Genomic DNA, 72089 nt, shown 5'->3' on the forward strand with positions numbered 1-72089 from the left:
CTAAGTAATCCTTTAAAGGAGGTACCTTTCCTACCCCTTTAAGGGTTAAGACGGGAAGACTAATAGAGAAAGCTACTTTTAGATCTTCTTCTTATATAGGAGGAGGCGTAGGGAGGTAAGCGTATTCTAGCTCTACCGCTTTCCTATAGTCTCCTTCTTTATTTAGATTATTTAATTTAGTAGCTTCCTCTTTTTCTTCTTCTTTAAAGTCGGCGTTATCCTTAACTACTTCGACGTTAGTTACTTCTTCTATTTCCTTATCTAAGACCTCTTCTTAAGACTATTAGGAAGGGGGGGTTTAAATCTTTTGAATTAGCTAACGTTATAATAGTAAGAGGGGCTATTAATCCCTCTTTCTATTTAAGAAGTTAGATTCGTTAAAAATTATATCCCTAGTTAAAATAACCTTTTATAAAAGAGGAATCTAGATCTAGAAGATATTTATAGAATTATAACTAATAAGGTAACTAATAAAGGTTCTAAGATTAAGCTTTCTTTTCTTATTCCTTTTTAGCTATATATTAGTAGTTATTACGTATACCTTATAGCCGTAGGTATAAAGGTAGGCTAGTAAGGCCCTTATTTTTATAAAGAACTTTAGGGGAGATTTCTAGTTTATTCCTTAGGTCTTAAAAAGGGTCTCTAGGTCCCTATAGTCCCTTAGGCCCCTAGGGTCCCTAAGGTCTAGTTCTAAAGGTAATAGGCGGTCTTAATAACTTCCCTTTAAAGGTTATAGGGAAGTATTATAGTAAGTCTTATCGTATAAGCCCTTTTTATTATAGCACCCCTTAATCTTTCTACCCCTCCGTTCTAGGCCTAGGTATTTAGTACTAAAGAGAGGGGTAAAATACTCTTTTTTTAAAGCTAATTTAAGATATCCTTTATAAATAGCTCTCTATTAAACTATATCTTCTTTACCTTATAGCTAAAGTAGGATTTTATTTAGTTAACGAAGTCCTAAAGAGTAAACTAGTTATATATACTTAAGTAGGTCTATAAGAAATAAGGGAAAACTATCCTTAAAAATGCGTTTATAAAAAACATTACCTTAACGAAGCTTTCTTAGTTCTTAGAGACGTTGGTTTAGTCGACCTAAATTTCCTTATAAGGCTAGTCCGGCTATAAAGGGGTTTATCTAGAAATTCGTCTCTTAGTCTTTCCTTAGCTATAGTATTTATATTTAACGGTCTTTAGTCCCTTTATTTATACGCCCTATTATTAGCCTAGCTTATATAAAGCTAGGGGGCCTAGGTAACTAAGTCGTACGTATTAAAGATAACTATTACCTTAGGCTGCTAGAAGAAGGTACTTAGAACCTACCCTCTTAGTAGGAAAAGCTAACTTCTTAAGAGATTCCTTTTTAAGGATAGGTCGGAATTCGAGAATAAATTAACTGAATTTTTCCTTAATAAGTCTAATAGTCTAATTCTTTTAGACTAGCCTTATAGGCTTAGACGTTATATCCTAGAAGATTCCTTCCTCTTAAAAAAGGTAGAAGGAAATTAAGCTCGTTAAAAATCGAGGGTAAAAAGCTACCCTTTTTCGTCGAAGAATTTATATAGACCTATTAAGTAATTCTATCGTAAAATTCACCCTTCTATATCCCTTTATCTATATAGTTAATTCCCTAGTAATAAGATATTCCCTTTATACTTTTTTAAAGGACCGGAATTATAAGAGTATATTATAGATATCGAGGGAAGTACTAGAGTTAAAGATAGCTGATTTTTATAGGGGATAGTTAAAGGGTCCTAACGGTTAGTCTTAGCCTTATTAATCTATAGGGAAGACGAAAGCGGGATTTACTATACTAACGATTTTTCCTTAAATTTACGGCTTAAATAAGGGCAGCGGCGTTATTAGTTACTATTTCTTAGTAACCTAAATCTCGTTTATCTTCTTCTATAATAAGGGGTCCTCCTTAAGAGACTATTATACTATTCCTTATAGCTTCTTTAAAGGGTTAACTCCTTTAGGTCGGTTTTCTTTAAAGACCTACTAATAGTCTTTTAGCCGATAGGGCTTTTTATATACTTAGTAAGTAGGTCGATTCCTCCTTATTTATTTCTTTAAGGAATCCTTATCCCTATCTAAAAGGTCTACTTAAAAACCCCCCCTTTTACCCCTTATTAGTGATTTTAACGAAGAGGTTCGATTTTAACTAGTTCCTTAATTTTTAAACTAACGGACTAAAGGGTCTATTAAGGAACTAGTCGGGCCGGTCTAACTAATAGGACCTAGGCTAGGCCTAGAGTAAGAGGTAGAGTCGGGGCTAGAGCTATAGCTATAGTTAAAGATAACATTAAGGCTCTTAAGGGAGGAGGAGCTAAAGGAGTAATAGCTATAGTAGCGGGGGCCGTAGTAATAAAGGCTATAGTAGCTATAAGTCGAACTATCTAGGTCGAGTACTAGATATAAAGGAATAAGACTACTTACTTTAATAGGGACGAGGGCATATACCTAAAGCACGCGAAGCACGTAGTAAAGGATTAGTAGAGCAATTAACTACGCAATTATCTAATTACTTAGTCTATATATAGCTCTATAGGCTTTAGGTTATAAATGCGAGTCTTAGAGATTTCTTTACTCTATGCCTCTTCGTTTCTACTAGAGTCGCGTAACTAGCGGCATCTACTTTAAAGGGGAAAAACAAAAATTTAAATTAACTATAATTAAGGATAATGCCTAATTAAATAATCGAGGTCTTTATAACGCCTTTAAGTATACTTAGAAGAAAGTTAGAGGGGGGGGGGGGTGCTAGGGGTCTTATCCCTCTAACGGGCTAATATCTATAGGGGTATAATCTTACCCGTTAAACTCCTCCCTAGCGACTTTCCGACCTAAGATACTAACGGAAAGGGCGCGATAATAATAAGCAAGGCTCTCTTCCTAAGCACGTAAGTAAGTAAATAAACCGTCGACGGAACTTTTCTCCTTTACTATAATCCTTTCCCTTCGCGTCTTTTATTCCTCCCTTTGCCTACGAGCTACTCGTTTAGCTCTTTCCTATCTTTACTCGCGCACTTCCTTCTTTAGATAATTATCTACTACCCCCCGTATACGCTCCTAAGTATTCGCGCTTATTATTCCTAGGGGCGTTAAAGAAACGAAGTAGTTAGCGTCTTTACTAGTCTATAGCTTTAGGTACGGCTAGATTAGATAAGCTATAGAGTCTCGTAGGCTAATCGTTATTGCGTTACTAGTAGTCCTACGTAAATATATAGAATTGCAATCGTTAATATCCTAGCGGTAGTTCTAATATATTCCTAGGTTTTTAACTCCTTTAACCTAGGAGGGTTTAAAGCCCGGTATAAACCTTATAGGGACTATAGCCGGAGAAGCTATTACTATACTTTATTTCTAGGGAGTAACGGGGCGTACCGTAGGCGTTACTAGAGTCTTCGGCCTTAGGGTAATTAACCGAGCGCCTAGTAATTTCGGGGTCCTAGGGCGAGTAGGCAGCCGGGCTATCTGCCTTTCTTCCCTACTAGCTCCTTATTAGGTTATCGGCGGGGGAGCGGTTATAAGTCTTTTGCTCCTTCGTACGTTTAAAGGAGCCGTTAGTAGCGGGCGAGGAGTAGGCCTAATTAGCTATATATTAGAGGGGGAGAATAAAGGCGTTGTTTCTACGTAGATAAAGGGACTAGTAAGGGCGCTTAGCTCTCTCCTTTATAGGCTCTAGGGCGGGGATCCTATCTCGAGGTCACTTAGGGAAAGGCTACTTAGTTTAGATAAGGAGCTCGATTTAGTTAACGCTCGAGGTAATAAAGGACTAGGTCTATTCTCGATTCCCGTCGGCGTAATTAGATAGTTAGGGGTCTTTTTAAGGAGAAGTTTTATAAAGAAACCGCGTATAGCTTAAGTAATTAGGTTAGGTTGCTCCGTAAGGGCAGCTAGCGTAGATAGCTCCTTTCTCGCTTTCCTCGCCGTATAAGCTAGTTCTACGTCTCTTTAGAGCGGTGGTTTCTATCTAGTAGGCCTATCTAGGAGGTTAACTACCTCCGGGACTTCCTAGAGGTCTTATTCTTCCTAGTCTCCTAAGATAATACGGTTATATCGGTAAATCCGCTCGCTTTTAGGAATCCTCGTAGGAAAGACTCCGCCGAAAGTCGTTAGACCTTAATTAGATAGTATCCTTTATAGTCGTCTAACCCCGCTATTAAACTGCTAGGAAACTCTACCGCCCTATAATATCGCTTGCGTATAATTAAGCTCGTTCGCCGCGATAGCTTAGATTCCGTATATTAGCCTATTAACGTAGCCTTTTATACTTATCCTCTCGTCCGGCTTATTCTAACCGTCTTCTTCTATAGATCTATAGTTGCTTCGAGACCTAGGTCTATAGTAGAAATAATATCGGTTACTAAGGGTTTCTAATTTACGTAGAAATCGCCTTTCGGTTATAGGTTCCGTTAGAAGCTCCCGATATCGTTAGGGTTAAAGCGCGCGGTCGCTCCCCTCTCTCTTACTTTCTCGAGAGCACGCTAGGTCGGCATAATTAAATCGTCTTCTATACCCTTTATTATAGACGTCGGCTAGTAACCTATATCCCTATAGAAATCGCTTATCCGCGTAGATACTTCTTTTCTTAGCTTAGTTTAGGGCGGTAAGAATACTCTTAAGTAGTCTTAATTGCTTTATATAGAACTCGCAATCCTTGCCTTTATTAAGGGTATATTCGAACTTATTAGATAACTATAACTTCCGCTTACGAGCACGTTATATTTCCTTTTTACGAGTATATCTCTCTTCTAGGCACTGCTAGCGGTTCTTACGCTAACTACGTCTAGGATTTAACTAAGGCGCCCGTTTACGAATAGCGGCACTTCCCTAGATACTATAGGGCTACTTACGACCTTAATAGATTCGCTAACCGTATATATAGTTATAATTTCCGTACTAACCTTAAGACTAATAAATTTTACGACGAGTGTATTAGTAACGAGACCGCCCCTTATCTTCTTCGCAATATCCTTAATCCCTTTAGTCCTACTAAGGATTTAGAGGAAGGGGAGGAAATTAACCTTACGCCCGTCTTACCTAGAAAGAGATTATATAGGTTTAACGAGCTCTCTCTTAAGTAATAATTAGATAGTCTTTAAGTTCGCTTTATAGTAGTCTATAGTAGGTTTACTAGGAGTAGGTAGCCTCGTTTAGTCGCTATCTTTAGCGGCAAAAGTTTTTCTCTTAAGGTAATACGCGTTTAATTTAGTAAGTCGAAAATATATTAAAATTTATCTCGTAGGCGCATCTATTTTCGCTACGGCGGGTCTCCCCTTCTATAATAAAGAATAGACGTCCCCGTCTACGAAGTAAAAACTCCTATTCTTAAGGGAGGTAGGTAGTAAGAATATTCGTTTTCTTATTCTATTATTTAATTATATCTCTATTTGCCTTCTTTAAGGTAGTAGAGGGTAGGCTATTATTAAGGAAGGGTAGGAAGTATTATCTTTATCTACCTAGGGAGCCTTAGGTAGAAAATTTAAAACGATAAGGTAGTAGGTAGGGCACTTATAAATATCTCGGCTACTATAGTCGTCCTTCGATTAAATAGTTAGACGGTGTCCTAGTTACTAGTTAGGTTCTAGCGTACTTCTTACGATAGTCGTAGATTTTTATCTTTGCCGCCTTTTCCTCCCTAGCTCCTTTTTACCTCCTCCTTTTCTTATTAGATTAGCGTCTTTAGGGCTCTAGCGTAGAGATCCTTTTTTGCTTTACTAAGTTACGGTAGCTAAACCTCGATCGTATGCCTTAGGCCTTTCTTAGGTATTTATAGTCGCTCTTCTTTCTCTTCCTAGCTTTAATCTTTCTAAGGTTCGTTAGGGAGTCGTTACGACCGTAGTACTATCTAATCTAAGGCTTCTCTACTTAGTAGGAGTAGTAAATTATCTACTTCGTCCGTTATTTCTTCCTTCCTCTTTTTATCGAGAGTAATCTTATCCTAGAGCAACTAGTCGTCCTTAGTAGAGCACTACTAACCTTCCTTATCCTTTTTAAACTTCTTTAGATACTCTCCTAGGATTATCTTATTAAGCACGATTCTATCTAGAGTCTTAATCCTATACGCCCTAAACTACTCCGAGCGCGATACTACTTAAAAGGGACCGTTCTACCTTATCTAATACTTAGCTTGCCTCCTTAAATTATTTAATCGTCTTACGTCGAATAGTAAGACGAGGTCTCTAGGTTATAGGCTTTCTTTCCTTATTATATACTTATTAGCTTTATCTATCCTCTCTACTAATCGATTCCGATATCTTATTACTCTTTTCTTAGCTTCTTCTACGTCTTTCTCTTTCCTTTCTAAAACTCGTACTTATACTTTAAATAATTCTTCTTTTATCTTTACTTCGTCCTAGTCGATTAGGCGCTAAGTTAAGTGTTCTACCTTAAGAGGTAGTACCAGTTCCTATCTATATAGTAGGTAGAAAGCTAATATTCCGTAAGACTCTCTAACTACTATTCGGTCTATAAGGATTACCTAGTTAAGGTATTTAATCTACTTACCCTTTTTCTCCGCTATTTTTATAAGCGCTATTATTAACCTCTAGTGCTTTTATTCTACTACCGCGTTTACCTTTAGATTATATACCGAAGTTTAGATAACTTTAACGCTTATATCCTCTAGGATATACTTAAAGTCTTTCTTTATTTCGGGCCCTCTATCGATTATAGCGTATAGTATTACGCCGTACCTATAAATAATAGAGAGTATAAATTTAGTTATAGCTCCCGCGGTAATTTCTTTAACTAAGGTTACTTCTACCTATCTAGTAAGGTCGTCTCGTGCTTCTATAAGGTATAAATACCTATAATTAGATAGTATATACTAGCTATCGAAGTAAATCTTACTTATAGGGTAGCTAGGCGCGGTCGCGGTTATAACTTCCTAGGGTCTCTTAGTCGCAAAGTATTAGTATTCTTTATAGGAAGAGATTACGCTATAAATATCGTTTTAAAGGCTAGCTTACTAATACCTATCTTTTACGAATATATATATAACTTATCGTCCTTTATGCCCTATTTACGCGTAGTACTTTACGATAATCCTTTTCCGTTCTTTTAGGTCGTCTATGACTAGTATAGGTCCCCTTTCTTCTTTCCTATGGAGTCGCTAAAGCTTCTAATCTTTAACGTAGAAACTTAGACTCTTTAGACGTAGCTTCCTATAGTCTTATTTAGAAAGGCCCTCCGGCCGTTTTAACGTTTAAAGGAAGTTCGCAATTATCCTTAATTCCTTTAAGTAGTCCCCTTATAGCTTAGTCCCTTATACTACGTTTAAGTAGAAGTCTATAAATTCTTTAATATCGCCTTCTATTTCCCTATCTAATATATTAGAAGGTCCTTTAGGCTTTCTTAAGAGTCCGTCGGCCACGCTATTTTTCTTACTTTCGACGTATCGTATAGTAAAGTCGAAGAGGAAAATATAGCTTATTTAGCGAGTTACTATAGCTCTAGGGACGTCTTTAAGGGCACCTTTTAGTTAATTAACTAGGACCTATGCGTTAGTTTCTAGGATAAAATATACGCTATATAGGTATATTCTTAGTCTCTTAAGCGCACTTAATATAGCCCTATACTCCCTCTTTATCGTATTATATTTAGTTTTTACTAGTAACTACGTTCTACTTTCGAACCTTATAAGGCGCCTCTTTCCGTCGACGATTTATATTAAGACTGCCCCCTAGCTAAGCAGACTAGCATTATATATTAGAATAATATCTTCTCTTCCTAGGCCGACGTCGAGGGATACTAGAAAGACTAGATTAGTAATAGCTTCCTTAAGGGCAGCTATCGCTTTTACTTATTCGTCTCCCTATTCCTAATAGACTTCTTTCTTTAGTAGGTCTATAAGGGGTTTTACTAAGATAGCGAACTATCTAATCTAGATTCGATAGTATCCTACGATGCTAAGGAAAGCTCTAATATACGTTATATTAAGGTATCTTATTTATTCCTTGATTTTAATAACTTTAGCTTCTATAGGGCACCTTTTATTTATTCTATAGATATAACCGATAACTTCGGTCGCTTACTAGTAGAATTTCGATTTAGCCCCCGTAATCGTATAACTAAAGAGTTCGACGTTAACTAGGACTTTATCGAGGTTAATAAGGTATTCGAAGATAAATCTCCTTACTCCTAGCGCTACCTCTTTATTATTATACGTCGTATCGGGCCCCTTAATACCTATATTATCGAGGAAATTCCTATAGATATTCGGTATAAGGTCTTATAGGATTCTTTATATTATCCTTATAAATTAGCCGACTAAGTTCGTAGCCCCTTAAGGGAGTATATATATACGTAAGAGGCTAATAGGTATCGCGAATATCGTTAAGTTACGGCTTCTAATATTAAGAGGGATCTAATTATAGCCTAAAAAAAGGTCTAGGAGGGAAAGGATCTTATATATCGAGAAGTAGTCGCTAAACTCGTCTATATTCGGCGGTAGGTTCGTATCTCTTATTATAACGGCATTTATACGCATAGCGGAATTAATTAGGCGTAGTCCTCTATCTTTCTTTACTACTAGGAAAAAGGGGTTCCTATAGGGCCCGTGCCCTTCTTTAAGGACTCCTATTTTTAGTTTAATTTTAAGGATGTCGATAACTTTCTACTCTATCGCTTTTAGGATCGGGATTAAGGCTACTTACTATGCCTTATATTCTATTATCTTAATAACCTATAGTAGGGCTATAGCTAGGTTAACTCTGCCTCTTTCTATAAAGTCCTAGGATAACGCTGCTTCCCTATTAAATAGAATACTATCGAAGATCCGGATTTCTACCTCTATAAGAAAGCCCTTAAATTATTCGTAGATTGCTTTAAGTCTTTCTTACGTTAGCCGCTTTCCTTTCTATATACTTAAGAATTTTCCTATTAAGTGTTCTAGGTAGGGTCTAGGCTATATCTTATCTTTAATAGTATTCTATTTAGTCTTCTTTTAGTTAGGGTCCCCTTCCGGCGTTAAGCCGTCTAATAGAGCATCGTTAATAGGGTTAATCTTATCTACTTTTCTTTTAAAGAGAGTATTAACTCTTAGATTATATAATCTAATAGGTCGTTTCCTCCTTATCTTAACTTTAACTTTCTAGATCTTTTAGAACTTCTTTCTAGCTTTAATAATGTTTTTCTTAAATTCTCCTATAGCCTCTATAACTATAACTTTAATAATCTCTTCTACTATCTTAGATCCGATAGCTAGAATCGCCTTATCTCCTTCGTCTATAATTAATTACTATTATACTAGTGCTATTAAGGGCTCGTTTACGCTAGCGTAGGCTAGGTTAGGGACTTAGTTAGCACCCCCTCTATAACTAAAGATCTTACCTCCCGGTAAGAGAATCTCGGCCGTCTAGGTATTCGTAAGGGTTTCTCTCCGTAATTATTAGGTAGCTCCTAGGTTATCTTCTCTAACTTCTATTACCGAAGCCTAAAAAAAATTTCTTAGGAGCTAGGTAGCTATTTCCTATATAGCCTCCTTAAGCTTTAGTCTTTCGCATACGTTTTTATTAACTATTAAGGTCGTAGCCTAAAAGGATTTTACTATATTAACCTCGTCCGGAAGCTCCTATCTAATAGCTCCTACCGCTAGCGTAACTACCCGGATAGTGCCGATCTAATATTTAACCTATATATCCCCGTTCCTTAGGGAATAATTAAATAATATATACGCGGCTCTAATAAATAGTATACCTAGGATAAAGGGGACTAAGACTCCGTCTAGCGTAATATAAAGATAGATTAGTATCTAGGCCGTTCCTAGATAGAGATTAGTCTCTACCTCCCTAACTATATCTATAGGGGACCCGGTATACGCCGTTGTTAATGCTCTTATTAGTAGGATTTTAAGCCTATATACGTTTACGTATCTTTTAGTAATAAGGTTTCTTTCGGACCCGGTATCGATTAGGGCGCTTAGAACTTTAGCTTTCTAGCTACTAAGCCGTACTTAAATATAGGGTAGGTCTTATATATACTTAAGCGAGCGGAAAGGCATAAGGACTATGTTTATACGTATTATAGGAATCGCTATAAGGTCCTCTAGAGTTATCTCTTAGTATCTTATCGAGAGTGCTACTTCCTATATAATAAATTCGCCTTTCTCCGGTCTTATTGCCTCTAGAGTTTATTAATTAGATAGTCCTTAGGCTAGTTACGTTGCGCTAATTATATTAGTTATAAACCTAACTTTCTTTAGTGCTTATTAAACTTCGAGGCACTTATAATCCGATTCTTTATAAGTAAGGTAAGTAAGCTTAATTAGTTCGACCTAGCATTCTTCGTCCTATTCTTCGACTTATACTAAAGCTACCGCGAGTTTTCCTTATAGATATTCGAGGAGGAGTAAACTACTCTCTATATTATTTTCGGCTGCTTTTATAACTATTATCGTAGCTCTATAGGGTCTTATATTACTCTCTGCTTTCTCTAGGGTCTAGAATTTAGTGTTTTCTATACCTTAGGCTATATCTATATATCTCGTGCTAAGTCTCTCGCTTAGTTAGGGAATAAAGTCGATTAGGTAATTTAGAGGGATCGGGATTCTTTTATATATAATTTCTCTAACGATTTTATCCGTAAGTCTATCGAACTTCTTATCTAGATCTACTCTATATCTATAGTATATAGGGATAATCTTTAGGCTAGTTTTTACTATTCTCGTTATCTCGATTTCCTTTACGTCCTCTTTAACTCTTTATCTTTTCCCTTTATAGGTATTAATCCCTATCGTAGTCGCATAGATTATTTAATTATATATATCGCTTTATTATATATTATCCGTAATTATAATAACCGATATCCTTCTTACTTCTTTTCTTATATCGCTTGCTTTTAGATTCCTTAGCTTTTACTTATACGGGCTTTTATATTTCTAGAACTAGTCTAGGAAACCGGATTCTCTTTTACTAGTAGCTTAATTTAGGTAAGATAGTATAACTATAGCTTTAACCTATTTTATAAGTAGTAATATAAAGGAGTCTAGCTATATATCTACCTAGTATATAATAAGCCTTCGAATATATATACCTATTTAAGAAAACCTATTAGTAAGCACCGGGGGAATTACGCTTCCGTTATCTTTTCTTCTAAGGTAAAGAGTCCCGTTTACTGCTTTATATATTATAAATCCGATCTCGTAGTCCTAAGAGTATACCTCGTACTTATCGGGGTAGTGTCCTTCTTTACCGTAATAGAAGTATCTCCTAGGCCGGTTAAAAGCATTAACCTAAAGCTACGTATATTAATTAGATAGGTAGTAAAATCCGATAGTATTTACGCTACCTCCTTATCTACGACTTAAAGAGTAGCCTCTGCTACTAATGCGTCTCTATTCCCTATTAAGCTAGTTAAATATCTGCTCTTACTAGCGAGTAAGGTTAATCTTTATATCTTTAAAGGCTTTTATTAGGTCTAAGATCTCCTTTATAGGCTGTCTAGGTTTCTTATCTATTTTCTTTAGCTCTTTAGGAAGTTTTTCTTTATCCTCGTTAGATTCGGCTTCCTCTATTACTTCGTTAATTTCCCCGAAGAGCTAGTCTTTCTTTAGGTTCTTAAGCTTCGAATTATAGACTTTAGATACTATATCTCGTCGCTTAACGTCCTAGCGAGGTGCTAAATAATTATTGATTATATAGATAAGGCTTTTATATAGGAGTTTCGAGATAACTTTAGATATCTTCCCGTTTCTCTCTATAACGTTAATAATAAGCTCCTTTAGTATTATATAGTAGATAAAGTATAACTAGACTATAGATTCTTCTTAGCCGTCGGGTTATGCCTTACGCTATAAGTATAAGTAGAGACTAAGCTATTCCGTAACTTCCGTAATAGTCTTAGGCTTTTTAGTATTATAATAGTCTAAGAGGTCGTTAGTAGTTTCTAGTTATTTAATATTATATACGTAGTAGTATTAGAAGAGTCTCTTCTTCGCTTCTTCCTAGGTAAGTCCGTCCGTAAGAATTTTAATAGTAGGGGCTTATATAGAGGAGATATAGACTTCGAGCTAGTCTATTTTATCCTCGTTATAGATACGGTTAACGCGTATCTCCCGTTCGAACTTCTTAAGGAATTTAGTTATGTTTTTACTATTAAATTTTCCGATAGGTAGGAGTTATAGTTAGCGGAGTCTTCCTATGAGGTTATCTTAGCTTCTAGCAAGTATATCCTTAAGTTTATTAGTAATCTTATTAATATCTACCTTAATTTTCTTTATATCGCTAGTAGTAGGATTAGATAATCCTTCTTAACGGCTAGTGTTTCTAGATATAGTATGCCTATAGATTACGAGGTTGCGAAATTTAGAGTTAGAGTTTTCGGAGTTAGAGGATATCTTATTATAACTATCTTATTACTTGCTTTCTTATCTATTAGCGGGAGGTAGACGTTCTCTATAAGCTACCGCGTAGAGGAGAGCTAAGGTTAAGGTTATTAGGGTGTCCCTCGTTAGTACCTATATTAGTATTGTTAGTGCGTATATAAGTAAGAGGTCTCGGTAGGGTTCTAGAACGGTCTAGATTATACTATCGTTATTATTTATGTCTTTTAAAGCATTATATAAGGATCGTGGTTTCTTAACCGAGTCGCTAGTATTAGGGGTCATAGGGCTAATAATAGGAGCTCGGGGTTTTTTAGTATTAGCTTATTGCTTTTCTTTTGCTACTAGCGAAGGCATTATCTAATTATTTATTTCCCGGTAAGTCTATCGCCTTATTAGGTCCCTAACTCTGGCTATTAAGGTAGTTACTACTTTAATTATTAAATCCCTAGATTTTATTTTTTCTAAATAGTACCGTCGTCCTCTAGGTATTCTCGGCTTCGTAAAGCTACTCGTCGCCGTGTAAATAGAATAGAATAACGAGTTCACGCCCTAGAGACTAGTTTTAACGGGGACGAGGGCATATACCTAAAGCACGCGCAGCACGTAGTAAAGGATTAGCAGAGCAATTAACTACGTAATTATCTAATTACTTAGTCTATATATAGCTCTATAGGCTTTAGGTTATAAATACGAGTCTTAGAGATTTCTTTACTCTATGCCTCTTTATTTCTACTAGAGTCGCGCAACTAGCGGCATCTACTTTAAAGGGGAAAAATAAAAATTTAAATTAACTATAATTAAGGATAATACCTAATTAGATAATCGAGGTCTTTATAACGCCTTTAAGTATACTTAGAAGAAAGTTAGAGGGGGGGGGGGTGCTAGGGGTCTTATCCCTCTAACGGGCTGATATCTATAGGGGTATAATCTTGCCCGTTAAATTACTATTATACTTTAGTAGCCTCTTTATTTAGTTCCTAGCTAGCTTCTTAAAAGATAGTTAAGTAACCGTTACTAATAGGCTTTATTAGTAGAGATATATCTTATAGCTACTAGCTAGAAAGAGCTTTTATTAAGAAGTATTAGTTAGCTTCCTTAAGGATTTCTTCCTACTTAGCTAGCTACGAAGAAGCTAGTAAGTTCCTAGTAAAATAGGCTCCTAGGTATACTATATAGATCTTCTTAATACGGTTAGTTATTATTAAGGTATATAAGTAAAAGCGGAATTTTAGGAAATTAAGGGATCACGTAAGACTACGTAATAGAGGGGAAGAAGGAGTATAAGGTAGGATTTTCAATGGAATTTATTGGTAGTGTATTAGTGTGTAGAAGAGGTGTTAAAGTTAATGATTCTTAATCTATCTACCAGCGGACATGCTGTCTTATATAGATAATTGTAGCTGAACGGAAGAACCTTTCGGGACCAGATTTAGGCTGCCGTATAGCCCTGAGACTAGAGAATTCCGTGATACCTCGAGTGAGTCTAGAAGTGTCTTAGTTCCACTAATATTCGTGTTTAAAGGAGGTTGGTCGTGCCGGTGTTCTTAAGAGGTCTTAGCTAGCATTCTAAGCTAGCTCTATTCCTTCGATTCCCGATTGTACGATAACCGGCAACCCGTTTAATGCATAATAACATATAAAATAACGAGCGATTCTTGCTCTATAGGATGAGATTTTGTCTATAATTAATATACTACTTATTAGCTTATATAATCGGGAGAGTATATTATAGCTGCTTTATTTATAATAGGAACACCGTTCCTTATAGTTATATAGCCCCTTAAGGGAGCTATCGAGGTCTTAAGCTTTAAAAGCTACTACCTAGGGGTCTCTTCCTCTTAAAAAGAGATTAGCTTTATAGTACTAACGGATTCCGTTATTGCTATATATATAGTAGTTAGTAGCTTCGTCTTATAAAGGTATTCCTTATAGTAACTCTTATAGTTACCTAAGGTAGTAGAAAACGCTCTCTACTATATATAGAAAACGCTCTCTACTATAGCTTAGAGAAGAGGGAAGCTCCCTCTATAAATTCCTTTGCCCTAGGATAAAAAAGGGGCTTAAGAGGGTCCTACTTATTAGAGAAAACTAAATTATAAATAGTTCTATCTATATAAGCCTATAGCTCCTTTACCTACTTATCCTAATCTTAGGGCTCTATAAGAATCGTCCTATAAACTATAGGGATAGTAGAGGAGTCGTTTTTCGATATCGTTATAGAGGAAGGGGTAGAAAAGTCAGTTAAAAATCAGCTTTTCTAGTAAGAGGGGTAAAAGGATATAAGAAAGGTGCCTTTTATAGTAGCCGGAAGGTATAAGAATACTATTCCTCTTAGACTTATAACTCTTATAAAGAGAGATATAAGAAGTATATATAAAATATATAAAGGTAAAAGTAAAAGTAAGGGGATAGATAGGTAAGGCAGAGATATTTAAATCTTATAAGGGTAGTAATTATAGTAAGGGAGTAATTATTATATTGCCTTAATTCTTTTTCTTTCCTTTATCTAACGCCCCTCTTTATACCTATCTAGTATCTTAATTAATAAAGAAAATCCTACTTAAAGAAGCTATTAATATCCTTTTAACTACTAAGCTTTTTACTAGTTTTTCCCCTCCTTTTTAGCCGTTGCCGGCATATCTATCTTAACTCTCGCTACCTTTATAAGAAGCTATCGCTACCTATACTTCCCCTTATACCCTTACCCTCTTTTCTATACCTCTTCCTTCTTTTATACTAAGTATTTTTAGCTTCCTTAGTCCCTTTTACTAAGGGATATCTCTAAGAACTATAAAATTAAGTTATACTTTATAATATTTATATATCTTTAAAAGATATCTTATTAATAAACTATAATTAGCGCGGTATTTAAGTAGTATACTATAATTAGGTTCTAATAATATAACTTAGTTATTTAAGTAGTATTAATTAATTTTCTAGTAGTTTAGTTTTATACTTAAGTAGGGTTTTAAAAGTACTTATCCTTTAAACTTAACTAAGAAGGTATTATATTATACCTTTATCTAAAGGTATATTATATAATCTAGGGAAATATATAATATTTAGAAAATATACTTATAGTACTTATAAGTAAGTAGTATTTATAGATTATCTTTAAATTCTCCTTATAGTTACTATTCTTATTATAAAGCTATAAAGGTATTAACTATAATAATACCTATAGTATAGTCTCCTTTATATAGTACTAGTTAATATTAAATTAATATAGTTTATTAGTTTTCTATAAGAATTTAAGGTATTTATTAAGTTTTTATTTTAAGTATTTCTTTAAATTCTTTAAAGTATAAAGCGTATTCTTTAATTATAGTATTTTCCCTTAATAGTAAGAGTAGTAGTATAAGTTTATTCTTACTTTCTCTTTCTTTAAGTATTTCTTATTTCTTAGAGCTTATATCGTCGATACTTTATTATTCCTCTTTAAGTTATTATCTAAGTTTTATAAGTCTAAGGGCTATATTTATATCTTCTTTATTATATTATCTATAAACTCCTTATTATTATTATTTATTTTTATTGTATATATCTTTTTAGAATCGTTTACTATTTTTCTTAATTTAGTCTTAAGAGACTCCTTTAAGATAAGGGTATTTTAGTTCTATAAACTTAACTTATTTCTATATTTTAATATCTATTTATTATATTATTATAAGGGTTTTCTTTAATAGCTTTAAGAACTATTTAGTACTATTCTTCTTACTTAAGTATACTATATATTTATTATTATAGTATATAGTTTAAGTAAGAAGTTTATACTTTAGTTCCTATCTATTAATAGCGTTTAAGTATTTCTTACCTTTTAAGGCTAGTACTTAGTATATTTTCTTCTTTTTATAAGGTTATCTATACTTTTTAAAATAATATCTAGGTTTCTTATAATTAAAATACTTTTTTTTACTTTTCTATATTATATTTAGGTCTATCCTACTTAGGTTAATTATATAGGTATAAGTAATAAGAGTTTCGCGCTTCTTTTTATAATTAGCGCGTTAGTTAAAGTTATTTTTATAAAAAGGGTTTTAGTTTCTTCTTCCTTATTTCTTTTCTTAGTATTATATATACTATTTATTATTAATTTATACTATTATAGTAATATAGTCTAAGAGGTTATTAAGTTAATTTTCCTTATAAAGCTCGTCCTTAACTTCTTTTTTAAGCTTATTATAAAATCGTAATATAAAAGGTTTATTATCTTAATTAAGTTTTAAAGTAACTTAATAGAACTTTATAGTATAATTTAATACTAAGATCTTTTATTAGAGTTCTTAAAGTTTTTATTTAGCTTCTTATTCCTTATTAATTATTCTAAATACCTTTATAATAGCTTCTTTAAATCCTTAAAAACTAATAAAGACTTTATCTATCTTATTATCTTATCGCGCTAGTTAGTTATTAAGAAAGTCCCTTATAATAAGTCTAAACTAAGTAAGTACTATTTTAGATAAATAATTTCTCATATAAAGTACCTTTTTAACTAAGTCTAAGAGTTTAATAAAGTAAAACTAATAGTAAGCTTTAAGTTAAATAAGAGAGTTTTAAAGTATACTATAAGTACTATTAAATAGTCTTAGCTATTTTAGTTTAATTACTTTTCTAAGGTCCTTAACTTATCTATTATCTCCTTTATTTTTAAGTAACTAAACCTTATATTAAAAGGTAATAATCTCGCGTATTATATCCTAAGGCGGTATAGTAGCTCTAGAGTTAGTTAATCTAGCTTACTATATAAGTATATTAATAGTTATAATATTACTTAAAGTAACGCGGTATTATATTATATAAGAGCTTTTAATATATAGTAATTAGTATTATTCTTAAGGGATAAACCTATCGAGGGGTTTATATTAATAGATATAATAAAGCATAGTTTAAGTAATAATAAGTATATTATATTAGTAATAAGTCGGAGGTTATAGACTATAGACTATAACTAGGTAATTAAAATTAAAGATAGAATTATAATAAAGATCTATATATTAAAAGCTAGAGAGCTATTTATTTAAAGGAGTAAAAGTAGGTAGCTATATATACCTATTAAAACTATCCTTAGATTATAGGCCTAGCTATAATCCCTAATATTAGATTATATAGAGCGTAGTAATCTTATTAATCTTAGATTACTTAGATCTTTATAATCCCTTTAATCCTATATCTATTAGATAGTCGTGCTAACTATTTATCTATTAGACTATATTACGTGCTTAACGCGGTCGACCGTTAGCGGCTTAGTAGCCGCGGTCGTAATACTAAGCTTAAAGAGGCTAGTCTTTAATATAGGCTAAGTATTATCTTTTATCTTAATATCCTTTAAGTCCTAGTCTTAGGTCTTAGGCCTTTCTTCTAAGGTTATTAAAAGGCGTTAGCCTTTTAAGGCTTCTTTTAAATAAGCCCTAGCCTCTAAGGTACTTATTTCGGCCCTTAGGTTAAGGGGTTAAAAGGGCCCTCTTTAAGCCTAGGCTAGGGTCCTAAGTTAGGTCCGGGCTAGGTCTTATTAGCGGGGGGCATATACCCTTAGTTAGCGAGGGCGGGGAAGAGTTTTCTACTTATATAAGGGAAAACCTCGCCTAATTCGTAAACTTCGGTAGTATATTACGCACCCGCTAGTAGCTACGCGAGGCTATACTTAGGGGGGCGTAATACGCTATTTACTAGGGTTTTAGGCGTATACTTCTTTCGTGTTTTAAGCTTAGTTTTGAAAAGTTAGCTAAGAAGATATAATAATATTATATATTTTTTACTATTAAATAGTTAATTTAACGCGTTTAGCCTAGCTATAACTACTAGATAATAATATACATAGCTTATTTATAGTAAGGGATATATAGCTATAGACGAAGGAGCTCGAATACTTTAGTTACGCCGAAAAAACGCTACTAATCGGGGTGTAGATACTCCTTTATCCGAAATGCATGTCTGCCTTAATTCTTTTAGGGCGTTGTGAATCAGGGCTTAAGTTTAACCCCCTTTTTCCCCGCACGAAGGAGAAGTCTATCGATCTTCTCGACGGTCGTGTCTTATATTTAAGGCAGATACTCGTGATAATACGTTATTGCAGTCCGATATGAGCCAGGGACCGAAGGAATTCGAAGTGGCTATTATCTGCGCCCTCCCCTTTGAGGCCGACGCGAACCTGCGTCTCTTCGACGAGTGCTGGGACGATAAGGAACAGAGTCCGGGGATTATATGCGACAGCAATTGTTACTCGTACGGCCGTGTCGGGAGGCATAATGCCGTTCTCGTTCTCCTTCCGGGCGTAGGAAAGGTTCACGCCGCTGCGGCGCTGGCCTCTCCCCATAGTAGCTACGCCGCCTTGTAACTGGCACTTCTCGTTGGCATCTGCGGCGGCGTTCCTTTGCAGGGTGACGAAATCCTTCAAGGCGACGTTGTCATCGCGAACTCAGTCGTGCAGTATGACTTTGGCCGGCAATGGCCCGACAAATTTCTGCCGAAGACTTCGGTCCAGGATAGCCTCGGGCGGCTAAGCAAAGGGCTTCGGTCTCTTCCTAGGGGCTTTGAGACGGACCACGGTCGCGAGCGCCTAGAGCGGCGCACCGCATTCTTCCTAGAGAGGTTGCAGGAGAAGAAGTTGCCACGACGAAGCAAGCACAACTATAGACACCCTGGCACGCTGCACGATAGGCTATTTGAGGCTTCCTACCGTCATCGACATCGCGGCTCCTTGTCCTGCTGCAGCGAGACCAACACTTGCAACGCCGCCCTCCCGGCCTCGTGCGAAGAGATTGGGTGTGACGACTCGTACCTAGTTCCGAGGGCAGAGCTCAACTTGAAGTGCAATCTAGAGAGCGAGGATGCCGCCGAGGCCCAGAAGCCGTCTATTCACATCGGCCCTGTGGCCTCGGGCGACGCCGTCATGAAGTCGGGCCAAGACCGCGACCGTATCGCACGCGTCACGGGAGCTCTGGCTTTCGAGATGGAGGGTGCCGGCGTCTGGGATGAGCTGCCCTGCATCATCGTCAAGGGCGTATGTGACTACGCCGATAGCCACAAAGACAAGAAATGGCAGGGCTTCGCCTCGGCTACTGCCGCCGCCGCCATGAAGGCCCTGCTTGAAGCATTGCCCGGAAAAGATCAATATGCAAAGCCTTGGGGGCTTGTATTGCACAACCCGGGCCAAGCATCTACACCTCTCTCTGCTCTCCAAGGGGCGGTCCTCCCGAGCCACTTTGGTCTCACGTCCGAGCAAGCACGGGCGCTGCTCGGAAGCTGGATACCGGCTCAAGTTACCTTGGCCCCGGTCTTAGTTATTGATGCCAGGGGCGCACGTCTCCCCTTTCACCTAGAAACCATTAACTCCAAAGAGGTTAGCAGCGGTAGCTTACCTTATCTTTCCGCTATAGCTTAGATCTCAGCTGACATTTAAGCATCGCAGCTGTTTATCGCGATACTTAAGGCACGATTCCAGGATCTCGGAACAAGCAAGATAGAGAGCGGCGAGTGGGTTCTCGACGACCTCGCGACGGGGCAGACCCTGGACTTATTAAGGGACTGGCAATCCATTATTAAGGTCTGACACTATGCCTTTGACCGAGAGATCATTCTCGCTAAAGGCTCCAAGCCCAACCAAGTGCTCAGGATGAGCATGGTATTTCGAAAGAGGTCCCGGTCTGCTGAGCAGTGCCCGTCATGCGGGTTCGTCCAGGTTGGGGATATAGAGAAAGGGATAGAGTGGTACGTCGTCCAGCTCGTTCCTTGGCCAGTAGTGCAAGCTGAAAGTCAAAAAGTCCCGTTTGCCGCCTGAACTATAGACGCTTCAATGAGACCGAAGTCCGAGCCGTGCCGGCAAACCGAGCTCGACCGCCCGAAGAAGTTGTTCTGACGGGAGAAGCACCCACCATCGTTCGCTCGATATCTAGGATCATGCCAAAGCAGCCGGGCCCCGAGGACGACATTAGTCGATATAAGTGTGTTGACATCGTCGATGTTAACCTGATTGTTCGAATATTCCATGGAGACAAGAGTTTGCACCCCACCGACGTAAGCCAATTAAACCTAAGTATCGATCGTGACCCGAAACAAATTCCCATGGATATTGCCCGGCACGATGGATTGTTTACGGACGAAGCTCTTGTTATAAAGGCGGCACAGGCAATTACGTGCGTCTGTGGCATTGCGCCGGCGGATAAACCTACGACTGCTCGGTTTACTACGACTACAAGGGAGGGATATACATGTGACTAAGTGCGTCAGACGCGCGATAGTCTACAAGCTACTGCTATAGCGCCTATTGCTTTAGAGCTTCCGACCGGATCTCAGGCATTACCGACTATCGATGCCAATAGGTACATGTCTCCCGTCCGCCAAGATAAGAGCGCGGCTCGCGTCCTACGGCGTCTTGAATGCTGGACATGCGTAAGTGTTCAATATCTATTAGAGTAAGCTATTTACTAATACATAGTTTAACTTAGCATAACTGCGGCGGGGGTACGTTTCTTTGTCATTCTACACGCTTTTGCTTATATTGTGGTCATGAAAAGTGCAAGCACTGTCCGGTTATATTACACCTTGACTATGAGTAAAACTAGGCACATCGACCTATCCTATAGGCCGCCCTCATTACTGCTCCCTTAGGATGGGTAGAAGCATTCCATGGTAAACTCGTCGTTAGAACCGCTGCTGCTCTTTAACGCGCAGGAGCAGGCACCCTTCTCGACTTGTGGAATTTAATCCATAGCGTATATAGCGGCCCTGTCTGCCGCTTCCCTTTCTTCTACGCTTGCCGTAGCGAAGATAGACTCACAAGGAAGGCGACGAGGGTCACCAAGGTCAGTCTGCTGGTAGCCTTAAGACGGGATCGCAAGGAAAGGCGAGGGTCACTCGGGTCGGGGCCTTGTGCGGAGCTTCTGTGCAGGCTCGTGCGGGCACGGGTGCAAGGGCGGCTTAATTGGACCGCGCAATTAAACGTCAGCTTTAAGGCAGCGATAAAAGCTGGTTCTGCATACGGAGATACGGAAGGAGGTTAAATAAAGGGTAGTTCATTCTTCACGGAGTACGCAGAGGATAGGATAGCAACTATGACTCGGACCTCCTCGGGCTCTTCTTGCCTTTCCCTTGGCTGCTGATAGACAACAAGAAGGCACCTGTTCGTCCAAGAAATTCCAAGCGAGCCCCTACACAAGCAATTTATTTCTCAGCCATTTGTTTACAAAGGAATAGTACTCATCGACTTATGGACAATGAAGCTGGCCTCGAAACAGCACCAGTTATCATCGGCCGACTCGTCCTCTTGATTGCAGGGCTGGTCAGCCAGTGTTGCCTGGGAATTGAGCTTGTCGTCATCCACAGACGTGCCAGAGATCAGAGAAGCCGCTTCTTGATTCTCGAGCAAAAAGTCCTCGTCCGACACCGGGGGTATTTCGACTCCCTCGAACGAGCTCGGCGAGTCTACCACGAAAACCTTCAGGCGCTCGACGGTCGGCTTTGCAACCGTGCTCACCTTGCGCGAGATGGGTGAGGACAGCCGCATATGAATGGCAAGCTCACCTTTATATCCCGTGGAAAAGACTGGCAATTCCGGGCGGCCATCGCCGAAGGAAGGGACTCCCAGGGCGATACCGGCTGCGGGATACACCTGTGCAACCCCAAAAGCGCTGTCGAAACAGAGGATTCTAACAAACATGGAACGAGGCAGTCTGCTGATTAAGTGAAGAACAACATAGTCTCCTGAGAGAAGATGTAGATGGCCTTTGGGCCCAAATGTTGGGACTCTGGGGGTTCTGTCTTGGCGATGCCCGTAGCCTCCCACCACGGACAATTTGACGTGTCTCGACACGGCGGAGGACCTGGGATTCAGGTGAAGCAGGGAGCGATAGAAATCCACTTGCATCTGTGGGGACATGGGGTTCACGTCGGACACGCTGCGTATGGTCAACCGCGGTGGTTTTTTTGAAGTGGCCTGCAATTTCGTGTTGAGCGTGCCGCCGCGCAGAGGCAAACTGTCAGTGTCGACAATGAGGATGGCACTCAAAGACTCATTCGCAGTTGACGGTGGATAAACCATCATCTCTGTCAAGGGTCGGCAATGACTGAATAGCGCGTGGGCCGACGACACCTCCAAGACCCCGAACACCTGTCCGTCCTGCGAAAACTCTGACGCCCTCCGCAGACCGTTTCCCTGGACAAGGACGAGACGGTCTCCTTTCCTGAGGCCGTGGGCAGCTCCGCCCTGTATTTGTATCTCGACTCGGCCCTGCTCCTTGATAACCATGGCTGGAAAGTTAGGCGGCAATGGCAGCAGGCGACGGCCTCCTCCGAGGAATATGCTATCCATCTCGCTGACAAGGACCAGGCCGAACTCCCAATTCGTGCAGTGCCGAAACCAAGGCTTCACTCCTGTCACCAATTGTCGTATAAAACTCCGGTAAGTCCTGTTTAGGCTCGATCCCCTGAGCAGTTTAAGAAGTCGGTAGGTGAGGAAGCCGTAATCATGTTGTGTTGGCGGCTCACGATACTCAACCGAACCCGATATTGCATCGTAGCCTCCCATGAGCAAAAGAGCGTAGGGAGCATCAGGTGGAGGATTCTGAAGCCATGTGTGCTTCCCAAATTCGGGCCAGGGTCCGTAAGACACCAATAAGGTGTCCTCGTGCGATATGTTGGGCAGGCAGTGAGGCACAAGCTCCGGTAGAAAAGTGCTGCGACCGTCGACGACTAGCATTACTTCGCATCCCTTTGCTGTGAGTCTGTAGAGCAGAGCCGCCAGCTCCACATCATGCAAGCATCTTCCGTCGCGGAACTGGTTGACAGGGAGCAGCGCCAGGTCTTGATCATTCTGTGGCAGATTTCGAATATGCGGCGTCGCCGTTGTGACTCTCTGGATGTAGCCCGAAAATTGCAAGTAAAGCACGTCTCCAGGCTGACTCTTGCTCAGCGTTGATTCGACGCTTCCGACAATGTTCTCGTAGCTGGGCGACGCTTCCGAGGAGGCGTCGTCTGCTCCTGCAGTGACCTTGGTGTCAGAACGAGTCGAGGTGAGCATGGTAACATGTTCATTTCGAAAGCCCCAGTTCTGGACAAGGACGTCTCGAACAGCTCTCACATCGCGGACGCATCCGCTAAGCTGATCAAGGTCAACGGCACGGGGAATGTCATAGAAATCTACCCCGATAAGGATGGCCCTTTTTGTCATGGGAGCTTCAGGGGCAGTCGTCCGGATAAACAAATCTTGTAGTGGAATATTCTTGTTGGTGATGGACGATTGTGTCGAGCCAAGGGCAACTTGCTGTTGCACGTATAGAGTAGTCGAGGCGGGGTCAGCTGGCTTGGGCAGCAATCCCTCGCACCTGCAGCTGACCGAAAGAGAAAGATGAGGTTGGACACGCCGAGGTGGCCTCTGAGCGATGACCAATCTGAACAGTACATGTTCCGACAGGACCACAAAGTACCGGCGGAAGACCGACCTCCAACGTCTCACCAGCCCGCACACGCCATTCTCACCGTCAAAGGGGCATTTTCTCTCATCGGGTACGGAGCAGGCGCACGCAAGCGTGGCGCCTGGGCGGCAGCGGGTGAGGTAGATGGCGTTGTAGGATGCGGCGAGCCGGCGCCGAAGCAACAGTACTCTCGACAGACTGCTCCCTCTCCTCTTTCCGAGCTTGCCGTCTCCCTGGATTGCCGGGAAAGGTTTTTGGTCCAAGCCTTTTTAAGCCTCGTTGCTTGGAAGACTGTCGAAAATTACTATGTCCGCTTCTGTTGGTTGGCCGGAATTCAAGGACGAAAGCCGGCTCCTCTTTTCACGTCCAATTCAACGACCTCCCTGACTTAGCGAGCCGCTTCCGGGAAAATACTCCGTCTGGAAACCTTACCTCTCCTTAAAAGCGAAAGCTGGAAATATCCTATCAGGACGTCAACGTCATATTTGTTGGTGGCTTATCACGTAGGCGTGTTATTAAAGGCGGGCTTTGAAAGGATCTAACTTCTAGGTCATGTCGGATTTATCAGCTATGTCTATATAAGACGTAGCCCTCCACTCTTCTCGAAGAAACAGAGGGAGAAAAACAAAACACAAGATGCAATTTTTTTGTACCTCGCACTTCGCGGCATTTGGAGATCTATAGCTTGAGAAATGGCCAAACAGTAATGTATGCTTCGTGTCACGGTTATAAGTTATGGTGTTAAGGCGTTGCCTTACAGAGCGGGAAACGCGGGTCTTGCAGTCGAGTCGATTTATCGCGAATATAAGCTAAAAAGGGCTACTTGATTTATTAGCCTAGCTAACTATATTTGAAGAGATATATCTTTTTTCTTCCCTAGGTCAGTGGGACTTTTCTTGGTTATCAGCACCCCCAGTGCCTGGTTGGCTTTAAAACCTCCCAGTAGGTTTGATAAAATGCCCTTACTTTAATCCACAATCCAATACCTTGGCGTTGTCCGACTCCAGTATTCGTTTCCGCTCATCTGATACTCTAGTCCCTTGAGGTACAACACTTTAAGCTCGGATGCCATCCCGGCATCCATGCACAGCTCTGCGCATAACACCTCATGCTTCACTTCCCACTCGCGCACCATGGTCCACAGGCACGTTTTGGACGCCTCGGCGCCCAGTGACGTGCTGTCAGCCAGCACCTTGACAGCTGAGCACAGTACGGACCCGTCTTGGCTGCTCTTCTCCGACTGCCTCAGTTCCTTCTCCCAACTGAAGATGTCGTTCACGACCGAGATATGCTTGGCGCAGTTGCGCTCCACGAGTTTGACCTCCTCAATGTCGTCCACAGTGAGGTGCAGGCCCATTACGAAGCGCATCAGCGCCGAAAGAAGGCTGTACGAGGCATTATATATATAGATCACCAGCGGGGTTCAGGGTGGCGATGGGTAGGGAAGTTACTAGCTTACGCTTTACCAACATCCCTCTCGCGGTACTCGAGATACTGGCCCAGCTCACTGATTTCCTTGCGAGATCGGTCGGTCTGTGCCCTCATGAACACAAACGTCGGCTCAAGGACTTCGTTGGCGAGATCCTTATCATGTGTACGCATGCTCTCCCACAGGTCGTAAAACATATACTCAGCAGGCACGGCCCCTATTATCGGTTTCATCGCTCAATCTTCTCGATATCACATGAACAGCGGCTAGGGACACACTTACGGTTTGGCAATACGTCGCCGCGAGCGATGAGGATCAGCGTGGCATTATACTTCTCGCCTTCGTCAAAGGACATGTCCTCTAGCAAATCTTCGTTGCAACGCACAAAGTCAGACAGGAACCGGGCTGTATCAACCGCGGAAATAACACGTACCATCAAGCAAGAACAGAATTGCTAGCAACCGACACGCGAAATGGATGCGGTCATCCCTGGCGAGCGGGTAGTACAAGCAAGTCAACTGTGAGTACCCGGCCGCGACGAACTTGTGCCGCGCCTTGTCGTTTGGGAACGGCCAATTTTGCAAGAACCAGTCGTCGGTCTCCTGCGAGACGAGCCCGACCAGGTGGTGACAGGCATGGACCCAGGTTGACGGTGGGGGGCTTTGTACGGCGTACCGCTTGACGGAGAGCGAGGCGTAGATGGGTACATCGGTCGGCAGGTGTGCCCTGGCGCGCTCCTCGATGGCGTGTTCAGTCATGTTGACTGAGTGTAGTGCGGTAAGTTTTATTCCCTGTCGTCGTGGAAGCTGTATCCTTCGTTTACGAGATAAGGAGACCTCAGGTAGGCGGTCTTGCCACCGACGTGGGTGCTGTCAATGGCACGGCCTCCGTTGGACACTGCTGACGCTTATGTCTAGCGAGTTGAAGGCAATGGCAACACTATCCGGAATTTTGAATGATATGGTGCCAGCAGGATAGGAGGACTTCACACTGAAGATCGAATTTTGAAGACTAAAGCAACCGTCCAGGATGCCACAGGATAGAGTGCACGCCTGATGTGCCCCCGTGTTAGCCAGCTCCACGACAAGATTACCGATGGTTAGGCAACGGCAATGCAAGATACTTCCAGAAAGAATAGGGGAATACTCACGGAGCGAATGAACCTCGCATTGCTGGGCGGGCCTACCCGTGCTCTATATAACCCGGCGTCAAGAAATGAAATAGACGACCTATCTCCGTACTGGAATGGTGAGACTAAACTTCCATTGCAAGATAGAGGTAGTGCAAGGGGACATGTAGGATTCCGGTCAAGCATCAGAGACGGTGGGTATCAGTGTCAGAGCAGAGAAAGGACTTGTAATACGCGTTAACAACAGCTCCACTGGTGGTGCCACTATTTTGCTTGGTGTAGCGGTATTTTACCGGCTTGACAGCGGGACAATTTCCTATACTATCATAGCCCAAATGGACAGCACAGCGGGAAGGCATACTTATGCCTTGAGGAACGAAAAGACTATGCCCCAGAAACACCGGCTTTCGATTGGCACGAGCAGGGATGTGATGCCGAAAATCAATCAGGGATAGATAGTTGGTTTGCAAAATTCACTCTGATTTTACGACTGCTTTCCGCTCTTTCACCACTTTTGTGCGCCTCGCTCGGGGCGGCACCTGTCACCTCACCCCATCAAACGCAGACTCTTCAACCTTGGGAATGGTCGTCTAGCCACTATAGAGTTCCCTGAAAAGCCCTGCTACTCAATTTCCCTAGTTTGCCCTGCGCTAGTATCATCTCGTTGGGAATGCGTTTGCCCACTAGGTCTGTTCCGGCACCTCGGAGATGAGCATGATACCGCGACATCTGCATATACAGGCTATATGAGTCGCATTGCGTGAGAACTGCGTATCAGACGACATTTGTCGACCTCGTCCCTCATAGCTCTACAGAGGTCGTGCTTTATTGCATGGGAGCTAATTTTGCTTTCTATTTGTTACTTGGGGGGCCCAAAAGGGGGCCCAAAAGCCGGCTTACATTCCCTCGTATCGCATATCAAACCAGCCTACGTAGAATGATTACTCATGCAGAGGCGATATTGGTATTCGCAATGCTGTTGCCTCCAAGATAACAGCTACTGCGTCAACCTTTCGATTGGGCTTAGCCTGAGAGGGTGGGTTAGACAGCCTTCATTTGTATATAAAGCGCTGCACAATTTCGTGTGTCAGCCCACTCGCTTCTTGTTCTTTAGATGATTCTCACCAATTAACTAGTCACTAATGCTACTTGGATCGCTTGTCGAACTACCGTCATCGTCAATCGCTTCAGTTTTGGAGAGTATTTCGAGTGGCAGAAGTCGCCTAGCAGGGCGCCCACAACGCTATCTACAACACGCCACTTGCGCCGCCTGAACGGGACAAGGTTTTGGAACCACCTGAATTGATTTCAGGCGAAAAATGGCAGATGGCAGAAAGAGACGTCTCTCTTGGCAACTTTCCCTAATGAAGGCATCTACACGGCCCCTGCTGGTTCGATACATCAAGAACAGGGGTCGACATGCAACTACGAAAAGAGGAGTCTCAATTTCTCATCTACATCGAAATATGCGGCTAACTAATTAGTGTGGGGATACTCTTCTCGCGTCCGCCTTTTTTCCAGTTCGGCTGTCGTGGATCAGGCCCTCAAGGGCAACCTTTTTTATCTAGTAAGAAAGACGGCTGGCGACGGCGAACCGGAATCCAAAAAAGTGGGAGGGACACGAGTAGACCAACGGGTGAAACAATTCCTACCGTACGGAGTAGGCGATTCCTGTGTGGGCCTCCTACTCACTTCGCATCTGTGTCTCAGTGATGACACATCAACACCCTAAATGTTGAAGCTAAGCGAGACAAGGAGCTCTTCAACCATCGTCAGTTCTGGAGCAGTGAGATGGATGGATGCTGGCTGTAGAACTGCCAAATTATCTTGCGATGTCTAGCGCATAGCGCATGGCTGATCACAACCGGGTTCAGCTCCGTGTAATGACCCTACGAGTGTCTGATATCTACGTTGAGTTGCTGCACCACTTTCGGACACTCAACCTTGTGCCAAACCTATCACACCGCTACGTATCATCCAATCTCCAAGCAACACTGTGCAAGAACTTGTGCTATTGGATGTAGTTCCCCGCCATGACAAACTTGCTCGTGGTACGAGCTGACCTCTTCCAGGCTGAAATTACTGTTTTGATATGCTTCCTTATCTCTCGACAATATTTCTGAAAGAAGGCTGGCCCGAGACTCCTCCGGGGCCTAAACTGCTACCCATCGTTGGCAACATCATTGACCTACCGCCAAAAGGGGTGCCAGGTTCCAGCATTGTCTCAAATACAAGGATACATATAGCTTGATTATCCACAATCTCATGGAGAAGAAGTCAAGGTTATCATTAGAGCAGCCGCAGACGGAATTCGCGACCTTGTTATGTGGCTTCGGCGAGTGGCTATTCGTCTAGCTATGTAAAGTCGGTCGTTGCAAATTCCCCGCCGCCCCCTACCGCCTTCCGCTTTAGGCAAGCCCCTCCCCCTTTGGCCCGTCGCTATATACGGGATTGCTATAAGAACACCTATACTCCCTCCCCCCCTCTACTTAATTCTCCTTTTCTTCCTCTCTCTCTCTCTCTTACCGTTATCCCTCCCTATCGGCCGGCTATGGTTAATATATAGCCCCCTCCTTTATCTAACTCTACTCCGCTTATACGACCTCCTTAACTCCTACTCTATATATTTAGCTAAGTTCTAATACCCCTAGGTTCTATATATCTACTTTATTAGCTATATTTTTAGTCCCTTTAGTCCTTTAACTTAGCTTAGGGGAAGGGAAAAGGCTCCTCTTATTACTTTAACGCCTTAAATTAAAGGGGGCCTTTACTCGCCGATATAGATAGACTCTTAACTCTATCCTCTTATAATAGCTTAACGCGATTATAGCTACCCGCTAAATCCTTAGATCCTACTAGTAACTTAGTTACTATATACCCGCGATAACTAATAGGCTTCTACTATAATATTATCTGTTATTCTAGGACTTAATAATATAGTAAAGTCTACCTTACCTTTTACTAGGTATACTATATATAGATATATATAGAGATTAGGCTAGCTAACCTTTTATTACCTTTATTAGCTTTATTAAAAGTCCCTTAGTACGCTTAAGATAACTACCGATAGGATACTTACTTACTTTAGCGTTAGCTAGTAAAGCCTCCTTAATTAGTATTATAGTAATAGACTATCCTCTAATAAAAGTTCTATTAGTATTAGGCCTATAATCTATAACTATAATCGCGACGTATACTATCTCTCGATATTATAATTTATAGCTTAATATACCTCTATCTTTATCTGCCCTAGGTCTATTCCTATGCCTATATAAAGGTAGGATAATCCTTCCTTAATTTCGTAGGCTACGTCGAATTATATAAGTTTTAGGTATATAGCTTATACTAGGGAGCCCGACGACGTACTATTTTAAAGGTAATATATATAAGTTTAATAGTCTAGTAATCTTACTTAAACGAGTTACTTATCTAGCGCGTACTAAGATTAGGTGCTTACTCCCTTACTTTATAGTAGCTTTACGAATATAACTTAACTTAAGGGGGATAGTATTACGACCACGGCTACTAGGCCGCTAACGGTCGACCGCGTTAAGCACGTAATACGGTCTAACGGATAAATAGTCGGCACGACTATCTAATAGATATAGGATCGAGGGGATCGTAGAGATCTAAGTAATCTAGGATTAACGAGATTACTACGCTCTATATAATCTAATATTAGGGATTATAGCTAGGCCTATAATCTAAGGATAGTCTTTATAGGTATATATAGCTACCTACTTTTACTCCTTTAGATAGATAGCTCGATAGCTTTTAATATAATTATTACGATCTCTATTACGATCTTATCTTTAATTCCGATTACTTAATTACCTAGTTAGCTAGATTAACTAACTCTAGAGCTACTATATCGCCTTAGGATATAATACGTAAGATTATTACCCTTTAATATAAGGTATAGTTACTTAAGAATAAAGGAGGTAACGGATAAGTTAGGGATCTTAAAGAAGTAGTTAAACTAAAATAGCTAGGACTATTCGATAGTACTTATAGTACGCTTCGAGACTTTCTTACCTAACTTAAGGCCTACTATCGGTTTTACCTTACTAAACTTTCGGACCTAGTCGAAAAGGTACTCTATATAGGAAATTATTTATTTAGAATAGTACTCGTTTAGTTTAGACCTATTATAAGGGATTTTCTCGATAACTAATAAGCGTAATAAGATAATAAGATAGATAAAGTCTTTATTAGTTTCTAAGGATTTAAAGAAGCTATTATAAAGGTATTCGGAATAACCTAAAGAGGAATAACGAAGTATCGACGATATAAGCTCTAAAAAATAAGAAATACCTAGAGAAACGGAAGATAAGAACGAACTTATACTACTACCCTCGCTATTAAGGGAAAATACTATAATTAGAGAATATACTTTATACTTCGAAGAATTTAAAGAAATACTTAAAAATAAAACCTAATAAATACCTTAAATTCTTATAGAAAACTAATAAGCTATATTAATTCGATATTAACTAGTACTATATAAAGGAGACTATACTATAGCTATCGCTATAATCGATACCTTTATAGCTCTATAATAAGAATAGTAACTATAAGGAGAATTTAAAGATAATCTATAAATACTACTTACTTATAAGTACTATAAGTATATTTTATAGATATTATAAGTTTACCTAAATTGTATAATATACTTTTAAATAAAGGTATAATATAACGCGTTCTTAGTTAGGTTTAAAGGATAAGTACTTTCTAAACCCTACCTAAGTATAAAACTAAACTACTAGAAAATAAATTAACGCTACCTAAATAACTAAGTTATATTATTAAAACCTAATTATAGTACGCTACTTAAATACCGCGATAATTACGGTTTATTAACGAGATATCTTTTAGAGATATATAAAATCTATAAATACGCTAAAATAAAGGAATAGTATAACGTTACTCGCTCTAAGGTATCTAAACCCTTAATCTTCTAAAGACTTATATAATAAGTTAAATATAATAAGGAAGATTATAATAAATATATATACTTAAACTATAGAGTTTATAAATATAAAAAAGTATAAGTATAGTATAAATAATATAATAGTATACTAAAATATTATTAGTAATATATATAAAGGCTATAAGCTATATTTAACTAAGGGAAAATCGATATAGAAATACTATATAAAAAATAAAAAGATATAAAACGAAAACTTAACCTTTAATACGAAAATAAATAAAATTATAAAGTATAGTATATAATTAACTATAAAGTAGTATAATATAAACGATATAGCGTTAAGAAATAAGAAATCTTTAATTAGCTATAAGAAATTAGTCTCTTAAGCCTTAATATAATACTACGCGATAAAAATATAAAGAAATAATATTAATAATAAATTAAAGAAGAATACCTAAATAAAATAAATAAGGACTAAGTAAAAAATAAAGTATACTATTTATAAAAGGGCTATAAACTAGCACGATATAATAAGATCTAAGGACTATATATATAGTAATAGTAAGCTATAGTAACTAAATAGTATTAGATATTTAAATCGCGGGATATTATATATATATACTTTTAGACTATAGTATAATAGGTAATTACGTTTTACCTAGAGTTATTATTTATTACTAACTTATATAAAGATATAAGAAAGATCTATATAAACTTATAAATATTAAAGGAAAGGCTATTAACTATAATAATAGAATTATTAATATAGAGATTAATTACCTTAATATTAATATCTAGGGTTATAATAAATAAGTTAACTTTAATATTATAGATATTAAAGAATATAACCTTATATTAGGACTTTTATAACTATAGGAGAGTAACCTATTAATTAACTAGAAAACTAGCTAGCTATATTAAAACGAAGATATAAGTTTCTAAGACTAGTAGATTTAAAAGAAAGTAAAATTTTATAATAATTTAGCTACTAAATAAGATAAAAAGGATAACTATTTAAGTAAATTATTATAGGCTTTAGCGATATAAATAAAAATATTAACCGAACTAGTAGATATAATAAAATCGATTAATAAGACCTACGTACTAACTAATATAGCTATATAACCTAGTATCTAATATAAATAAAATAAAGGATATAATATAAAGATCTAAAGAGTTATTACTACTTTAAGGAAAGACCTTAAATAAATTAATAAAGAGCTTAAGTTAAGAGAAACTAGCTCTTAAAAGAAAGAATAAAGCCTATAAGATAGAATAAAGAATATCCCTTAAGAATACCGGAAATATAATAAACTCTTTAAGAAAGAACTTAAGATAGGGTTACTTAAATATAGCTAATAGAACTATAAAATTTATCTTAAGGATAGAATAGCGCCGACGTTCTATAAGATCTATAACTTAAATAAAAAGTAACTATAAATACTACGCGACTATATCGACGAGAATCTATAAAAGAGATATATATAAACGTTAATATTTAAAGTAAGCTACCTAGTTATATTTATTTTAAAGAAAAATAGTAAGCTATAACTAGTTATTAACTATAGACGCTTAAATAATATTATAATAAAAGACCGAATACTATTACCGCTTATATCGGAACTATAAGATCGACTATATAGTATAAAATAGTTTATAGCCCTTAACCTTAAAGGCGCTTATAACTTAATATATATAAAAAAGGGATATAAATAAATAATAGCCTTTAAAACGAAATTTAGACTATTTAAATATCTAGTAATACTATTTAGACTTATAAATATACTAGCTACCTTCTAATAAATAATTAATAATATCCTATATAAATACTTAGATATCTTTATAGTAGTATACCTAGAAAATATCTTAATCTTCTTAAATACCTTAGAAGAATATAAGGAATACGATTATAAGGTACTCTATATACTTTAAAATATAAAGTTACTAGTTAAACTAAAGAAAGGTAAGTTCTATATATAGGAAGTAGACTTCCTTAGATATATAATCTTACTAAGAGAGATATAAATATAATAAGATAAGATTAACTTAGTTAAAGAATAGCTAACGCTAAAGAACTTTAAGGATATATAAAGTTTCCTAGGATTTATAAATTACTACTAACGATTTATTAAAGATTTTAAAAAGATTATAGTACTACTATATAACTTAATAAAAAAGGAAAAAGAATTTATATAAGACGATAAAGCTAATAAAGCTTTCGAATATATTAAAACTATAATTATATAAAAACTAGTCTTAACTACCTTCGATTTAAAATAGTAAATTAAACTTAAAACTAATATATTAAACTTTACTTTAAGAGTATAAATTAAATAAAAAGATAATAAAGAAAGACTATAACCGATTATATTCTATTTAAAGAAGCTATATAGCGTAGAACTTAATTACCCTATTTATAATAAAGAATTCCTTATAATTATTTAAGCTTTTAAGGAATTTCGATACTACTTTCTTAAAAGTAAGTATAAAGTTAAGGTTTATGTCACGGGCTGTGCCCGGCTGGTGGACCCGGTTGTACCGGGTCCGGTGGGTCGTGCTCCGGTGGCAACACCGGCCCCGCTCCGCGGACCCAGAAGCTGCGAGAACATTCCGAGAAGGGCAATATAAGCTGCACTCGAGGCTACGCCTCGAGTTCAGCTTCTTTCTCCTTAGCTCTAGATAGACAACACCTAGGCACCTGCTTGTTGAATAAACTCCGGGCCAGCCTTTCACATATCTAGAGCTCCTTCTAAATACCGCAAGCTGCAGACTGCTCGTCAGGATGGACCAGCAGAGTGAGAGCCCAAGTCTCCAGCAGCAATGGATTGACCAACGCATTCAAGAAGCGGTCAATGCGACTCTCAGCCCTCTACAGGACCAACTTTCCTTGCTGATGGAGCAACTCGGGCGAGCGCAGCCGCAGAGCGCCGACTTGCAATCGCCGCCAGTGGCACGAGGATTGGGCGAGAGCACGCCTGGCTTGGGCACGCCCTCCCAAAACCTGCGGTACTGGAATGCGGAAACCGTTGCCCAACCCACCCAAGTATGACGGCTCACGGAAGAGCTACTCCTCCTGGGCCAGGCAGATGCGAGACAAGCTGGACCTTGATGCACACTACTACAGTGGAAATCGCGAACTTTGGTACCTCATCAACTCATGTTTGGACGAGCGACCACAGCAAGTGGTCGCTACCTTTACGCCGCGGAGGCCCTGGGGTAGCTACGACCCCAAGAGTTCATGCGATACCTCGACCGAACCTACCAGGACAGCAACATCCAATCCTGCGCTGCTGCCACGCTGAGAACTATGCGGCAGCGCGAAGACCAACCTCTCGCGTCCTTCCTTCCCGATTCGAACAGGCATTAGCTGAAGCCGGGGAGCAGACTGGCCGGACAGTGCAAAGATCGTATTTCTAGAGAACGCAATAAATGCACGCCTCCAAGAGAGTTTGGTCACAGCCGTCCTACCCGACGACTACCAGGGATGGCTTGCGAGAGTTCAGGAAATTGCGGGCAGATTGAGAGACTGAAACCCGGTAGGCAGCCGACGTCGACTGAGCGGACGCCTCAACAGCTACCAAGGCAACGACCCAAGGAGGAACCGGAGGACCCCGACGGAGATGTTAAGATGACGGACATCAACCGTATTGGCCACGAGTCGAAGGGTCGTCGACATGTCGATAAGAAGCCGAAGGATGAGCGCCGCTGCTATCGCTGTGGTCGGACGGATCATCTTATCGTGGACTGCCCAGCCCAGGTGGTCTTTCCTGGCGAAGGAAGCAACAGCGACCTAAAGCTGCGCGCATGAAGAAGCCCGATGCCGCAGATGATTCGGAGTCAACCGCAGCATCCAGTGAGGACGAGTCGGCGGGAAAAGACTAGCCCGGGGCGAAAGCGGGCGCCGGGGCCTGCAAAGGCAGACATCCGGGACTGGGAAGCGTTCAAGCCACGAATGAATAGTCGGACTGTATTAGTCAACGCGCGGGTAAACCGAGGCTATCGAATACGCGCCCTTGTCGACTGTGGATGTGACTGCTATGCCGTGATCGACGAAGCCCTTGTTCGGAAGCTGCGGATACCCTTCGTCGACTCGAAACCACGAGAAATTGGGGGATTCTCAGAGTCAGCGAAGAGTGTCATATCCCCAGGGTCGTGGCTGTTGTGGTCGAGACAGCTGGATTTGACGAACGTGTCTTTGCATACGTGATCCCAAGCCTGGGCCAGGACATGTTCCTCGGCCGGCCTTGGATGGAGAAATCACGTCGTGTACGATGCTGCCAAGCAGCGAATGTACCATGGGAGGGCAGGTGTGACGATACGCCTCATTGGGCAGGAAGAGCCCGCCAAGATACGCGCGATTCGAAGCGCAAGACTCGTGTCGGCAGCCGTATTCACGGCGGAGTGTCGACGCGCAAAGAGACGCAAGAAGTGCAACGCGATCTCGATTCATGCAATCAGTTTGTCGGATATAGAGAGGGCGCTTCAGCCGAAGCCGCCAGTCGATCCGAGCGAGAAGGTCCCGGCAGAAGTGCTGAAAGAATTCCGCGACCTATTCTCACCAGGAGAGGCAATGAAGCTGCCGCCACATCGACCGGGTGTGGATCATGAAGTCAACCTGCAGCCTGACAAGAACGGCAACGAGCCACCCTTCCGTGGGGCCCACTCTACAACATGTCACGAGAAGAGCTGTTGGTCTTGCGAAAGACCCTGAAAGACCTGCTGGACAGAGGATTCATCCGAGCGAGTAGCTCAGCGGCTGCCGCGCCGGTGCTGTTCGTGCGGAAGCCGAATGGAGGGCTGCGATTTTGTTGCGACTACCGAGCGCTGAATGCAATCACCAAGCGCGACCGATACCCACTGCCCCTCATCGCGGAGACCCTGCAGAATCTGGCCAAGGCTAAGTGGTTCACCAAGTTGGACGTGGTGGCCGCTTTCCATAAGATCCGCATGGCTCCGGGACATGAGGGAAAGACTGCATTTCGCACGAGGTTTGGGCTCTACGAGTGGCTCGTGTGCCCTTTCGGCCTGAGCGGCGCCCCGGCATCATTCCAACGATACATGAACAGTGTATTGCGCGAATGGCTGGACGACTTTGTCACAGCGTACCTGGATGATGTACTGATCTACTCGAGCGGTTCGAAGGCGGATCATGAGGCTAAGGTGCGACGAGTTCTCCAAGCACTCGCCGACGCTGGGCTGCACCTAGACCCAGCGAAGTGCGAGTTTTCGGTACAAGAGGTCAAATACCTTGGGTTCATCGTCAACGCAGGAAAGGAATCGCCTGCGACCCCGAAAAGCAGCGCGCCATCCGCGAATGGGAGGCCCCGACCACGGTGAAGGGTGTCAGAAGCTTTCTGGGCTTCGCCAACTATTACCGGATCTTCATCCCCGACTATGCCAAGATCACGCAGTCTCTGGATGCCCTGCTTAAGAAAGGAACTGCCTTTCATTGGGGACGAGCGGAGAACGAGGCGTTTCAGGAGCTGAAGCGACGATTTTGCGAGTCACCGGTGCTCAAGCAGTGGGACCCGAGCCTCCCGACCTTTTGGAGACGGATTGCTCAGGCTACGCATTGGGAGGCGTCCTGTCGCAGGAAGGCCCAGATGGACGTCGACACGCATGCGCCTTCTTCTCGAAGCGACTTTCGCCAGCGGAGTACAACTATCCCATTCACGACAAGGAGATGCTTGCCATCATGAGATGTCTCGACAACTGGAACGCCGAACTTAGGAGCTGCGGCCCATTTACAATCCTTACCGATCACCGCAACCTGGAGTATTTCATGACACGCCAGAAGCTCACGGAACGGCAGAGCCGTTGGGCAGCCGAATTGTCCCAGTTCGACTTCAAGCTCGAGTATCGACCGGGAAGCGAGGCTGTCGTGCCTGATGCGTTGTCCCGCCGTGAACAAGACAAGCCACAGGGCATTGACGACGAGCGGGAACAAGGAAGAATGATACAGTTGATACCGGATAGTGCCATTCCATCATCGACAAGAGCATGTATCAACGCGATGAGTTCTGACTGTTCAGAGGCATCCACCCTGCCGAAGATGAAGGTCTTCGAGGTAGCGGACCTGCAGCAACTCTGGGACGAAACGGTGGCGAAGGACTCGATATTCCGGGCAGCCTATAAGGCAGTCCGCGATCGCGAGCGTGCCTTCCCGCCCTCGCTGGGCCTGAAGATCCAGATTTCAGAATGTGCGATCGACGCAGGCAAAGGCTGACATTCAGAGACCGTATTTGGGTGCCGGGTGGATCCGGAGAGGAGGGTAACCAGGAGGAAGCTGAGAAAGACCAGTTGAGAACCCGCATTGTGCAGCAGTCGCATGACTCTGTTGCGACCGGTCATCCCGGCAGGAAGGTACGCTGGCTATTGTGGCTCGGCGATTCTACTGGCCTGGGCAGTCCCAGCTGGTTCGCCGGTACGTAGCCAATTGCGACACCTGCGGCAGAGCACACATCTGGCGCCAGTCGAAAAGGGGATTTCTCAAGCCTCTGCCGATTCCAGATCGACCCCGAAGCCATTTGTCCATGGACTTCATCACAGATCTGCCGCCTACTGGACCGAGCAAGGCAAGGTACCTGTGGGTGATTGTGGACAGACTGACAAAGGCTGTGACCCTCGAGGTGATGGACAACATGGAAGCTGAGCCGTGTGCAAACCGTTTTCTCCAGTGTCATTACCGATTTCACGGAATGCCACGGTCCATCGTCAGCGACCGCGGGAGCAACTGGCTAAGTAGGTTCTGGAAGAGGTTCTGCCGTCTTGCAGGTGTCACGCAGAAATTGAGCACGGCCTATCATCCTCAGACGGACGGAGGGCCAGAGAGAATGAACCAGGAGATCGAGGCCTACCTGAGAGCCTACGTGTCGTACGTGCAGGACGACTGGGGAGAACTGCTCCCTGCCGCGCAGCTGGCACTCAACAATCGTGAATCCGCAGCGACCAAGATCAGCCCCTTTTCGCTGAGCATGGTTACCACGTCGATCCCATCAGCGTCGAGGAATCGGAAGAGCCACCGAGGCATAGAGAGGAAAGCAGAGCTGATAGCCTACTCAGTCGCCTGCAGGAGGTCAATGAGTACATGCAAGCAGTGATGGCCTCCTCACAGCAACAACAAGAAGAGGCTGCCAACGCAAAGCGACAGCCTGCGGAGCGATTTGAAGTTGGTGACAAGGTGTGGCTCTCGATGGCAAACTACAGATCGCCACGACCGTGCAAGAAGCTCGACTGGCTGCATCACAAGTACACAGTCACGAAGGTAATTAGTTCGCACGTTGTTGAGCTCGATGTTCGTGGCTCAATTTACCCGCGATTTCATGTTGACCTTTGCGGCGGGCGCATCAAGATCCGGCTCCTGGCCAAAGGTAGATGACGCACAGCCACCACCGGTACAAGATGAGTCCGGCACGGATCTCTGGATGTCGACGAGATCCTCTGCGCGAGATGGAAGAAGCGCGGACGAGGGGAATTCAGGCAAGCACTAGTGCGATGGACGGGCTACGCAGAGCCGACTTGGGAGCCAGTTGAGTGGTTGCAAGGAACAATTGCGATGAAGGCATTCGAGGACAAGTACGGGCCAATCAAGACCAATGATGGCCCTAGGGAGAGGTACGAGACGCTGGCAGGAACGCAAGAACCCGCAGACGCCGACCTGGTCGGAGGGGACAAGGGTAATGTCACGGGCTGTGCTGGTGGACCCGGTTGTACCGGGTCCGGTGGGTCGTGCCCGGTGGCAACACCGGCCGCCCGCGGACCCAGAAGCTGCGAGAACATTCCGAGAAGGGCAATATAAGCTCGCACTCGAGGCTACGCCTCGAGTTCAGCTTCTTTTCCTCCTTAGCTCTAGATAGACAACACCTAGGCACCTGCTTGTTGAATAAACTCCGGGCCAGCCTTTCACAGTTTATATAGATTATAAAAATATCTTATACTTTATAATAATATAATAGTTAAACGGACGATAGATTTAATAGGCCGAATATTTATTAGAATTTAACTATAAAATAATCTATAAAAAAGAAATAGAAAACGGTCGAGCTAATACCCTTAGTCGATAAAGTAACTATAATATAAGGGCACTTATAGTAAAAGGATAGCTCCTAGAAATTAACGAAAATAAGAACTATTAGTAACGATAGCTAAATATAATATTTAAAGTATAACTTAATAACTTAATATACTAAAAGATCCTAAAATAGATAAAAGAATATAAAGTATTAAACGGATATAATATAGAATATTTAAAAGTTTTAATATATAAAAATAAAATCTAGATACTACTAGAATTATAAGATAAAGTTATATAAGATATATATAAATATTTAATATATAGATACTAAGGAATCTAAAGAATAATAAAACGGATTAAATAATAATATAACTTCTTATAGCTTAAAAAAGTAATATAATAAGTTATTAAAAAATATAAACTTTATATATAAAGTAAAGCTAAACGATATAAGCTATATAGAGAATTATAACCGCTACTAGTACTAAAGAAGCTATAGGATTTAATAGCTTTCGACTATATTATAAAGCTATTATTATTAAAAGAACCTATAACTAAAGTTAAGTATAATAGTATATTCGTTATTACTAATAGACTAATATAGTATAGATACTTCTTACTATATAAAGAAGTAAGTAATATAAAAGAGCTAGTATATATATTCCTATAAATAGTTATTAGTAATTATAGACTATTAAATAAGATTATCTTTAATAAAAAAAGTATATTTATAGCTAAGTTCTAGTAAGCTCTTATAGTATAATTAAGGATAAAATATAAGCTTAGTATAGCTTATTACCTATAAATAGATAGATAAATAAAACGACTTAACTAAACGCTTAAATAATATTTATAATACTATATTAGCTATAAATAAAACAATAAAGTTAAATAGCTACTAATAGTATAACTAGCTTATAATAGCTTAGTTATAAAAATAACTAAGCTCTTACTAGTATATACTAATTATAGATATAACCTAGAAGTATTTAAGGTTACTTAATAAAGACTATAAGCGGAACGAGTAATACTATAAGTAGATTAGCTATAAAAATTATATAAAGAAATATAATAAGAACTTTAATTTATTAGAGAACGAATATCTACTTACTATAATCGGAAAAGAGTATAGGGACCGATCTTTTAAGAGGGAGATATAGTCTACCTTATATAATAAAATATTAAAATAAAACGACTAAGTAATAAACTAAACTTTAAGAAACTTAGACTATTTAAGGTTAAGAAAACTATTTTAAAAGTTAACTATAAACTTTCGCTATTAATAATAATATAAATATACCCGATATTTTATATCATATTATTAAAGCTAGCGCTATAAAACGCTAAACTATATAAAAAATTCGAAGTTAACGATAATTAAGAATATAAAGTAAAATAAATACTAAATATAAGAAAATAAGGTTAGCGATAAGAATACCTTATTAAGTAAAAGGAATATAGACTAAAGGAAAATACTTAGGAACTACTTAAGTACTTAACCTACTATAGCTCTCTACTTCGATAATTTTACTAGAAGGTTTAAAAGGGATTAAAAGACTAAGATCTATAAACTCCTTACTAATACTAAATAAAGACTAATTCGCTTTATTAAGAACGCCTAATAATTATAAGTTATTTACTACCTAATACTTATATATATTAAGCGTAGGTAAAACGCTATCCTTAGTATCTACTTCTTAGATACTACGACGAAATAACTTAGAACTCTTTTCCTTTATATAATTCTAAATCTTCTAGATATAAGCTAAACGATTAACGGCGATAGATATTTATAACTAAAGGTTCGTAAGCTATGCCTAAAGCTTTAATAAGGCTTCCTTAGCTTCCTCCTCTTTAAAATATAGCCTATACTACTCTACTAATAATTTAGTTACTAAAAGAAATATATTAGCTACTATATATAGAAAGAATTAAAAGATACTTATAAGAAGAGGCTACTAAAATACTATTATAATAGGGACGACTACTAGTAATATAATTATTATAGCGTAAAGAATTTTCGGCTATTTAATAATTTATCTTCTTTGCCTTAAAGTATTAAGTATATAGTATATTAGTAGATCTCTATTTAAGTCGATATATTCGGTAAGAGTAGCGCGCTTAGAGGCCTTTTAAGAACGATCTTTTAGTATACGACTAAATATACTATTAGTAGTATATCCCGAAAAGATAAATAGATAAGGAACGATATACTTATATATAACGTAATAAGGGTATATTTATATATAGTAGCTAAGGTAGCTATAGTAAGTCTTATAGATAAGACTAAAAGAAAGGGAGATATTATATTACGACTATAGCTACTAGGCCGCTAACGGTCGACCGCGTTAAGTATATAATATAGTCTAACGGATAACTAGTTAGCACGACTATTTAATAGATATAGGATCGAGGGGATTATAGAGATCTAAGTAATCTAGGATTAATAAGATTACTACGCTTTATATAATCTAATATTAGGGATTATAGCTAGGCCTATAATCTAAGGATAGTCTCTATAGGTATATATAGCTACCTACTTTTACTCCTTTAAATAGATAGCTTAATAGCTTTTAATATAATTATTACGATCTCTATTATAATATTATCTTTAATTCTAATTACTTAATTACTTAGTTATAGTCTATAGTCTATAACCTCCGACTTATTACTAATATAATATACTTATCCTTACTTAGACTACCTATTATATCTATTAATATAAACCCCTTAATAGGTTTATCCCTTAGGAATAATACTAGTCGTTATAGATAAGAGAAGCGATATTTATAAAGGAAGAGGGGCCCTATAACTAGTAAGAGGCGAGATATAAGAGTATAGAAAGTAGAAAAGGAATAAGGGGGGCCTATTAGCCTTACTAGCTTATCTTTAGCTTATCTCTTACCGCTTATAACTCTTAAGGTAGGTAGAAGGGCTATACCTTAAAGAGGAGGCACTAATATATTATAGTAATAACTTTAGTAAAGCTAGCCCTTATCTTCTTTTCTCGTTACTTATATAACTAAGGGGATAAGGGGCTTTAATTATCTATAAAAAGGTCCTAGATTCCCTAGCTTCCTTACTATTAAATACTACTCTTTTATATCTTTATTTCCTATATAATTACTATAAAGATAGACCGAATAACTTTAAAGAAAATATACCGCTAGCCTTTTTTAAGTTAAGGTTACTTATCTTACTATTCTATAATTATAAGGAACTTCCTATCTTTAAATCCGTCTCCCTTACTAGCTAGTTTAAGGAGCTATAACTTTAGTACTAGTAGCGACTTAAGAAGTATAAGTAAACCTACCTAGTTAGACTATCTCGGAGCCTAATAATAAAAACCCTAACGTTAAGTTTAGCGCTCTTATTATTAAGTCGATAGGCCTAAAGATAGAGATATAGGGGATACCTATATACCTCGCGCTATCCCTAGCACTTACTATAAGCTTAATAATAGACGCTAACTATCTTTAATATCTTTTCTTTAAGTATAAAAGGGTTATTAGTAAATAAACTAAGTTACGTTAATATAGCTTTTTAGCGCGTTAAGGTAATATAAGTTCCTATACCTATAACCTACGCGCTTATATTTCTTATAACTTTTTATAGAGAATAGAAATCTTAAGCTTTATCGCTTAAAGCCTTAGTATTAAGCGCTTTTTAAAGCGATTACGATTTATAAATAGTCTAAAGTAACTATTATAACTATAGTTAACGGGCTATAAGAGAGCTAGCTACGTTTATATAATAAAGCGGCTCGGAATAATAGTTAAGATAAGAAGTTACTTAAGCTTAGCTTACCTAAAGTATATATAAGCTAAGTAAGCCTTATATAAATAGATTACTACTTAGGAGTATAGCTTATAAGTAAGCTATAGTAAGCTATAAAAGGGATTATAGCTAGGACCGAAATCTAAGGATAGTCTCTATAAGTATATATAGCTACCTACTTTTACTCTTTTAAATAGATAGCTCTCTAGTTTTAATATAAATCTTTATTATAATTCTATCTTTAATTTTAATTACTTAGTTATAGTCTATAGTCTATAACCTTTAACTTATTACTAACGTAATATACTTATTATTACTTAAACTACGCTTTATTATATCTATTAATATAAACCCCTTAATAGGTTTATCCCTTAAGAATAATACTAGTTATTATATATTAAAAGCTCTTATTTAGTATAATACTATATTACTTTAAGTAATATCGTAATAATTAATATACTTATATAGTAAGCTAGATTAACTAACTTTAAAGCTATTATATTACCTTAGGATATAATATATAAGATTATTACCCTTTAATATAAAGTATAGTTACTTAAGAATAAAGAAAGTAATAAATAAGTTAAGGACCTTAAAAAGTAGTTAAACTAAAATAGCTAGGACTATTTAATAGTACTTATAGTATACTTTAAGACTTTCTTACTTAACTTAAAGCCTACTACTAGTTTTACCTTATTAAACTCTTAGACTTAATCGAAAAGGTACTTTATATAGGAAATTATTTATTTAAAATAGTACTTAGTTAGTTTAGACTTATTATATAGGATTTTCTTAATAGCTAACTAGCGTAATAAGATAATAAGATAAATAAAGTCTTTATTAGTTTCTAAGGATTTAAAGAAGCTATTATAAAGGTATTTAAAATAACTAATAAGGAATAAGAAGCTAAATAGAAACTTTAAGAACTTTAATAAAGGATCTTAGTATTAAATTATACTATAAAGTTCTATTAAGTTACTTTAAAGCTTAATTAAGATAATAAACCTCTTATATTACGATTTTATAATAAGCTTAAAAAAGAAATTAAAGATAAGCTTTATAAGGAAAATCGACTTAATAACCTCTTAGACTATATTATTATAGTAGTATAAATTAATAATAGATAGTATATATAATACTAAGAAACGAAATAAGAAAGAGGAAACTAAAACCCTTTTTATAAGAATAACTTTAACTAATATATAAACTATAAAAAGAAGTATAAAACTCTTATTACTTATACTTATATAACTAACTTAGGTAAGATAGATCTAAATATAATATAGAAAGGTAAAGGAAAGAATTTTAACTATAGGAAACTTAGATATTACTTTAAAGAATATAAATAACTTTATAAGGAAAAGAAAACCTACTAAGTACTAGCCTTAAAAGGTAAGAAATACTTAAACGCTATTAATAGATAGGAACTAAAGTATAAACTCTTTAGTTAGACTAGATACTATAACGATAAATATATAATATACTTAAGTAATAAGAATAATACTAAATAGTTCCTAAAGCTATTAAAGAAAGCCCTTAGAATAGTATAATAAAGGGATCTTAAAATATAGAAATAAGTTAAATTTATAGAACTAAAATACTTTTATCTTAAAAGAGTATTTTAAGACTAGATTAAGAAAAATAGTAAACGATTCTAAGAAGATATATAAAATAAAAATCTATAATAATAATAAATAGTTTATAAATAATATAATAAAGAAAATATAAATATAGCCCTTATACTTATAAAACTTAGATAATAACTTAAGGAGGAATAATAAAGTATTAATAATATAAGCTTTAAAGAATAAGAAATACTTAGAGAAATAAAAGAGAAGAACGAACTTATACTATTACCTTTACTATTAAGGGAAAATACTATAATTAAAGAATACGCTTTATACTTTAAAGAATTTAAAGAAATACTTAAAATTAAAACTAAATAAATACCTTAAATTCTTATAGAAAACTAATAAGCTATATTAATTTAATATTAACTAGTATTATATAAAAGAAAATATACTATAGCTATTACTATAGTTAATACCTTTATAGCTTTATAATAAGAATAGTAATTATAAGGAGAATTTAAAGATAATCTATAAATACTACTTACTTATAAGTACTATAAGTATATTTTATAGATATTATACGATTACCTAGATTATATAGTATGCTTTTAAATAAAGGTATAATATAACGCTTTCTTAGTTAAGTTTAAAAGATAAGTACTTTTAAAACCCTACTTGAGTATAAAACTAAACTATTAGAAAATTAATTAATACTACTTAAATAACTAAGTTATAGTATTAAAACCTAATTATAGTATACTACTTAAATACCGCGATAATTATAGTTTATTAATAAGATATCTTTTAAAAATATTTAAAATCTAGAAATACGCTAAAATAAAGGATTAATATAATACTACTTACTTTAAAGTATCTAAACTATTAATTATTTAAAGACTTATATAATAAATTAAATATAATAAAAAAATTATAATAAATATAATATACTTAAACTATATAGTATATAAATATAAAAACGTATAAGTATAGTATAAATAATAAAATAGTATATTAAAATATTATTAGTAATATATATAAAGGCTATAAGCTATATTTAACTAAGGAAAAATTAATATAGAAATAGTATATATAAAATAAAAAGATATAGAACGAAAACTTAACCTTTAATATAAAAATAAATAGAATTATAAAGTATAGTATATAATTAATTATAAAGTAATATAATATAAATAATATAGCGTTAAGAAATAAGAAATCTTTAATTAACTATAGGAAATTAGTTATCTAAGTACTAATATAATACTATATAATAAAAATATAAAGAAATAATATTAATAATAAATTAAAAATAAATACCTAAATAAAATAAATAAGGACTAAGTAAAAAATAAGGTATACTATTTATAAAAGGGCTATAAACTAGTATAATATAATAAGATCTAAGGACCTTTTATATAATAACGGTAAGCTATAGTAACTAAATAGTATTAGATATTTAAATCGTAGGATATTATATATATATACTTTTAGACTATAATATAATAAGTAATTATATTTTACTTAAAGTTATTAATTACTACTAACTTATATAAAGATATAAGAAAGATTTATATAAACTTATAAATATTAAAGGAAAGGCTTTTAACTATAATAATAGAATTATTAATATAAAGATTAATTACCTTAATATTAACCTTTATAGTATAGTAGCTATATACCTAGGAAGCTTACTAGCTCTAACGCTAAAGTCGGTTTAAATCTAGCTAAAGGCACGATTAAATTTTAGTTAAACTAATAAACTATACTAACCTACTTATTAATTAGCTAATTAGCGCTTTTAAAAGCGCTTATAAATATACTAGTAGTCTAGCCTTACTATAAGTAGGCCGGCCTAGACCTTACTTACCTAGACCTAGCGACGAATTTATTAGGACCTCTTCCTAACCCTAGTCTAGGCCCCTTAACTAGGAAAATAAAAACTTAGGGCTAATACTAGTAACTTAATAAGTATAGCGCGAAGCTAGTATAATAACCTAACTACTAGCCCGGCTAAAGGCTAGTATTAATAAAAAATAGCCCGCTAAGCCTTATAGCGGAAAAATAAGGTAGAGCTTAAAAAGATATTATTATAGGATAAGGTTAAAGATAATTATATAATTAACTATTAACTAAAAACGCTTATACTACTAATTAACGCTATATACCCCGCGTATATAAAGGAGTTACTTTCTAAGGTTACTTTATAGTAAGGCTAATACGATTCTAACTAACTATAATAATACCTAAGATAGTAAGCGTAAGATTCCTATATATTATAACCGCGACCTAGTATAAGGGCGGACTAGCTATAAAAGAAGGGAGGGTTTTCCTTTAAGCACTTTAGTTTTTCCCTCTTATTTAACGCTAAAGCTCTAGATACCTTTAAATAGGTTACTAGTATAATCCTAATTATACCTTAATATTAATATTTAGGGTATAATAAATACGTTAACTTTAATATTATAAATATTAAAGAATATAACCTTATATTAAGGCTTCTATAGCTATAAGAGAGTAACTAACTAATTAACTAAAAAACTAGCTAGCTATATTAAAATAAGGACGTAAGCTTTTAAGACTAATAGATTTAAAAGAGAGTAAATTTTTATAATAATTTAGCTACTAAATAAGATAAAAAGAAAGACCGTTTAAGTAAATTATTATAGGCTTTAGTAATATAAACGAAAATAATAACTAAACTAATAGATATAATAAAATCAGCTAATAAGACTTATATACTAACTAATATAGCTATATAACCTAGTATCTAATATAAATAAAATAAAGGATATAATATAAAGATTTAAAGAGTTATTACTACTTTAAAGAAAGACTTTAAATAAATTAATAAAGAGCTTAAGTTAAGAGAAACTAGCTTTTAAAAGAAAGAATAAAGCTTATAAGATAAAATAAAGAATATCCCTTAGGAATACTAAAAATATAATAAACTCTTTTAAAAAAAGACTTAAGATAGGGTTACTTAAATATAGCTAATAAGACTATAAAATTTATCTTAAGGATAGAATAACGCTAACGTTTTATAAGATCTATAACTTAAATAAAAAGTAATTATAAACGCTATATAACTACCTTTATAAAAATCTATAAAAGGGATAAATATAAACGTTAATATCTAAAGTAAGCTACCTAGTTATATTTATTTTAAAAAAAAATAGGAAGCTATAACTAGTTATTAACTATAAACGCTTAAACGATATTATAATAAAAAACCGAATACTATTACTACTTATATTAAAACTATAAGATTAACTATATAGTAAAAAATAGTTTATAGCCCTTAACCTTAAAGGCACTTATAACTTAATATATATAAAAAAAGGATATAAATAGATAATAGCCTTTAAAACGAAATTTAAACTATTTAAATATCTAGTAATACTATTTAGACTTATAAATATACTAGCTACCTTTTAATAGATAATTAATAATATCCTATATAAATACTTAGATATCTTTATAATAGTATACTTAGATAATATCTTAATTTTCTTAGATACCCTAAAAGAATATAAGGAATACGTTTATAAGGTACTTTATATACTTTAAAATATAAAGTTATTAGTTAAACTAAAGAAAAGTAAGTTTTATATATAGAAAGTAAACTTCCTTAGATATACGATCTTATTAAGAGAGATATAAATATAATAAGATAAGATTAACTTAGTTAAAAAAATAGCTAATACTAAAGAACGTTAAGGATATATAAAGTTTCTTAGGATTTATAAATTACTATTAACGATTTATTAAAGATTTTTAAAAGATTATAGTACTACTATATAACTTAATAAAAGAGGAAAAAGAATTTATATAGGATAATAAAGCTAATAAAGCTTTCGAATATATTAAAACGATAATTATATAAGAACTAGTCTTAACTACCTTTAATTTAAAATAATAAATCGAACTTAAAACTAATATATTAGACTTTACTTTAAGAGTATAAATTAAATAGAAAGATAATAAAGGAAGACTATAATTAATTATATTCTACTTAAAAAAGCTATATAGCGTAGAACTTAATTACCTTATTTATAATAAAGAGTTCCTTATAATTATTTAAGCCTTAAAGGAATTTTAATACTACTTTCTTAAAAGTAAATATTAAGTTAAGGTTTATATAGATTATAAGAATATTTTATACTTTATAATAATATAATAGTTAAATAGATAATAGATTTAATAGGCTAAATACTTATTAGAATTCGATTATAAAATAATCTATAAAAAAGAAATAGAAAACGGTTAAGCTAATACCCTTAGTCGACGAAGTAACTATAGTATAAGGGTACCTATAGTAAAAGGATAGCTCTTAGAAATTAATAAAAATAAGAACTATTAGTAATAATAGCTATATATAATATTTAAAGTATAACTTAATAACTTAATAAATTAAAAGATCTAAAAATAGATAAAAGAATATAAAGTACTAAAAGGGTATAATATAGAATATTTAGAAGTTTTAATATATATAAATAAAATCTAGATACTATTAGTATTATAAGATAAAGTTATATAAGATATATATAAATATTTAATATATAAATACTAAGGAATTTAAAAATAAATTAAACGGATTAAATAATAATATAACTTCTTATAGCTTAAAGAAGTAGTATAATAAGTTATTAATATTATAAAGACTATTACGCTATATAATTAAAAGTAGAGCGCGTGCTTTAATAAGTACGCTATAATTAATATATATAACTAATAACCGCGTTTTTCCGATATACCCCTTTAAGGATCGCGGCTCTACTAGGATTCCTAGACCTAACCCTACGACGTAGGAGTTAAATACTAAGCACCGCGCCTATTACCTAGGGAAATCTAAGAGAGAGAGAGGGGTATACGGCTATCTATAGGTATTACCCCGCAACGTATAGTTACCGGAAGTTATAGGGGTAGTTTACTACCCCTCCTAGGCTTATAACTATCGCGAAGACTATTATACTACGTAGGTAAAAGTAGAACGCGCGCTTTAATAGGTATGCTATAATTAATATATATAACTAATAACCGCGTTTTTCTAATAATTAAAGAATATAAACTTTATATATAAAGTAAAGCTAAACGATATAAGCTATATAGAGAATTATAACCGCTACTAGTACTAAAGAAGCTATAGGATTTAATAGCTTTTAACTATATTATAAAGCTACTACTATTAAAAGAACTTATAACTAACGTTAAGTATAATAGTATATTTATTATTACTAATAAACTAATAAAGTATAGATACTTCTTACTATATAAAGAAGTAAGTAATATAAAAGAGCTAGTATATATATTCTAATAAATAATTATTAGTAATTATAGACTATTAAATAAGATTATCTTTAATAAAAGAAGTATATTTATAGCTAAGTTTTAGTAAGCTCTTATAATATAATTAAGGATAAAATATAAGCTTAGTATAGCTTATTACTTATAAATAGATAGATAAATAAAACGACTTAACTAAACGCTTAAATAGTATTTATAATACTATATTAGCTATAAATAAAACGATTAAGTTAAATAGCTACTAATAATATAACTAGCTTATAATAGCTTAGTTATAAAAATAACTAAGCTCTTACTTATATATACTAATTATAAATATAACCTAAAAGTATTTAAGGTTACTTAATAAGGACTATAAGTAGAACGAGTAATACTATAAGTAGATTAACTATAAAAATTATATAAAGAAATATAATAAGAACTTTAATTTATTAAAGAATAAATATCTACTTACTATAATTAGAAAAGATTATAGGGACTAATCTTTTCAGAGGGAGATATAGTTTACTTTATATAACGAAATATTAAAGTAAAATAATTAAGTAATAAATTAGATTTTAAGAAACTTAAACTATTTAAAGTTAAGAAAACTATTTTAAAAGTTAACTATAAACTTTCGCTACTAATAATAATATAGATATACCTAATATTTTATATCTTATTATTAAAACTAGTACTATAAAACGCTAAACTATAAGATAAAATTAAAGGTAATAATAATTAAGAATATAAAGCTAAATAAATACTAAATATAAGAAAATAAGGTTAGTAATAAGAGTACCTTATTAAGTAGAAGGGATATAAACTAAAGGAAAATACTTAGGAACTACTTAAGCACTTAACCTACTATAGCTCTCTACTTTAATAACTTTACTAAAAGGTTTAAGAGGGATTAAAGGACTAAGATCTATTAACTCCTTACTAATACTAAATAAGGACTAATTTACCTTATTAAGAACGCCTAACGATTATAGGTTATTTACTACCTAATACTTATATATATCGAGTATAGGTAAAACGCTATCCTTAGTATTTACTTCTTAGATACTATAACGAAATAACTTAGAACTCTTTTCCTTTATATAATTTTAAATCTTTTAAATATAAGCTAAACAATTAACGGCGATAGATATCTATAACTAAAGGTTTATAAGCTATACCTAAAGCTTTAATAAGGCTTCTCTAGCTTTTTCTTTTTTAGAATATAGTTACTAAAAGAAATATATTAGCTATTATATATAGGAAGAATTAAAAGATACCTATAAGAAGAAGCTACTAAAATACTATTATAATAAGGATAACTATTAGTAATATAATTATTATAGCGCGAAGAATTTTTAGCTATTTAATAATTCGTCTTTTTTACCTTAAAGTATTAAGTATACGGTATATTAATAGGATCTTTACTTAAGTTAATATATTTAATAAGAGTAGCGCGCTTAAAGGCTTTTTAAGAACGATATTTTAGTATATAACTAGATATACTATTAGTAGTATATCTTAAAAGGATAAAGAAATAAGGAACGATATACTTATATATAATATAATAAGGGTATATTTATATATAGTAGCTAAGGTAGCTATAATAGGTTTTATAAATAAGACTAAAAGGAGGGGAGATATTATATTAAGAGTATAGCTACTAAGCTACTAATAGTTAACCGCGTTAAGTATATAATACGGTTTAATAGATAAATAGTTAGCACGACTATTTAATAGATATACGATTAAGGGGATTATAAAGGTCTAAGTAATCTAGGATTAACGAGATTACTACGCTCTATATAATCTAATATTAGGGATATAAAGCTAGGCCTATAATCTAAGGATAGTCTTTATAGGTATATATAGCTACTTACTTTTACTTTTTTAAATAAATAGCTTAATAGCTTTTAATATTATAATTATTACGATCTCTATTATAATCTTATCTTTAATTCCGATTACTTAATTACTTAGTTATAGTCTATAGTCTATAAGCTCTAACTTATTACTAACGTAATATACTTACTATTCCTTAAACCACGCCTTATTATATCTACTAATATAAACCCCTCGATAGGTTTATCCTATAGGAATAACACTGGTTGTTATATAACTCTTATAGTTACCTAAGGTAGTAGAAAAAGCCCTCTACTATATAGAGGTTAGCTCGGAGAAAAGGGAAGCTCCCTCTATAAATTCTATTACCCTAGGATAAAGAGGGGGCTTAAGAGGGTCCTACTTATTAAAGAAGACTAAATTATAAATAGTTCTATCTATACGAGCCTATAGCTCCTTTACTTACTTATCCTAATCTTAGGGCTCTATAAGAATCGTCTTATAGACTATAGGGATAGTAAAGGAGTCGTTTTTTAATATCGTTATAAAAGAAGGGGGTAGAAAAGTTAGTTAAAAATCGGCTTTTCTAGTAAGAAGGGTAAAAGGGAGCTATAAGGGATATAAGAATAGTGCCTTTTATAGTAGCTAGAAAGTATAGAAATACTATTCCTCCTAGGCTTATAACTCTTATAAAAAGAGATATAAGAAGTATATATAAAATATATAAAGGTAAAATTAAAAGTAAGGGGTTAGATAGGTAGGGTAGAGATATTTAATTCTTATAAGGGCAGTAATTATAGTAAGGGAGTAATTATTATATTACTTTAATTATCCTTCTTTCCTTTATCTAACGCCCCTCTTTATACCTATCTAGTATCTTAATTAATAAAGAAGATCTTACTTAAAGAAGCTACTAATATCCTTTTAACTACTAAGCTTTTTACTAGTTTTTCCCTTCTTTTTTAGCCGTTGCCTATATATCCGTCTTATCTCTCGCTACTTCTATAGGAAGCTATCGCTACTTTTACTTCCCCTTATACCCCTACCCTCCTTTCTATACCTCTTTTTAGCTCCTTCTTCCTTCTTCTATACTAGGTGTTTTTAGCTTCTTAGGTCCCTTATACTAAGGGATATATCTAAGAACTATAAAATTTAAGCTACGCTTTACGGTAGGAAGAGCTTATCTAAGTCGCTTAACGATATTAAGATACTACTATTAATAAGAAGCAACGTACTAATACTACTTCTACCCTTAAAGGAACTAAGAATAGAAATAGTACTACTCTATAAGGTAGTATATATAGGGGGAGGAATTAAAGAGGCTAATAAGCTAGGCCGAATTATTAAGGAAATACTACCGATTTAACTAATAACTAGTAAGCTAGCGATATACCTACTAAGGGCTAAACTAAAGGACGTTATTAAAGAAAAGGATCTTTTACTTAATCCTGAACTATATATTTCTAATATAATAAGCTAGGATACTTATTTATAGAATATACTAATTCTTTAAAGGTAGAAACCCTAGTAAAGACTCTTAGACTTAATACCGTAAAATAAGGAAAAGGTAAGATATTAAGGTAAACGCCTCTCCCTTAGTAAACTTAATACTTATAGGATAGTTACTTAAAACTCCTATAATAATATTAAGGCGAAACCCTACTAAAGTCCTTATATACTTAAATACTTATAGTACTATTAACCTTATAAATATATACTTTACTTAATAATAGGGATTACTATAAGTAGTGCTATTATACCTTAGGTTATTAGGGCTTTATAATAGTAAGGTAAGGGAGTATAAAGTATAGTTAATGCCGCTCTAAATAATAAATATAAGAGGCACTAAAAAGATAATTACTTATTTTTATATTAATACTAATAAGTTAATGCTAAATAATTAAGTATTAATCCTTTTATTAGTTACTATTATAAAAGATAAACGTATTTATATTATCTTATAGAAATAATAGTAGTAGTTTAAGTATAAACTAAGTAGCGAAACCTTATAAAACCCTTATAGATTCCTTTAAGAATATAGGAACGAAGTAAGGGTATATATAATAGCGCTTAATCCTAAGCTAATCCCGTTACTAGATAAAGATAAAGATAAAGGGATTTTATAGGAAGAATAGGCTAAAATCCTACTAACTCTTTACTAGTTTAAAGATAATTTCTTAGCTAATAAATCCGACTTACTACTAGCTAGAAAGGGAACGGATTACTTAATTAATTTAATCCTTAATATAGAACCCCTTTATAGACCGATTTACCCTTTATTATAAAGGGAACTCTAAGTATTACGCGACTAGATCTAAGATATAATAAAAAGGAAAATAATCTAGGAGTTAAAGAGCCTAGCTAGGGCGCCTATCCTTTTCGTTTTAAAAAAGGATAGCACCTTATAGCTATAAATAGACTACTAAGGACTTAACTAGGTTATATAAAAGAATCGGTACCCTTTACCTTTTATTTTAAAGATTATTAACCGCTATTAAGGAGAATATAATATATATAGCGTAGTACTTCTAGCTATCTCTACTACCTAACTAATTATACTATAATATATATTCCCTTATACTACTTACTTTACTCCTTTATATAGATAGCTCTCTAGCTTTTAATATAGTTATTATAATCCTTATTATAATCTTATCTTTAATTCTAATTACTTAATTACCTAGTTATAATCTATAGTCTATAACCTCTAACTTATTACTAACGTAATATACTTATTATTACTTAGACCACGCTCTATTATATCTATTAATATAAACCCCTTAATATATTTATCCCTTAAGAATAATACCGGTCGTTATACGGGCTTATAGGTATTATAGGAAATTAGATATTAGGCACTACCTTATACTCTCTACTATACCTCCCTATTAATAAGGACTTTAAGCCCTTATTAGCGATCGATAAAGCTTAGCTATAAAAGAAGGTAAAGGATATTAAGCACCTAATTATCGATAAGAAGAGTATACTAGGTCTATAATAGCTATTATAGATTAATAACCGTCTCTATAAGGCGTTCCTAAATAGGAATAAGGAGTTTTTTAGTAGTCTTAATATCCTCTTAGTTAGCGACTTCTTTTAGCTCCCGCCTATACTATAGAAGCCTCTTTATTATAATAAGGAGGTATAGGGAGTAAAGATTAAGGGTAAGAACGTATATCGGCGCTTTAATAAGATAGTTTTCTTATAGGTTGCCTAGCGTTAGCATAGCGACGATTAAGGAGCGTTTTGCTTAGCTCTTAAGGAATTACGGCTATATAAACTATCTATAGAGTCTTAGAAGCTCCTCTCTAGCCGTATTTAAGCGAAGCTAGACGATTATAAGGTTACTAAGTTCGTTAATTCCTTATAAGTATACGCTATAAAAGATAGGGTAAACGAATATAACTACTACTACCTCGACCGCCTAGCCCGGCCCGTTATATAGGTTATAGCTAAGAACGTCGGCCCTAGTACTACTACTACTCCTTACGATAAGGTAGGTAACCTTATAAAGTAGATTCCTATATATACTAGCGCCTATTTAATACTAACGTCTAACCTTTAGTAGCCGGTTAGCCTCTATAATAGTATACGTAGTATAGTATACGATATCGCCTAGGCGCCTAGAGCTAACCCTATATAAGACCCTCCCTACGTAATTATAATAGAGTTCCTAACTACTATAGATAGTAAAAAGATTATCCTAATTCTACTAATAGTTAAGGACTTCCTCGTCGGAGCTATACTCTATACTTATATATAGTTTCCCTTAATCGTCTACTATACTATTATAGTTTATAAGTCGTAGAGTATTACTAAAGATATAATCGTAACGGATCTATCCTACTATAACTTTTAGACCGGATTAAGCTACGTGGCCGTCTCGCGCATAAAAACGCTATAGGGTCTAATACTAGATACCCCGTTTAACCGCAATTATCTAACTTATATATCGCCGCCGGAAGGAATTAAGATAAAGGTAAGGGATTAATAACTTCGTAAACGATAGATTCTTACCTAGAATCCGTATAAGATAGGTTATAGGTCTATATAACTCTACTTAATACTCCCCGCGATAAGAACGATACTTTCTAAGGTATAGAAGAATATAAGATTATATATACTAATATACTATACTTATAGTTCGGTGACTGCTAGACTAGTAGCTAGACTCGCAGCCTTCGGCTGATTATACGCCTTATACTATAGCCCTAAACACTAAAGGTGTAAGGTGTGGCGTAGTATTTTCAATACATATGTTAAGATCAGGTCGCTCACTCATACAGAACAGCACCGCTGCCTAGCAGGCCACAACCAGTCATGATACTGCTGCCTTGCAGGCAGCAGTATCTCCATCAAGTATTTAGTTCGGTCCAATTCCGCTCCTTAGATAGAAAATCAAGAGTCTTTCGTTGCCCGATTCATAGGGGGATCTTCTGCCCGATCGTTGTCTAGTTATCCAATCAATCGTGGTGTGCGATACCTACAATGTGGCCTGCGCCGAAGGTCGCTGGCCGACGATGTCGGAGATAGACTCTACGTCGCTACCTTATCTCGACGCTGTGTTGGAGAATCCTCGGATACCCGATCCCAAAGGGCACAGATGTTGTCATCTCCCTGACTGGTCCCTCCATCACCGAGCCCGCTCTCACAATCCCCGAGTCCATCCGCACCGAGGCCTGCAAAAATTCCAAAGACCGCGTACCGGCCTGGGGCGATGACGACGTTGCCGATTACAACCCTGAGCGCTGGATAAAAAGCGAGTGTAACACTGCTGGGCAGGAGATGGCAGTGTTTGATCCGCAGCCTGGACCAAACCTGGCGTTCTCGGACCAAGGCAGTGCTTTGACAAGAAGCAGGCACTGCTTTAGTTGAGGATCACCGTAACGCTCTTGCTCTGGAACTTTGCGTTTGACCCTGTTGAGGAGCCGTTGAGTGGATGGGAGATCACTGAGAGACTCATCAACCTCCCGAAGCATTGCTATGTCAAGCTTAGAAAGCTATGATGCGGCGTGTGATCAGGGCGCGATGTACCCGTAGCGTAGAGACGAGCAGTCCATAGAGAAGAACAGACCACTCGGGACCTGAGAATAACTTGATTCATTATTTACTAGCCACACTCCTCTCGGCCCCCGTGTATCCCGAAGTGGCAGCGTTGCGAGATCGCTCACCATGACACCTAGATGAACTTGCTCTATACGGACTTATCATACGGCTCCATCCACTGAGAATAGGAGGGCCGTTAGTCCATAAGGCTTACAGGATCAATCACCTGGCGTGGTCCCAGGATTGCTCTAGTGCTTGTCGGGCGCAGCTGCATCGCAGCATCGTTCGCAGCCACGCCGATATGTTGCTTGACACGTCTTTGGCGAAGCACAAGCGTTGCCGACAGAAGCAGCAGGGTGTTCCTTTGTCCGCGGTGCCCTTTATGGAACCTCAAGAGCTAAGCACAAAGAAGGACGAGCAACATGCGTTTGGATGAGGATGTCAAGGGCGGAAAGCAGGACAGGACAGGTAATAACGTCGTGCCTCGTTCGACAGAGCCTCATCGAGACGCTAGCTCGTCGCCGATCCGGTTGCGGCGCTTGAGCAGAGGCATCAATGCCGGTCACGTAGTCCAAGCCTTAGCGGGTCCCGGGTACATCTGAGGTCCCGGGTACATCTGGACCAAGCCCGGCCCGTGGTTGTGCGGAGGCTTGGGCGGACGTGCAGAGGCAAGAACATTGCTGGACTCTGTGGTGATGGCATGGCTTCTCAGGGCTGCCACAGTTCAGCCTCGCCTGCCGTGTTGGCAGCCAGAGCCGGTGAGGGCACCAGCCAGAATTGGAGAATTACCCCGGGCGTGGTGGATGAAGCGGGCGTCTATTACAGCCGCTTCACAAGCTGCCGACTCCAGAAACAGCAGCCGGCAGCGTTCCCGACCTCGCGATGCCAGCCCAGCCCAGCCCAGCCCCACCTCCCTCCGGCTCCCCTGCAGTTTCCTCCATCCCTTCCTTCCCTCTGCGCGCGCCCCTCCCCCCCACTATTAACCTGACCCCCAGCATCCAGCTTCTGCCCCCCCCAGCACTCCCTTGTATTCTTACTTTCTTGGCACCATCTGTTAAGGACTTCGCTGTACACAACACACATCCGCTAACAAGGGCGTTTAACACCACGCTCAGCGCAAGCTGAGGGCGGCGATGGCACCCAACCCCGCGGACCAGGCGCGACTGCCGCCCCAGGAACAAGAGCCGATGACTCCCGAACGCCCCAGGAGCTAGAGAAGCGCTCCTCCGGCAGGCCCCACGCGCGGGTCTTGCCGAATTACTGTTGCCACGACGCGCACAGCAACCCGACGACTCTCCATTCGGCTCCACGAACAGCGACAATGCCCACACCGACACCGACCAGCCAGATGCTGTAATGGGAGACGCAGCAGACGAAACCGAGACCGACGAGCCGGACGACCTGCCCGAGACTCAAGGCCCAGCAGTAACGGTTGCCCACGCGGCAGAGACTTATCGCCAACCAGATGGAAGCACAACAGGCAAAGCTGGCCGTCTTCCGCGCATTCTGCACCGCCTTCGACAAGACGGCTGCCCAGTTCAACTCGGGCCACGAGCTCAGCTTCGCGAAGGAATTCTCGCGCGGCTTCATTAGCTACTGGGACGACGCGCTCAACGGCGCGCCCACACGCGCCGGTCAGAATGTCAACAACCGCCACGGCAGAGACGGGACCGCACCGACCTACGCCGCTATGGCCCAGAAGGGGATGGCACAGACAAGGGCCCCTGCCGGCACGCCTCGGCCCGAAGCCCCGGAAGGCGCCTCCGGTCCAGCCGCCTAAAGATGACCTGCGTGTCTTCGTGCGGCTCGACGACAAGTCCCCAGCATGGGGCTATCAGGGGCATGCCATCAGAGCTCACGTAGCTAAGACTCTCAACCTAGGGACAGAACGCATGCCACAGATCGCCCGGGTTAAGACTGGATGGGCTATACGGGCCTCAGACCGGGAGGCGAGGGACCTGCTTGTGGAACGGCAGGACGACTGGGCGGCCCGCCTCGGGGCCGTGGCGGTTGAAGGCTTCCAGAAGTGGCACACGTACGCTGTGGCCGACTGCCCCAGGCAGCTCACGGATATCTGGGGGCCGCCGTGACAATGACCAAGCTATCAAAGAAGAGATCAAGCTCCAGACAGGTGCCGAACCAATTGATGTGCACATTGCTAAGAGATACTCCGAAAGCTCCGACCAGCCCACTGTGACAATGATTGTGTCCTTTCAGGCGGCGATACAGAGGAGATGGCGGCTCTTCGGCACCAGCCGACTAGCCCGACTGATCGCCAAGACCGCCCGGCCCGCGCAGTGCGACACCTGTTGGGATTATCACTCCCGCTACGCCTGCGACCGAAAACAAGCCTGCCGACGATGCGGCGGGAAAGACCATCGCGATAACGACTGCAAGCAGCCGGAGAGGTGCGCGAACTGTTCCGGGCCCTTCCCGGCAGACCATAAGGAGTGCCCTGCCAGACCTAGGCGCTCACGGCCAACTCGTGCGGCTCTCCAAGATCGAGAAGTACGCCGTAAGGAAGATCGGCTCTCAGCCATACCGGCAAGCCAATATGGAGCTCGAACGGGCCACGGCGACCGCCTCCCCAACCCTCCCAAGGACCGACCCCATCGCCCTGCATGAGAGCTGCCGAGGCCCGCCTAGGCAAGCAACAGGACCAGCAGCAGCAACAGCAGCAGCAACAGCAGCAGCAATGTCGACCCCAGCGGCTGTCCCCCACCAGCGCGCAGGCGCCAGACTCCACAACGCTCCCTCCACCACAGGAAGACAGATCCGAGTCTCCTATGAAGAGGCGCCGACGAAACGTATCCCTGGACCCCTATGAACAATAGGCCCCCAACACTAACAACTCGCGACAGGAGGACGATCCGAGTTCTCCAGGCCAACGTGGCCAAAATAGGGGCCTATCATAGCATAGCCCTACGACTAGCGGAAGCAGAAAACTACGACGTCGTGCTCATCCAGGAACCGAACGTTTGGATAGAAAAGAAGGCGGAGCCTGCAGGACCCAGACGCACCGCTCCTTCCACGCATTCGCCCCAGAACGCGCCTGGGAACCGGATCAGGCCCCGAGAGTGATCTCGTATGTCCGGAACCACCCAGATATACGGGCAGAGCAACTCTGCCCCGCCCCTACGCGTGATATCCTGTGGCTCCGGGTAAACAGCACCCTTATTATCAACTTCTATCGACACGCGAAGACACCGAGCCACTCGACTACCTCCTCCACCAGCAGGACGTCCCCGAGAGATGCCTCATCGCGGGCGACTTCAACGCCTGTCATTTCTCCTGGCAGCCTGGAGCCCGGAGTGCGAGGAACGGAGGACATCGCCCAGTGGGCGGCCGACAAGGCTCGGACTGCTCACCACGCCAGGCGAGGCCACACACGCCCGCGGAAATACCATTGATCTAGCCTTGCCAATATCCCTCTGCGGACGCGCTTATCGAAGAGCACCTTCATACCGGCTCGGACCATTACACGATCAGCATTACGCCCCGGCGGATTCCCCAAGGACGATAGCTAGACCAAGGGTAAGCTCCGAGGAAGAAATGAAGCGATTCGAGGAACTTGTGCGGGCTGGGGCCACAGCACTACCCCGGCTGGCCGTTGAGCCCAGAGGCCTGAGAGGCTGGCCGAGGCGCTGTCTCGCCTACTCCAAGAGGCGGCCGACGCAGCGGGCCGACGGCCCAGGAAGAACGCGAGAGGCACCCCATGGTGGAACGATCAGTGCGCGCGGTGCAGCGGCCGAACTAAGAGCTATGCGGCGGATCTACCCCACAGGGCACGGCAGAGAGGTCCAGACTGCCCGGCGGGAGCTGCGCCGGGCGGTACGGCGGGCTAAGAGACATTTCTGGCAGACTGTTCTAGAAGGCGCCGAGAGCAACCAGGATATCTATAAGATCATGCGGTGGTCGAGGAAACCGAGCCCGTTCCGGGCCCCGCCTATACAGGTAGGCGACCAGGTCTTCGAGACCCAGACGGAAAAGGCAAACGCGCCCGAGTCGAGATCCTAGAAAGGCGCGGGGCCGCGGACGACATCCCGGACCCCTGGGCCCCAGAGGTGCTGGCCCCAGGAGGACTCTCGACTGCAGCGTCACGCTCGCGGATGCGGCATGCGCCTGCACCTCTACGGGCAACACCTCCCCGGGGATCGACGGCATCACGGTCCGAATGCTGCGTCGCGTCTGGAACCACATCGGCGAGGCGGTGAGGGAACTATATGAAGGCTGCCTACACGTGGGCTACCACCCCGCCTGTTTCCGCGCAGCAGAGGTCGTAATGATCCCTAAGCCTGGCAAGAGGGACCTGTCTATTCCGAGAGGCTGGAGGCCGATTTCTCTCCTAGCTTGCCTCGGCAAGGGACTCGAACGCCTAATAGCCCGGCGCCTAGCCTGGGCTGCGATCACACAACGAGTCATCCACAGCCAGCATGCGGGTGCCCTGCCCAAACGTTCAGCGCTCGACCTAGCGCTAGCATTGCTCCACGACGCGGAGACGGCCCTCACCGAGGGGAAAGTCGCCACGCTAATCACGATGGATATACAGGGCGCCTTTGACACGGTTCTGCGGAACCGGCTCCTCCTACGCCTACGGAACAGGGCTGGCCAACAAACCTGGTCCGGTGGGCAGGCTGCTTTATGGAGCAGAGATCGGCCAGAATACGGCTCGAGGATATAAAGACGCCGACCCTGATCCGGGGCCGGTCCCTACAGGAGACGGCCGCCGGGCCACGCGCGCCGCGGGTGAGCTCATCCAGTGGGGAGCCGATAATGGCGTAGTGTTCGACCCGGGCAAGACAGAAGTCATCCACTTCACGAGACCGAGATACAAAGGGGACCTGCCGTCGGTCTGGCACGGGTCCGTAGAAAGGAGCCACAGCAGGACCTGCGCTGGCTCGGCGTCTGGTACGACAGAAAGCTCTCATTCCGCACGCATGTGGAGAAGTGGGCCGCGAAGGCGATGACGGCCGCAGGGTTCCTCCAGAACCTCTCAAACACCCGGCGCGGAATCCCTCCCCGGTCGACACGGCATGCGGTCACGGCCTGCGTCCTCCGATCCTTTATACGGCGCCCATGTATGGTACCCGGGGCGCTTCGGCCTGTGTGGGGACTGCCCGCTTAGTTCCGTCGCGGATCACCTACCTGAAGAATAGGATCCAGCTGACCTTAAACGTCGCAATGCGCGCTATCGCGCCCGTCTGGTGTACCATGCCGATTGTGGCCTCCACCGAGAGACCGGCATCCCCTGCCACGCTGCTCCTCGCAGACGCCCAGAGACGCGCCGCGGTCCGTCTACGCTCCCTAGATGAGCGGCACCCCTGACCCCGTATGAGCATCCTCCCAACGCCTGGCCGGGAGCTAATGAAGAGGCACGGTATGCGGGCCTCGCGCGGCCCAGAAGCAGCACGCCTCGAGACTCCTGCGTCTTCACCAAATGACGGCCCATGCTCCGAGGCCCCGACTTCTCCCCCCAGCACCCCCTCAGCCCGACCCGACAGGGGGCGTAGACAAAACGCAGGCGGCTCGAGACTTCCACTCGTGGCTCCGGGTATGCCCTGAAGATACCCTCATCGTCTACACTGACGGCTCGCAGAGCGAAGACGGCGCCTGCGGGTATGGGTACTCAGTGTGGCTAGGCCCCAGCGAAGTGACCTACGGCAGCGGTCGGGTCCTACTCGCTGAGGTCTACGACGCAGAGGTGGAAGGCGCCTCGAGGGGCTTCGAGCGGCACTCACGTGGTCCCCCAGAACCCCGGACCAGCAGTGGCCGATAGTCGTCTGCCTTGATAACACTGCGGCTATAAGAGCCATACGAGGCAGCCCATCGATCTCGTCGCAAGCGGCTGCGGAGAAGTTCGCTGAGGCCGCGGCTCGACACGGAGATGTCAGCACGCGTTGGTGCCCCGGCCATACGGGGATCGCCGGCAACGAGCGGGCCGACCAGCTAGCAAAGGAGGGCTGCCGGGCCGAGGGTCCGGACAGATCGCCGACCTACGCGAACATCAAGAGACAGGCCAAGGCTGCGGCCAGGCGCGACTTCCAGGACTGGTGGGCCGCGGGGCCCTGAGCAGCTACAGAGCCTAGAGCTCAAGGCCTCGCTCGGGTGCCCCCCGGAGCTGCACACCAAACGAGAGCACCTCCATCACCTGCTCGCTGCGAGGAGCGGGCACGGGGACTTCGCCGACTACCACGAGAGGTTTAACCACGAAGAGGCCCGGATCGAATGCTCTTGCGGGAGGAGAAAATCACCGACACACCCCTTCTACTGCCGGAAGGTAGGTACTCGACACCGCCTAAGGCCAGCCCCACGGCGGGCAAGGCTATCAACCAGGCACTAGGAAGGATTTGACCGGTTCCTCGGGCTAGTAACGGAGGCAGAATTCTTTGATCGGATCTGCCACCGCCACCAGCTCGAGGCAACCCTCCAACCTAATATGTACAACTCTCTCTTTTCTATGTTTTCTGCCCGTAGGCTCCTGTGGGCCTACGGCCCAGCTGACTGCGTGGGCTTTCAGTCACCCGGCTCTGACCGAAGACTGACTAATATTACGGCTTCGCCGCCGTGCCCGGAACCCGCTGACGGGGAAGGGACCTGAGAATCGAGCGGCCACAGAGTCCAAGAATTGCTAGATAGGGGAGTAGAAGTAAGGAACGCGCGACGGGTCTCCGACGAGCATCCCCATCTTGTACTATACCTAGCCTAGCACGTCTTTTGCCCTTATAGGGATGTCCCAGACGGTAATCAATACTACTACTACTACTACTACTGCTTCTGCCCCCCCTCTCCCCCCCGGACTCTTCCCCTCCCCTTTGCTCCTAGATTGCCGCCTCCCTCTTTCCATCTTTCTTCCCCCCTCCACTCATCCATCATATCGAATCTATCGCGTCAACAACCCCCCCCCCCCATCTCGCCATCCATATCGGCCCTCATCCTTCGTGCCAGGCAGACCCGTCAAGGCCATAGAGCGCCTGTGACCCGATTGCCAAACCCCTCCCAAGCATTTCCATGACCAGGATACCACCTCTTCCAATGACCAGCGTCATTTCCGAATCCACTACAGTCACGCTTTGAACCCCACGGGAGCGCGTGTGAGCGAGGAGCGAGGAGTCGAGAGCGAGGAGCCAGAACAGACGATACTCTCCTATCGTACTGCCCGGGTACCAGCTCTTGGTCCCAGCCGTGACGCCGTCTCCCAAGCGCTGCGACCCTCGAAATCACAAGCCCGTCTTAGGCCATCAAGATGCCTGGCGCCAATGTTGCAGTCCTGCCGCCGCCGGCAGCCTCGACATCATCCTCGCGAAAGGCGTCTCTCCCACCGGAGCGCACGTACAAATGCCAGTTCTGCAACCGGGCTTTTAGTAGGAGCGAGCACCGAAGCCGACACGAACGATCCCGTACGTACCTTGACCCCCCAACGGGGGACTCACTTGTGAAATACCTATCCGCCCACTATAATGGTGTAATGCCATCGGATTATTCTCTTATTGTCTGCGTTCGACTCTCACTCCCTTGCGGACACCACCGAGTGCCTCGGAAATAATGCTGACGGCATTCCAGATACCAAGGAGCGACCCTTTAAGTGCATGAAGTGCAGAAGCACCTTTGTCCGCCGCGATCTGCTCTTGAGACATGATCGGACCGTCCACGCCAAGGACGGCGGCGTTCCTCTGCACAGCGATGGCAAACGTCGCGCCGCCGGCCCCAAGACACGAGCCATTGGTGGCCCTTCCAAAGGCGCCCTGCCTCTTGACACGTCGACGTTGGAGCAGATGGAAGCCGGCAACGACAGCATCTTCGATGTAGAGGCTGCGGCAATACTTGTGGCCGACCTGCATCACAAGGCCACGGCTGCCATGAGCGGAGAAGTTGGCGTTTACCACGACGCCCCGCCCACGGCCTATTCGCCTCGCCGCTCCTCCATCTTCGAGTCTACCGTGACATATCCTTCTGGTGCTATTGCTCTTCCTCACAAGGAGACCAAGGGACCCGTCTGGCATCTAGGCATGCATGTAGAGTGTCTAGTACACTAGCCACGCTGCAGGCGCTCTCCACACCGTGGGTCTACCGAGACGACACGGCATGCTACACCGCCATCTCGTTTGTCCACTTGGTGGCACACGTTACCGGCACAGGATCGTGGTCCTTGACGCCATTCCCATCCGCCCACACGGCCTTCTTGGGGATCCCGCCCTCGACCGGCACCATGAACCCGTTGCGCTTCTTCGACTCCATCGTGGCCGTCGAAACACCCGTTGCCTCGATGATGGCTTCCCGGACAGCCTTGCCGAAATGCTTGTCATCGTTGTCGGTCACGTACCATGTGGACGTGGGATCAACCGTATCGCCGCCCAGAAATCCGCTGATGCGCTGCTTGGCATCACGCACCAAGGCATTGTATTTCTCACCGCTCGAAGCCCTCACCACACAGGCATTATCGACATGGCCGACCAGAGCATCTGTAGGCAGTAGGTCTTGGGTCAGGGACATAGCTTGCCAGCAGGAAAGAAAGAAAGCCCTGGTCCACTCACTGCCCTGTTTGGTCGGCACAAAGAAAACCACACACACCGTGGCGCCGTCGGAGCCGATGTTGGCGGGGAGTCCCTCTGGCTGCAACGGGAACTTGCCGGCGTAGCCCTGCTCGACCATGCGGTATTGGAGCTTGGTTATGTCAGCCGCAGGACAAGATGTGCCTCTCGGTCTATACTCAACTCGTTGGGCCATGGCCGGGGGTAGCAAGTAGGTTGGCTAGGCTACCGGACGGTTCGAGAGCACGTAGGCTAGGGAGGGTTCGAGAGCGTCTAAGAAACGCACGATTGCTTGAAGCTGGTAGTAGCTTCCTCAAGAGCCATGGGCAACGAGGGAAACCAGGTTTATATAGCGGCAGCTCAGGCTGCTCCTCGCATGTCGGTTCGCACCAACGACGGCAAGACGCCACAGGCCGGTCGCCTGCATTGCTCCCGAGATTGTACCTGCTCCGTGCCCGTTATGCGATGCCCGTAACGTGGAGCCTATACGAGGAGGGTGACGAGGAGGCCCACAGACACAGATGCTCTATCGAAAACCTCCGACCCGATGGAATACGAGGCCAAGTGGGCGTCGAGCACCGCGGGTCCTTCCTTGGCCAGCTACTAATAGCGAGCCGCAGGCGAGGATGGCCCGCGGCAGCGCCCCCGGAGGGCCGCCGGAGGCATCATGTGCAGTAACGTAAGTAGCGGAGGATCGGAGGGGGAGCAAGTTGCGTGCACCGATGGCAGGGCTCGAGCGGGCGTCTTGTTGCCAGGCGTTGCTCGCGGCCGGCCAAGGGAGAGCCGAGGTCCGACAGGCGGGATGCCGTGACCGACATGGCCAGCATGACGGGTCGAGGGAGGGCATGGCACGGGCAACGGAAGCAGCGGGATACGATAGGGGGGACACATAGACCGCCAATCCCAGCCCGGTCTCGGTTCCGGCTCTGGGCATCGCTGGCGGTGCTTGTCGATGCGATGCCGAGTCTTGGTCTGGATCCGGGGCCCGTCGGAGGGAGACCAACAAGACGAGTGGGATGGGGGAGGTAGTCGAGGGAAGCCCGCGTATCAATAGCTAGCAGTGAGGAGAAGCCGTAAGCCGTCGTATCCACGTAGGCATGACTCGGCGGCGGCACACAGATACGAGGTAGCGACGGGGTCCCACGCACTACGTGGGGCAAGTCGTCGATACTAATAAGTCAGCCCACCTAAAGTCCGGCACACCCCAACACCGGCACTCTCCATAACACCATCGCGTCGTTAAATACATTATATTATAACCGCGTTTTCTCGTGCATCTCTTGCCCTATAATTATAAAATAAATACTATTTATATTAGCAATGCCTCGGCTTTCTAAGTATACCGAAAACTAGCTCTAAGAAGCACTTAAAGCTATTAAAAACGGGATGCCTTAGCTTTATACTAGTTAAAAGTAGGGTATTCTAAGAGGGACCCTCTATATACGTCTTAAAGGGGCTCTGCCTATTAAGGAGGCAAAAGAGGTATATTAGAGGCTTAGCCGAGAGCAGGAAAAACACCTTACTAACTAGGTTCTTACCTAGGCCGCCCTTAGGCTACCTCTAACGTATTATTAAGTTAAGGAATTTACCGGCTATATCTTTAAGGCCTACGGCGATACCCGTTCGCTTAAGAAGTAGTGGATTTTAGGCTTGTTAGCCTAGAACCTAGAGATTAGTACTATTAAAGGTAGATCTCTCGATTCTACTCGCGTTAACGGCGCCTTTATAGCCCGTATTAAGGAATAGTTCTAATTACTTAAGCTACCGGCTATATAGGCAATCCTACCGGAGTCCTGCTTTAATATAGACGAAACGGGTATCCTTAAGGGCCTCGGCTTTAATAGTTTAGTACTAGGGAGCTTAGAAAAGTAAGAGACTCTTAAAAAGCGGCTAGGATCGTGTTATTAGACTATAATAGTCGAATATATCTCTACTATAAGCTAGGCCTTAACTCCCTTTATAATTTTTAAGGGTTAAGACCTTTAATATTAATAGTTCCTTAATAAACTTAATTTTTTATAAGATTAGGACTTTATTATCTTCTTAAAGGGTTAGATAAGTAATATTATTACTATTTAGTAGCTAAAGTAAGTTTTTATCCTTTAAATAAGGCACTATAAGTAGGGTAATACTCTTCTTATTATTAATAGCTATAGGAGTTATTAGACTAATAATTTTATATATAAATACTTTTAAAATAGTATATATCTCTTTTTCTTACTATTATACTTCTTATATATCCTTTAACTACTTAATATCTTAGTTTTCTCGCCTATTAAAGCTATATACCGATATTAACTTAAGAAAGTCGTATCTTTCGATAATATAGCGCTAATTAATAAGGCTACCTTCCTTTATATTTACTATAAAGCCTAGTAGGCTAGCTTAACCGAAAAGAATATTAAGGGAGGTTAGCGCGGGTTTAGTTTATAGCTAATTAATATAGTAAAGCCCTTATTAAACCGCTTTATCTTACTATAGCTATTAATGCTATTAACGCTATTAAAAAGGAAGAATATTAGCTCCTTAGATAATAATAATACCCTTAAAACGCTTAAACGATTATAAGAAGTTTACCGCCTTATTATAGGGCTAGAAAATCGCGGTTAAGTTAACCGTATAATCTAACTACTCTTTAGTAAAGTTAGCCGCGCCCTTAATAGTTAAAATTAGTAGCTTATAGCTACCTAGCTTTAAATATAATAGCTTAAGTATTAATTATATCGTCTATAGCCTCGAAAATAAAAAAAGGTTTTATAGGATCCTAATAGCTAGTTTATATAGATTAATTAAGTTATTAAGACGAGGCAGCGGCTTAAGTATATCCTTAAGCTAGCTACTATTACTATAGCTAATTAGGATATAGATTTTAAAGCTCTATATAGTAGCTAGTAGCTTAAATAGCTAGAAAATACTATAATTAACTATTATAACGATAAAATATAGCTTTACTTACTATTAGAATATACCTACCTTAGTATTATAGAGAGTACTAGTATTAAGGTATACTAGACTTTAGGTAAGCTAACTTATACTATGCCCTACCCTCCTTTTAATAATACCTACTTTAATAGGTAAGATCGTACGCCTATAAATATTAGCTTATTAAAGGGATAAGACCCTTAGTACTTCCTATCTAACTTCCTTCTAAGTATACTTAAAGGCTTTATAAAGACCTTAATTATCTAAAGAAGCACCTTCCTTAATTATAGTTAATTTAAATTTTTATTTTCCCCCTTTAAAGTAAAGGCCGCTAGTTACGCGACTTTAGTAAAGATAAAGAAGTATAAAGTAAAGAAATCTCTAAGACTTATATTAATAACCTAAGACCCTTAAAGCTATATATAAGACCGATAATTAGATAATTATATAGTTAATTACTCTACTAATCCTTAGCTATATACTACGCGTGCTTTAAGTATATACCCTTATCCTTATTAAAACTAGTCTCTAGGGCGTAAACTTATTATTCCGTTTTATTTATATAGCGATAAGTAGCTTTATAAAGCTAAGAATACTTAAAGAACGACGGTATTATTTAGAAAAAATAAAATCTAAGGATTTAATAATTAAAGTAGTAACTACCTTAATAGCGAGAGTTAGGGACCTAATAAGGCGATAGGCTTACTAGGAAATAAATAATTAGATAATGCCTATACTAATAGTAAAGGAAAAGTAATAAGCTAATATTAAAAAACCCTAAGCTCTTATTATTAGCCCTATAACCCTTAATACTAGCGACTTAGTTAAGAAACTACGATCTTTATATAATACTTTAAAAGATATAAATAATAATAATAGCGTAATCTAGACTATTTTAGAACCTTACTAAGACCTCTTACTTATATACGTACTAATAATACTAGTATAAGTATTAATAAAGGATACCTTAATAACCTTAACCTTAGCTCTCTTTTATATAGTAGCTTATAAAGAACGCTTACCTCCCTTTAATAGATAAGAAAGTAAGTAATAAGATAGTTATAATAAGATATCCTTTAACTCTAAAAGCTTTAACTCTAAATTTTATAACCTTATAATCTATAAGTATACTATATCTAGAAACGCTAGCCGTTAAGAGGGAATATTTAATCTTACTACTAGCGAAAAAAAAAATTAAGGTAGATATTAATAAGATTATTAATAGACTTAGAGATATACTTACTAGAAGCTAAGACAACCTTATAAGAAGACTCTACTAACTATAACTCTTACTTATTAGTAAATTTAACGGTAAAAATATAACTAAATTCCTTAAGAAGTTTAAATAAGAGATATATATTAACTATATTTATAATAAGGATAAAATAAACTAGCTTAAAGTCTATATCTCCTTTATATAAGCCCTTACTATTAAAATTCTTATAGATAGACTTACTTAAAAAGAAGTAAAAAAGAAACTCCTTTAATACTACTATTGTAGGAATGTATCTATCTAGTGGTGTGACCAACCATGGTTGGCACGTGACCCGTACGGTCACGTGTGCGGCTGAGGGCAGCGTGCCCCCTTTCTCCACGCTGGCCTCTGCCTCCTTAGATAGAGAAACAAGACGAATACAACATCAGGTTAACCCTAGTACCGTCTCATTGCAGCAGCTGCCGCAGGTGCCTACCCACACTGATCAGTGACCGGCCCACGCCCGTCACAGACAGCTAAGTAGAAGAGACAAATTCCTCAACCTTCGAAGGTGCTATAGTCCGCGTCACTTTACTGTGGCCCTGAGTAGCGCTCAGAAGAAGGTTATTTGTGCTAAGAACAAGGAATCTCCCGCTGGTTTGCCCAGCCGCGCGAGAGTCCTTCCAACTGTTGATTACGATCGCCCGCTAGTTTGCCTAGCCGTGAGCACCGGAATCGACAGGCGACCACATCGCAAACAACTAGTAAGAACGTTCGACCCTTGACGTTAAGTAGCAAGATCCCCGTCAGTTCAGTCTGGCCGCGAACGACCTACTTAGTACGCGACGCTCGACCTCCTATTAGCGACAACTCGTATACGAAGAGACCAATACGAACCCCACATCGTCTCATTCATTTGATCACGATAGCCCCGACCGCCCGAGCTATGTCCCCAGAAGCCCAGCTCGAAGAAATATGCGACCAGATGCAGGCACTAGACATCCAAGCATCCGCATTCCGACAAATTAATATCGACCTTTGGGACAACGATATCACACACGACGAAAAGGACAAGATCGCAGTAACGACATATGTGGCAAAGTTCATATTCATCGTTCAATCTGGCAGTGATCAAGGATACGACCTCCTTGGTTACTTCCAACAGCATTTTGAAGAATGGACCGAAGACACATGGGACCGCGCCCCGAATGAATACAAGAGAGCCCTCAGGAAACTACTAAGGAAAGAGGTATCTACACAGGTTCACAAAGGGGAAATTCGCAACACAATTTCTCATATTACAAACTATCGAGAACCCACAAACCTGGCCAGAGCAGGAGTTTACGGAGATGGTGTTTGATGAGAGGACTGCTGCCTTCAGGAGGCAGACAGCATTACTAGGATCAAATGCTTCCACTAATCCCCATCCGTCTCAACCTCCTTCACCATCAGTTACGCCCTTAGCAGCACCTCATCAAGGTCTTAACGAACCACAACCTATTAAGACCCTAACGAGCCCTCCTAACGCACCTACTCCTGCTCCGACTATCCAAGATAAACCTGCTCCGACCTCTCTTACTATTCATCCGACTTCCTACCGCTTCCAGAACCCCGATCTCGTCCAACCTGTCACCAACCCCATCCCCGAACACTTATCCGGCCCTGCAACCTTTGGAGAATACATGAAACTCCCCCCGGATAACATCCCGAACGCTATCGTCGATAGCGACATCCAGCAGAAGTTTATGAAGACCTGGAACAAAGATCGGAACTACACAGGAGAGCCGTACGATCTCCTTGATGATAAGCTCCGCCTCTTCTTAAGCAACTGCTCTCATATCCAAGTGAAACCGTCACAATTTCACGCACTCTTTCCCCGGATCCTTGATGGAAGAGCCCAAAGATTCTATCTTGATAAGATCACATGGGCTACGACGTTCCGACAAGCGTATGATATCTTCAAACAACACTTTGACACGGAAGTCAACCATGTCCACTACCATACTGACTGGACAACAATAACCTTTAACTCCATCCGTGCCCAAGATGCTTCGAAGACCCCACGAAGTGCTTCAAACCCTCTTTGATAAGCTTCAGCTCTGCCAACGAGCCCTTGGCAGGAGTACGCAGGAGACCTTCTACTGCGTACAACGCTTATGAAAGCATGCCGTGGAGTACCCGAACTCCAATACGCTCTTTCAAACCCGCCGATAACGTCGAGCACCTTCTGCAGATCTTCGTGCATCCGTTGAAACCCATCTTGCCCTCATAACAACTTCTCAATTTCCCCTTGACTTTGCTGGATCATTCGATCATAACGATCCACGCCATCAGTACTACCTCGACCGTCGATACAATAACAACCGCTCGAGGCAGATACGGATATTCAGGTCAACGACCCAGCCGCGGATACGGACAAAGCTACAACCGTGGAAACTACCGGCCTCAAAGCCGTAGTAACTACAATCCTAGCTACAATAACCGCAACTGGACAAAGAAGTGTTTTGTTTGTGGACAAGAAGGCTGTTGGTCAACTAAACACTCTACGGATGAACGACAAAGGCCAAGGACCAACATATCACTCAATGCCACTTCATAGGTGTACAACTCACGGACATCGGAGGCTATATTCTAGACTACGAAGGTCATGAGATGAGCAGCTTTGATGACACTGAAGATACATGGGAAGA

General features: G+C 40.0%; 6 protein-coding genes across 6 annotated transcripts; 4 read left to right on the forward strand and 2 right to left on the reverse strand.

Moving 5' to 3' along the window:
- Positions 1 to 18404: 18404 nt before the first annotated feature.
- Positions 18405 to 19874, forward strand: HRG_09277 (phosphorylase superfamily domain-containing protein; the record flags this gene model as incomplete). Its single annotated transcript, XM_044867748.1, has 3 exons — positions 18405 to 18605; positions 18702 to 19664; positions 19734 to 19874. The coding sequence occupies 3 exons, from the start codon at positions 18405 to 18407 to the stop codon at positions 19872 to 19874; spliced, it is 1305 nt and encodes a 434-aa protein (XP_044717008.1).
- Positions 19875 to 24700: 4826 nt separating this feature from the next.
- On the reverse strand, positions 24701 to 25920 carry HRG_09278 (aristolochene synthase prx2; the record flags this gene model as incomplete). Its single annotated transcript, XM_044867749.1, has 4 exons — positions 24701 to 25118; positions 25193 to 25379; positions 25445 to 25531; positions 25596 to 25920. The coding sequence occupies 4 exons, from the start codon at positions 25918 to 25920 to the stop codon at positions 24701 to 24703; spliced, it is 1017 nt and encodes a 338-aa protein (XP_044717009.1).
- A 9972-nt stretch (positions 25921 to 35892) lies between these two features.
- Positions 35893 to 37447, forward strand: HRG_09279 (reverse transcriptase (RNA-dependent DNA polymerase) domain-containing protein; the record flags this gene model as incomplete). The annotated part of the gene is made up of 4 exons (XM_044867750.1): positions 35893 to 35997; positions 36064 to 36443; positions 36491 to 36818; positions 36860 to 37447. The coding sequence occupies 4 exons, from the start codon at positions 35893 to 35895 to the stop codon at positions 37445 to 37447; spliced, it is 1401 nt and encodes a 466-aa protein (XP_044717010.1).
- A 24638-nt stretch (positions 37448 to 62085) lies between these two features.
- Positions 62086 to 62823, forward strand: HRG_09280 (RNase H domain-containing protein; the record flags this gene model as incomplete). Its single annotated transcript, XM_044867751.1, has 3 exons — positions 62086 to 62131; positions 62232 to 62370; positions 62505 to 62823. The coding sequence occupies 3 exons, from the start codon at positions 62086 to 62088 to the stop codon at positions 62821 to 62823; spliced, it is 504 nt and encodes a 167-aa protein (XP_044717011.1).
- A 1174-nt stretch (positions 62824 to 63997) lies between these two features.
- On the forward strand, positions 63998 to 64787 carry HRG_09281 (zinc-finger double domain-containing protein; the record flags this gene model as incomplete). The annotated part of the gene is made up of 2 exons (XM_044867752.1): positions 63998 to 64151; positions 64315 to 64787. 2 exons carry the CDS (start codon positions 63998 to 64000, stop codon positions 64785 to 64787), a joined length of 627 nt encoding a protein of 208 aa, XP_044717012.1.
- Positions 64788 to 64839: 52 nt separating this feature from the next.
- Positions 64840 to 65478, reverse strand: HRG_09282 (uncharacterized protein; the record flags this gene model as incomplete). The annotated part of the gene is made up of 2 exons (XM_044867753.1): positions 64840 to 65213; positions 65286 to 65478. The coding sequence occupies 2 exons, from the start codon at positions 65476 to 65478 to the stop codon at positions 64840 to 64842; spliced, it is 567 nt and encodes a 188-aa protein (XP_044717013.1).
- Positions 65479 to 72089: the final 6611 nt, after the last annotated feature.

This window comes from Hirsutella rhossiliensis (assembly GCF_020360975.1).
Source record: "Hirsutella rhossiliensis strain HR02 chromosome Unknown scaffold00012, whole genome shotgun sequence".
In the NCBI taxonomy this organism is placed as follows: Eukaryota; Fungi; Ascomycota; class Sordariomycetes; order Hypocreales; family Ophiocordycipitaceae; genus Hirsutella; species Hirsutella rhossiliensis.